This window comes from Amia ocellicauda, chromosome 6, assembly GCF_036373705.1.
Source record: "Amia ocellicauda isolate fAmiCal2 chromosome 6, fAmiCal2.hap1, whole genome shotgun sequence".
In the NCBI taxonomy this organism is placed as follows: domain Eukaryota; kingdom Metazoa; phylum Chordata; class Actinopteri; order Amiiformes; family Amiidae; genus Amia; species Amia ocellicauda.
In genome coordinates this window covers 43,347,168-43,408,256 of record NC_089855.1, presented here as the reverse complement: position 1 = coordinate 43,408,256, position 61,089 = coordinate 43,347,168, and the positions used below count along the sequence as shown (strand labels likewise).

Sequence of the window (61,089 nt, the reverse complement as noted above, 5' to 3'; positions counted from 1 at the left end):
CACAGTGTGACCTAGTCGTGAGTTCACGTCTTTACTGGGTAGTCCATGACAACTTAATTGACTCAATTCTTGGGCTTAATTGGTCAAAATTAAAAAATTTTGAAGTTACTCAGGGACTGATGTGTAGAGAGACTTATTAAACCTGCAGGATTGTGGTTTTCCCAGAACAGAATTTACCAGCTCACCACAAAGGAACATGGTAGGTGCTATTGCAACATGGATTACACAAAAACATTGAAATCCAAGTTTGCAGTGGTCCTTCGGCCATTGCGTGGTAATCCAGATCACTTCAGCACGAATTTTGCAGTGGTCTGGACTACAACTCCAGGGACTACTGTGCAGTGGTCCAGACCTCAGAAACTGTGTGCATATGAACACTGAAGTAGGCATCATAACTGTAGCCAATACTTTTTTCCAAACCAATGTATAGCCCACTTTTCTTTTAAATTATGTTTAAAACAAAATTGAGGAAGCAGTGGTTAGTTCTGAATCAAACATATTGACCCCCTCACTCAATCTGTAAGTCCTGCAGCAAACATTGGAATATGCATAGATATTTGCTCAGACTGGTATAAATGTCCCTAATAAATAACCAAATGCCATTTCTATTGTTTCAAATGTGCCCAACATCTTACCAGTATGTCCTTTTAGTATGTCACAAAGGTTCCCTAAGCATGATACGAATGTTCCCTAGTTTATGTTACAGATGTGCCCTAGTACTCTCTCTCTCTCTCTCTCTCTCTCTCTCTCTCTCTCTCTCTCGCTCTCTCTCTCTCTCTCTGTCTCTCAATTTAGTGCATTTGGATTGTCAAAGCAATTGGACATGCAATCATACATACATACATACATACATACATACATACATATGGAAAATAAACAATAAAATTATAAATCACAATAAGATGTAATAAAGTACAGAAAAACAAAATGTAATAAAAAGTGATCTTTAATACACACAAATATGTATGGCTGGTCAGAAGCGTCTTGGACTCGGGTTCTTCTTCTTTACTTATAACGCTGTTGCCTTTTGCTAAAGCTTTCCATGGAGGGGAGCGTGGATGAGTTTGTACCATTCTTGGGAGGCTCTGCCTTGTTGGGGCGGAGCTGTGATCTAGGTGAACAGCAGATCGGGCATAGGTGGGCATGTGGGCGGAGGAGGAGGAAGGCCGGTCAAGCAAACAAGCTTCCTAAGGTACATAGCAGCAGCAAACAGCCCCCCCATCCAGCCAGCCAGGCAGTCTGGCTGGCAGTGACTGAGTGGTTGATAGATGGCAAGCAACGGAATGCACGTGCTCTGTGATGTCATAGCAGTCAGCTCAGAGAGAGGTTCGTGATGTCATCGCTGAGCTGGCTGGCTCTGTGTGTCTTGCTGGCTTTGTCTATGTGTGTCTGTGTGTGTGAGAGAGAGAGAGAGATTTTTTTATTTTTAACACCTTTATTTTACAAAAGAAAAACTAACAAAACATTAAAAACAAACTAGAAACACATAAAAGACATGAAAAAAACTCCTGACATAAAGACACAGCCTATTCCAAAAACCACTACACACGTGCTACCAATAAAAGATTCAAGTGAATTAAACCAGTTGGTTTAAACGTCCAAAGTGAATGGCACAGATGGCCGCCCCGATCGCCCACATCTGCAGAAAAGCGTCCAGGTCTCCCGTCAGACTGTAGAAATTGTAATCCAGTCGCACTCTGGAGCTTACGAGAGACCTGAAGAGGGAGAGTGCGCACTGTTGCTGCACGCGGTCAGTCTGACTTCTCCTACTGCTCAGGATTAGCCAGTTTAGCCTGCCCCACTAGAAAGTTTGCTAACTGACAAACATGTCTGTGGCGCTGCTTGTACTGGACTCCCAAAATAAACACAGTGCGTGAGAAAAGGAGGCCCAGCTGCTTGAACAGGCTCTCCAGTGCAGTGAACAGCAGCTCTAATCTAGGGCAGTGGCAGAAACAGTGAAAAAGTGTCTCTCTCTCCCCACAGTGGGGACAGGTGTCGCTCACTCTGGGGTCCAGTGTATGTGCAAAAGAGTTTGTTGCGATGACGCCATGCAGAAGCCATGCAGAAGCGGGGGCTTGTTCAGGCTCCTCCAGGCCGGGCAGGCATCTTCCCCCAGAGCCAGGTGCTCCCTCCAGGGGGTGTCAGGGAAGGGCTGCAGCTGCTGATGGTGCAGCTCCCTCACACTGAGTTGATAGAGCTGCTGACGCTGACCTGTGGAGACAGACACACTACAGAGACTGTGATGCGACAGATGCGGCCTGATGAGCTAGGGGGGACTGAGAGACACAGACAAACAAGGGGAAAGACGGTGTCAGGGTCCTAGGGCCAGCAGTGATGCGTGAGAGCCTGGAAAAGCCGCTCCACAGCGCCTATGGGAAGGGCGATCTGTACTGCCCAGAGAAATCTGGTTACGACTCTCAATGACCGCATACCCAGCCTGGCAGCCAGACTGTCGGCACCAACCCACTGTCCCCTTTTAAAATCCAACAAATCCCTCAGCCGGATCACGTCGACCTTAAGCAGGACTGATCTGAGGCTGCTGGAGAGCAGGAGTGGACAGCTAAAACCGGGGTTCCACAGCAGTAGCTCCTCTAACAGCCAATACAGACTGCTGCCCCCCAGTTCCCTACCAAGGGAGAAGCGCTGCCATACCTCGAAAACTGTATGATAAAAAACAGGCAGTGAAGGGAGTATATGGGGAGGTGTCTTAAGTAAAAACATGTGTCTGTCATAACAAGTGAACAGGGCGGGAGACACTGGGGATCTTGAGGGTACAGGAGCCTCTAAGCTGCCTGCAGCCGAAAGGCAGGTACAGCACTGTTTTGCGCACCCAGTGCAGCCTGTCCCAGAAGAAATCCAGGAGCAGGGTCTGTATCTGGGACACCAGGGCCGCTGGGGGGTCCAGACAGGCATAAATGTGACAGAGCATGGGGGCCACCAAGATATTAATAACAATTGCTCTCCCCCTAAAGGAGAGCTGGGGCAGCAGCCAGTGCCATGCCCTCAACCTGCCCTGTACCCTCTCCAGCAGGCCAGCCCAGTTCTCCTGCGTCTCCCCCAAAGTCACACCCAGCACCCGAGGTCCTGAGTGAGACCAATGCAGCCCCGCAGAGAGGGCAGGGTGGGCAGAAACCTCCAACACCCCAACGAGATGAGCGCTGCTCTTGCCCCAGTTGACCCTGGCTGAGGTGGCCCTGCTGAACTAGTCCAGACACTCCCACAATGACCTGGAAGTCTCGCTGGCCAGACTGTGTGTCTCAGCAGCATAGGCCGACACCCTGACCGCCTGCTCTGGGTGACAAGAGATGGACAGGCCACCATTAATCTTCAGCACACTAAACACACGACAGTACAGCAGCTGAATAAATTCTACGAACCGCGGGCCGACACCAACTGCTCTCAGCTCTCGGCATGATGTCTCTGAGCCGCTTAGCCAGAGCCTTAGACAGGATCTTATAGACCTGACACAGCATCCCATCCTGTGGGACCTTAGTCAGACCCTGCTGAAACTGCTGCTGCTGCTCCAGGCAGCCCGGCTCTGCGGAGTACAGCTCCCTATAGAATTGGGCGGCATGAGTACACATCTCCTGCCCATCCTGCAGCACACGGCCCTCAGCCGTCCTCAGGCTGAGCATCACCCTGCTCTGCTGCTGCCTGCATTCCAGCCCAAAAAAGAACTTGATGGGCGCATCCATCTGTGTCAGGCTCTGGAACTGCGAGCGCACCATTGCCCCTCGAGCCCACGTCCCCAGCAGCTCTGTCAATGCCTGCTGCATAGCTTTAAGGTCCTCTAATGCCCCCGAATCTCCAGCGTCCAAGGCTCGGTGGAGCACCTGAATCTCTCCTTCTAACTCCTTCATACATTAATTCAAGCTGTCAGTCCTATGCTCAGTGTACTTCTAGCAGAAGAGCCTGGTCTGAACCTTGCCAATGTCCCACCACTGTCTCAGGGAGGCAAACCTAGGGCGCTCTGATCTCTGCCAAAAGAAAATAAAAGAATTACAAAAAATCCTGTCCTGCAGCAAACTATTGTTGAAAAGCCAGTAGGCACTGCGCAGCCGGACAGGAGGCAGGGTGACACTCACAGTGATGAGACAGTGATCAGTGGTCAGGTGGGGGTGATATGGCAGCCACCGATCAGATTGACATGATGTGTAAAGGTATAAAATCTATCCAGCCTGGCTAGCGACATAATGCTAGAACCCGGCCTCACCCAGGTGTACTGTTTCACCTTTGGGTTGGCATTCCTCCAGACATCGACCAGATTGTGCAACTGTGTAATACCTTCCAGCTGTTTTGTCGACTGTGGACTGGGCTCCAAATGATTCCTATCTAATCTATAGTCCACAGTACAGTTCCAATCACCCCCCCAAAACCAGGATCTCCTCAGCCCCACAGTCTGCCAGCGCTTTGCTGAGCACCGGAAACACTGACAGTCTGTCTCTCACAGCATTGGGGGCATAGATATTAATAAACACTGTAGCATTATGTTGGGTGTATTTTTATAAGAGCATTTTAGCTCTGAGCTGAAGCACTGACCTCTCCCCCCACAGTTATCAGATTTTCTTAACTCATCAACTTGGAACTGGTTTACATCAAAGTGATAGTTTTGGGGAGGATGGCACCACAAATAGGCCAAATAGTTTGGAATCCTGCTGCGGGATGTCTGGAGAAGTGGGCCTGTAGGTAATATAACTCTTTGAACTGGAAATCCAATCTCACAAACTCAAGAACCAATCACCTATTGATCTGACAGGCGTATACAGAACAGCACACGGTCTCTCTCTCTCTCTCTCTCTCTCTGTCTCTCTCTCACCTGAACCAGAAACTCGCTGCCACAGCTCAACCTGAACCTTTGCCGGCAACAGAAGAGTTAAACTGGGAGAAGGAGATTGAGCCGTACGAAGAATTCTATTAAAGGACTTTATCAAATAAAGAATTTTACAGACTGCGCTGCCCGCCTGTGCCCACCTGATCAGTGGAGTTTTTACAGCTGGACAATTGACTAAGTCGACTGTATACGAAAGTGTCAGTCATTTAAATAGCTATTGAGTCTTAAGAAACTCGATCCTTGGAACGAACAGGGCCCTGCTTTCCTCAAAGACTTTGTCTTCAAGTAACTATGATGGAAACCCTGCATACAAAGAAGATTTTGTGCACAACCTTGGAGCCTTCAAACCACTGGAAAATCGGTTTGGAAAAGACTCTACATTCGAGAAACCCCGACTTCCAGGTGCATCGACTGAGTGGAAGTTCTTGGACAAAGCCGAACCGGACTGCCTTTGTTCCAAACCACACGGACCTCGTGCCGTGTGCTGTTATCTGAGCCCGAAGCCAGAGAGGCCTCTCTGCGACGAAGTTCAGATAAGTTTAACAGTTTGGAGTTCATGATTCATGACATTTGAGAAATCAATTAGAAATGTTAATCTGTGATTCATAACTCTAGAATGTGTAATATCATTTAGTTTTCTTCAATATAAATGTGTGTTGCATTAAACTGTTTTGTTGATAATTTTAGAAATAAAATCTGTCAACGCCGAGAAATATCTTCTCATTCCTGTTTAACTGTTTAGTCTGAAATTGACACAAGTTAATAGACACCAGATTATAGGTGGCCCTGCCTATCCTTAATCATTGAATAATAATCAGTTAAGGGAAATTGTGGTAACAAGTAATGATAGGATCTTTCTCGGCACCTACGTAAATGAGACTGATATATACATAACGAGAAGTTACCTGACATAAATACTATCCTGCGTAGTTATTTAATGTCTGACTAACAATACTAATGAGAGACTCACCTTCGTCTTACTAACCGGTATTGTAGTCAATGTGTTTATAACCTTTTTTGTTTAACCATTTGTGTGATATCATATGCGATCACATGGTCTTTGATTTGGTCAAGGAAGTGATTTGTCTTTGAGTTGTTGATCTAGAGATAAATGTTAATTAGTTTTGCCCTTTTGTATAATTGGTGTAGTGCTACATTTAGTCTTTGTTTTTGAATAAATTTGACAATTTATATCTTTGGAATTGGAGTCTGCGTCCAATTATTACAGAAATTGAGTTCTACAAGATTCCAGGATTCGTGATAAGGTGATACTATAAATTCACTTCTTGAATTGAAATTTATAAGTGTACCTTACGCTACAATAAACAAAACTATTATTTTGAAAGTGTGCAATTTGTAGCCGAAACCGAAGCACACCGGAGCCCCGGAGCGCGGACGGAACAGAGTCGGATTAGCTATCAAAGATAATAACTAATAACACAAATAGACACAGACAATAATAACAACGGTGGTGACAGCACAGCCGTGAAGCCAAATAACCGAGCAATTATAATTGTTAATAAACAATAAGCAATGCTCGTTATTTCAGTCAATCTAAATAAATAGTTGAACTGAAAACTCATAGGTCAATTGATTTCTCTTTTAAGATTCTTTTTAGAGGGAAGATGTGGTCAAGTCACAGATGTGCAATAATCATTTATTTTGACAAAAATAGGAAACTAATATCATTCAATTATATTACTGAAAATAAGTAATATTAAGCTTCTGCTGGATTACAGATAATACCCATTTTCTTCTTTTTCCTCAGAGTACAGCTTATAGGCCAGTCTGGTCAGGCAGGAAGCAATGTGTCTCTCTCTGTCTCCCGCCAGCTCTCTCTTGTGTCTCGTTGCAGGATGAAGAAGTTAAGAGAACTCAAATTATCTTTGTTTTCCCTTTTATAAGGTTTCCTTCCAACCAATAGCATTTTGCCACCACCATGACTTGGGTGCTTTATGATAATGTAATTATGAAGTGGGGGTCCCTTCGAATTTGGCTAGGAACCGATAAGAGGACAGGTCCCTTTTGGTCTTCTGGACATACAGACAAGGTTACCAGGGCTACCAGAGGCTACCAGTGGCTACAAAGGAACTGTCCATTGCTTATATTTAAATAAATTCTGTTATCCAATCAAAAAACATAACAGCCATTACTGTTATCCGTCAGTCTGGTGTACTGTAGGCTCCTTTACTGTACTATCAAGAGTATGCACTGCACACATTCATATCGGTTTCCTCTTTTAGTAAAGATGACATTTAAAAACCTTTACATTAAATCTTCTATTTAACATTTACCAAATTTTATAATTGATAATTATATATATATACAGTATGTAATTACATAATTATTAAAAAAGCTATAATTCTTCTAAATAGTTATTTCTGTTCTAATTTTTGTAAATAAGCAATTATTTTTAAAAGAGAAGAGTCTGGAATAAGAAATTATGCAGGTTTTCCATTATGTAGAGAGGGAAAAAAAAACACAGAAACTGCATACAACTTCCATAACGCACCATTTTGGGCAACACAAATGTTCCCATGTAAATTAGACTGAGTTGACTATCTAATTTACATAGAGGACATTTAGCACCCCCTGGATGTGCCCTGGATGTGCATCCCACAAATCTCCATCAACTGCAAGATGCTATCCTATCAATATGGGCCAACATTTCTAAAGAATGCTTTCAGCACCTTGTTGAATCAATGCCATGTAGAATTAAGGCAGTTCTGAAGGCGAAAGGGGGTCAAACACAGTATTAGTATGGTGTTCCTAATAATCCTTTGAGGGTGAGTGTATATTGAAAACTACAGAGAATTGAGACAAATCCAATTTACACTTCATAAATAATCTTAAAACGTTTCCAAACAAGGCAAAACCCACTTGAAATACGTTCATTCACATTATTGGTAAACAAAAAGAGAGATTGTTACATATGTTCCCTATGATGCATCTACAGAGCGAGAGACAGAGACAGAGAGAGAGACAGAGACTAACACAGCCACCCACTCACACACACATACACACACACACACACACACACTCTATCTCTCTCTCTCTGTCTCTCACACACACATACATACACACAGCCAGCAAGACACACAGAGCTAGCCAGCTCAGCGATGTCATCACGAACCTCTCTCTGAGCTGACTGCTATGACATCACAGAGCACGTGCATTCCGTTGCTTGCCGTCTGTCAACCACCCAGTCACTGCCAGCCAGACTGCCTGGCTGGCTGGAAGGGGGGGCTGTTTGCTGCTGCTGCGTACCTTAGCAAGCTTATTTGCTTGACCGGCCTTCCTCCTCCTCTACCCACATGCCCACCTATGCCAGATCTGCTGTTCACCTTAATCACAGCAAAACCCCAACAAGGCAGAGCCTCCCAAGAATGGTACAAACTCATCCACGTTCCCCTCCATGAAGAGGAACCCGATTCCAAGACGCTTCCGACCAACTATACATATTTGTGTGTATTAAAGATCACATTTTATTACATTTTGTTTTCCTGTACTTTATTACATCTTATTGTGATTTATAATTGTATTGTTTCTTTTCCATATATATGTTTCTATGTATGTATGTATAAATGTATGTTTGAATGTCCAATTGCTTTGACAATACAAATGCACTGAATTGAGAGAGAGAGAGACAGAGAGAGAGACAGAGACAGAGACAGACAGACACAGAAGACAGACAAACAGGCACTAACACAGCCACCCACCCACCCACTCTCACACATACACACACACTCTCTCTCTCTCTCTCTCTCTCTGCATGCTGGGAGTTCATAGGGGAAGTCAGTGGTGGTGGGAGGTTTGTTTGGAGAGAGTGTGTGTGTGTGTGTTTTTACTACTCTTTTTCTTTCCTTTTCTTGTTTTTTTATAGATACTTTTAAACGTTTGTTGGTTTTAAACGATTCGGGTTTAGGGGGTTGTTTTTCGATTTAGATCAGCATGGCGTTGCGGGCGGGGAGACGCCCCCCTTCATTTAATTACGAAACGCTGACCCGAAAGCATGGGCTTATACTCGTGTCCCAGGAGTAGGTGTCGGTAGAGGACTGTGCGATGGAGATCGGAAGGAAGGTCGGCTTCCAGAACATCGTCTCTGCGGCTCGAATGAATAAGGGCATCGTGGTTTTCCTGAATTCTGAGGCGCTGGTGAAGGATGTGATGGAGGAGGGGGTCACAGTGAAGGGGACCTTCCTGCCCACGCTCCCTCTGGCCACCCCGGCTGTAAAGGTGGTTACTTCCAATGTGCCCCCCTTCCTGAGCAACGATCTGCTGGCGGGGGATCTGAGTCGCTATGGCCGGCTCACCTGCGCCATTAGGAGGGTGCTGCTGGGCTGCAGCGCCCCGGAGCTGAAACACGTCCTCTCTTACCGCAGACAGGGTTTCATGGTGCTGGCGGACGGCGCCGATGAGTTAAGCCTGTCTCTGAAGTTTAAGATCGAGGGGTTAGTGTACGTGGTGTTCGTGTCAACTGATACCATGAGGTGTTTGAGGTGCGGGGCGCAGGGGCACATCAGTCGCTCTTGCCCTCAGGGAGAGGCTCCGGCGGCCGGGCGAGAGGAAGGTGAGGAGCAGGCAGGGCCGTCTGGTGTCGGCTCGGCCGTCCGGGGGAGCGATGAGGGGGAGGCGGTGGCAAACGCTACTGGCCTCGGTGGGGACAGAGTAGGGGAGCCTAGTGGGGAAGCTGCTAGCAGTGAGAATGCAGAGCAGCCACGGGCTCAGTTAGCTGAGGAGGGAGCTGCTGTTGCTGCTGATGCGGCCGCCACCAAGACTGAACACTTAGCCAGTGATGATGGGTTTAAAGTGCCCAGGAAAAGACAGCAGAAGCAGTCTACCCCGTCTTCTGAGGCCGTTGATACAGTTGTCTATAAAGGCGAATATTGCGAGGACGGCTGGTGAGGAGGATCCCGGAGACGGTGTGGGGGCTGTGGTGCGGCGGGACTCACAGTCAGGGGAGTCTGTCTGGGGGAACCTGCCGTCTCAACCCAAGGTGGCCGACCGGCTGCGGCGCCGGGAGTCTGAGTGCAGTGCTGCGGCTGTGGAGAGCACAGACTCGGACAGCGCTGCTCAGGGGTACATCGCTGACTCCCAGGGCGAGCCCTTCTCCACTGACACTGCGGGATACAGTGCTAAAAGCAATAAGGATTTTTTAAGAGAGACCAAGGGGAAGAGGAACATAGTTTTAGAAAACTTCTTCCCTTATGCAAAGCAGTTCCTGGCATCTGCACAAGTGATCCTGCAGGATGTGGCACTCGCGGAGTTTAGTGAGCCGGAGTGCTACAAGTTAAAGAAGTGGAAAGAGTGTTGTCAGGACTGCTTTGCAATCAAAAGATGATGGTTAATAGTATGTTTTTTTATGTCTCAATTTTTATTTGTACAAGAGACGCACGCAGACAGTGTGAATGAGTGTGAGTGGCAGCGGGAGTGGAAAGGAGAGAGTGTGTTTAGCCAAGGGTCTAGTGTGAGTGGGGGAGTGGGGATTTTATTTTCACACACTTTTAAAATGGATTATTTTAAGAAAACAGAGTTTGTTGGTGGAAGATTGTTGATGGTAAAGGCATCAATGCCCACCTATGCCCGATCTGCTGTTCACCTGGATCACAGCTCCGCCCCAACAAGGCAGAGCCTCCCAAGAATGGTACAAACTCATCCACGTTCCCCTCCATGGAAAGCTTTAACAAAAGGCAAAAGCGTTATAAGTAATGAAGAGGAACCCGAGTCCAAGACGCTTCCGACCAGCCATACATATTTGTGTGTATTAAAGATCACATTTTATTACATTTTGTTTTTCTGTACTATATTACATCTTATTGTGATTTATAATGATATTGTTTATTGCTTTGACAATACAAATGCACTGAATTGAGAGAGAGAGATAGAGAGAGAGAGAGAGAGAGAGAGAGAGAGAGAGAGAGAGAGAAGTGCTAGGGCACATCTGTAACATAAACTAGGGAACATTCGTCACATGCTTAGGGAACATTCATATCATACAGGGAACATTTGTAAAACGAATTAGGGAACCTTTGTGACATACTAAAAGGACATATACTTGTATGATGTTGGGCACATTTGAAACAACAAAAATGGCATTTGGTTATTTATTAGGGACATTAATACCAGTCTGTGCAAATAATTATGCATATTCCAATGTTTGCTGCAGGACTTACAGATTGAGTGAGGGGGTCAATATGTTTGATTCAGAACTAACCACTGCTTCCTCAATTTTGTTTTAAACATAATTTAAAAGAAAAGTGGGCTATACATTGGTCTGTGAAAATGCTGCAATGGTCCCTAAAGCAATTCTTTTAGTTTTTTGACACAATTCCTTAAACCCATTTTCTGTAAAATATGTTATCAACTTGCATTAATATATCATCCAAACTACAATGATACTAATAATGAAAATGTTCATATTATTATATTCTAAGGGTTCTAGTCTATTGTGTATTGTATTTATTATCAGGCCCTTCTCTTATGTTTTACAGTTCTTATTATTATTCCGTACAATACAGGGATTAAATTAAGCATTTTAACCACAAAGTATTGGCTACAGTTATCATGCCTACTTCACTGTCCATATGCATACAGTTTCTGAGGTCTGGACCACTGCACAGTAGTCCCTGGAGTTGTAGTCCAGACCACTGCAAAATTCGTGCTGAAGTGATCTGGATCACCACACAATGGCCCAAGGACCACTGCAAACTTGGATTTCAATGTTTTTGTGTAATCCATGTTGCAACAGCACCTACCATGTTCCTTTGTGGTGAGCTGGTTAATTCTGTTCTTTAACATTAAAGAGAAAAATTAACATGAATAAACTTACTGTTGAAGACTATTATTTAATTATTTTTATTTCTTGGCAGACGCCCTTATCCAGGGCGACTTACAACATAAGTGCAAAAATACAGAGAAGTACAAGGCATCAATCATTACAAATTCAACTTAGTTAAAAAATATCGCAATTCAAAATACATTTTAAAAATTCCAATTACAATTTACACAAGTACAGTAAAAGACTTCCTACATCCTGGACGGTGAAAGCTAAGTGCTCTCAAGATGTAGGGTTACAGACTAGGGCTACAGGAAAGGGAGCAAGGAGGAAAACATTCAAGAACGAGAGGAGCATAATAAGCTGAAGTGAAATCTTGCAGGGATAGAGGACTAATATTACAAGTGCGGTCGGAAGAGATGCGTCTTGAGTAAGCGCCGGAATGAGGTCAAGGACTCTGCTGTTTTGACTTTGGTGGGCAGGTCATTCCACCACCGAAGTCAAAACAGCAGAGTCCTTGACCTCATTCCGGCACTTTTGTAACCCTTGTTTAAGATGTAACCCTTACCCAGTGGCTAACCCTAACTCTATGTTACAAATGTTCCCTAAAAGCTTATTTTGCAAGATCAATAAAGAACCTTTAGGAATTTTAAGCTTTTAAAGATACACATAGGTAATACCAATGTGCTTTCACAATGCCGAAAATAATAATGCGTTTATCTTTAATAGTGAAGATATTGATGAAATATCAATCCATGAAAATGTAATGTAAACATTTACACTTCTTAACAATTCTATATATCAATTATATTCATAACCCTAACCCTAACACTAACCCTAACTTTAAGTTACAAATGTTTCCTAAACACTTATTTTGCAGGATCAATAAAAAAACTGTCAGGGTCCAGGGGATTCTGGGTTTCTTTAAATGCCAATTCCATTCTTTTTAGTTTCACACTGATGTCATGCTGAGCTGATTTCTCAGTGTGGTGAATGTTTTCATAAAGTTTTTCAAAGTGGTTTTTCCAAATATCTCAATTTTGAATGGCTTTAATTTATGACATTTTTTCCAGTTTTCCCAGAATCTATTTGTGTTAATGGACTCTTCGATTATTGTCAGTTGCATTCGGGTGTGTTGTTCTTCTTGATCTAAGTGTTCCTTCATTTCACAGTTCCTTCCTTATTGTATTGCACTCCTTATCAAACCAATTCTCCTATTTGTATTTTGTTGGGATGTTCCTTTTAATATCCAATTTTGACTGTAAAGCTGCTTTTTCAAATATATGATTTAAGTATTTGATAGCCAGATGTATTCCTTCTTTACTATGTTGATTTGGGGTGACCAGAAAGGTGTGTATTAGTGATTGGATGTCTTGATTGCCAATTGCTTTCTGGTACTCTTGTGTGCTGTCTGGAGCCCATCTGTAGGAGTGTCCGAGGCTGTACAGCTTGCTGGGCTGTGTGTGAGCGCTGCTGCTGTGCTCTGTCCTCTTCAGGAACACAGTGATTTGGCTGTGGTCTGATAGAGGTGAATGCACTGAGAGAGAAGGGGTCTAGGTCTGTGATGGCATAGTCTATCGTGCTGCTGCCAAGAGCTGAGCTGTAGGTGTATCTTCCCAGAGAGTCTCCCCGGATCCTGCCATTCACGATATACAGGCCCAGTCCCTGACAGAGCTGCAGTAATTTTTGCCCGTTTTTATTCACTCCCCTGTCGTGGCTGTGTCTGAGGGAGCTGATGGGGGTGTTTAAGGGGGTGTGGCCGAATATGTGGCTGTCTCCCTGTGTGCTGGTGAAGTCAGGCAGGCTGCCTGTCCGGGCGTTCAGGTCCCCACAGATCAGCACACTTCCCTGGACCTGGAAGTGGCAGACCTCAGTCTGGAGGATGGGGAAGATCTCCTTATTGTGATATGGGGATTCTGAGGGGGGAACATACACGGCACACAGGAACACATCGGTTTGTGTAGAAATGATTCTTTGCTTATTTTAAGCCATATGTGTGACTCTGCTGTTTTGATGGACTGTATGGAGTCACTGAGCTCTGCTTTGTACCAGATTATTATGCCCCCGGAGTCCCTGCCATGTCTGACGGAGGGCTTCTTCAGGGAGGGCACTATGACCTCTCTGTAGCCTGAGGGACAGTGACTGGACACGTCTGCCCGACACCATGTCTCTTGCAGGATGATGACATCCTTGTCTCTCACTCTATCTCTGAACTCCGGGTCTGTGCTCTTCAGCCCGAACACTGAGGAGCCCAGGCCCTGGATGTTCCACATGGTGATAGATAGGGATCGCATTTCTTTCTACTCTAATTAAGCAATTTAAATTGGAATGAGATGTATCTGGAAATGTGTGAGGTGGAAAGTAAACAAATAAATAAATATTAATACTGGTGATATGAAAAAATAGGAAACGAATAAATTAGAAAAAAAACAAAAAAAAAAACTCCTGACTTACACTCCTATATACATACGCATACACACATATATCTACATATATACACATATATGTAAGCATCCATATATCTACATAATTTTTAGAAAATATGTCCATATATATCAGTATATAACTACATTTATACAGGGGTGATTTTCGGATGTGGTAATAGCTAGTCACCTCCTGCAGTGGTTTCTTTGTTATGCACAGTTACTAATCTTATCAGTCGGGTGCAGATGAGGTTGAGCAGGTGTCGGATCTCCTGCAGCTCCCCGGTGTCGGTGTCAGCCACTCTGTTGACCTCTGCTGTGTAGTTGCGCTGGCTGTGCTGCTGGGCTGTTCTGTGCATGTTCTGGATGGGCTCCATTCTGGGTCTGCTGTCCTGTGGTCAGGCGTATCCAGGCTGGGGTCTGCGGTGTCCAGGCTGGGGAAGGTGGTGTGCAGGTGGAGGGCGGGGGCTCCCAGGGGCCGCTCTCCTGATTGGCTCGGGGTTGTTCTGGGTGGTGTGGGTGCTGAAGAACCTTCTGTGGCCATGTGGGGGGCTGGCTGGGTTTCGGCCCAGGGCGATGTCTTTGAGTGTCTTTGCGAAGATGCTCACTGCTTGTTAGTGGAGATGGACGTGGTCAAACAAGCTGTGGGCCCCAAGAGTGGGGTGGTGTGCCAGGTGCACATTTGGCATCAGAGCACATCCCCGAGAGATCTCAGCGTTGATCATGTGGATGGTGTTGGGGTGGAAGTCCTTCCTGGGCAGCAGGGTGGAGATGGAGCTGGCCACCTTGTCCTGCTGGGTCCTCAGGTCGTTTGTGCCTGTGTGTATAATAATATGGCTGGGGGAGCCGAGGCTCTCCTCGGACAGCTGCTGAATGGCCCTCTGTGTGGTCGGACACCAGACCTTGGAGATCTTGCCATCAGGGAAGAGCCGCCTCTCATTTATGAGTTTGCCATTTGAGTCTATCAGCAGGGCTACTTCAGTGTTCTTCATCATGGTAGTCTTTCTGCGTGAGTGGGGCTCATCTGAGTTTGGTTCGGCCTGTGTGTGGGGTGCGCAGGTTTTGTGAGTGGTTTCGGGCTCAGGGTGTGTGTGAGTGCTGGGTGCAGTGTGTGTGTCTGAGTCAGGGTGTGTGTGTGTGTTGGGTGCACTGTGTGTGTTGTGCTCAGGGTGTGTGTGTGTGCTGGGTGCATTCTGTGTGTTCGGGTCGGGTTGTGTGTGTGTGTTGGGTGCAGTGTGTGAGTGGTGTGTTGTGTGAGAGTCAGTATGTCTGGATGTCATTGGGGTGGGAGGGCTCTGCACATTGTGCACTGCTGGGTTTCTTGAGGGCTAGTTGTTCTGGGCAGTGAATTTGTATAGCTGCTCCTTCAGGCTCTGCACTGTCTTGTCTCTGCGTTGCAGTTCCTCTCTCAGGGCTGTCAGCTCCCTCCTCATGGCCTCCCTGACCTGCTGCAGCTCCCTCACCTCCTCCCTCAGCTCCCTCACTATGACCTTGTGCTCGTGTTGGACTCTGTTGAGCTGGTCTGTTAGCTGCTCTGTGGTGTTGGAGGTTGTGAGCATGGCCAGCACCAGCTCTTTTAGCTCCATCAGCTCCACCTCCAGCAGGGACATGTTCTCCCTCAGCTGGGACACTGTGTCGGTGTCTGAGGGGTGTCCTGTGCTGGGATGCGTGTGGATTCCTCGCTGTTCTCTGGCGCGGCGCTCTCCCCTCCGTTGGCAGGGCAGTGTGGGGCTGGACTGTCCTCCTGTGTGGCTGCGTCTGTGCTCTTTTGGACATGTCTCTCCTTTTTCTCTCTGTCAGCCAGCGTTTTCAGTGAGTGGAACTGATTTTCAAAGGTGCCCAGGCTGCTCTCGCTGCCCTGTATTAAGACTGTTCCAGTGTGGTACAGATTGATTGTCAGCATGGAGGTGTCTGGGTCGTCCTCCTCACTGATTGACACCTGCCTTCCTTTACTGATGCCTCTATTTTTAATGTGCCTGTACAGTTGACAGATGGCAGCGTGCCAGGCGTCGGTGTGCTCGGTGTAGAAGACCAGGTTGCTGGTGACTTGCTGGTCTCCAGTCTGAGAGAAGTCGGCTCTGAGAGTCTCTGGGTTGTCCTTCAGTATGTGTTGTCTGAGACTCTTCCTGGCCTGAGCGTTCTTCAGGTGCTCTGGGTAATGGATCGCACAGCTCCTGCTCCTGCTCATTGTATCTTTTATGAATTGATACTTTCAAATTCAAACCTCTGTCACTTTTCAAATGTCAACAGCTTTTCAGTATAGACACAGTTCTGTGTTGATTATACTGTATGCTGTAATATTGAATATTTTCAAAGTTACATCATTTGTTTGTTTTTCCTATCATGTTACAAATGTTCCCTATGTGAAAGATGCATTATATCTTAACATTGTCAAATCAATTAAATATATACAGATTATTATTTTCCGTAAAGTTATATCACATTGCTATTAACTATGTGTGTCAGTAAAAGTTTAAAAAATCCTGACAGTTTTTTATTGATCCTGCAAAATAAGTGTTTAGGGAACAATTGTAACTTAAAGTTAGGGTTATTGATAGGGTTAGGGTTATGAATATAATTGATATATAGAATTTATAAGAAGTGTAAATGTTTACATTACATTTTCATGGATTGTCTGAAGGTTGCATTCCTATTTGTGTTTATGAAAGATATACATCTATACAATATCTTCACTATTAAAGATAAACGCATTATTATTTTCGGCATTGTTGAAGCTCATTGGTATTATTGTGACATTAGTTTATTATTGAAAAATATAAATATATATGAAAAGGTATCGTAAAAGAAATTAGAAACACCGTATACATTATTTTACTTTATAGCAGGGAGGAATCGCTGTGTTATGTTGTTCCCCCAAGAACATATTATTTGAGTCGCATGTTGTAAAGCCGGACAGGTTAGAGTGACGCACGTCTTTGTGTTCTGGATAGAGAGGAGTAGTGGCGCTGCACTGCTGTGCTCGGCATTGTATTTGTACCTGCAACTCGGTTCATAAGAGACATAAACAAAAGTGCCAGGAACAATAAATTGTGTCAAGGAGTCCTGATGTAAACTGAACCCCAAACAACATGTCTACCTCCGAAGAGACTCGTTTCACGGTTTACAGACTGGCGGCAGCGAGGGATATTGTTTGCTTTTGTTTTTTCTCTACCGAGGCCGGATGCAGTGAGCTGTGCTTGCGGGTGACTGAGACAAAACCATGTCGGTGGTGAGTGAACTGTACTGTTAAAATCGGAAAATAATAATAAAAAAAAACGTACGAAAGTAATAAACCGCTATGTCAAGTCATTTAACCGCAAATAGCTAAATTACACAAGTATAAAAAAAAATAATCCGATAGACAGATTGATTAATGTTGACGCAGCAAATGAAAATTAAGCGATTAATGCAGAAAGACGCACGAATACGACAGAGTAACACATGATCGTGTTGAGCTGCCTCCTTGCTTTCACGGAGATGGGAAGGATAAAGAAAGTTTCTCTCTGTGGAACACGCGTCTGGAATTGGCTGTAAAAGCTGCACAAACAGCACCAGGATCTTGCAACAATTGTACCAACACGTTTAAGTGCTGATGCACTGTCATACTGGGTTTCTTTACCCTCTGAAATGCAAAAAAGACTATGCTAAAACAGTAGAGACATTAAAATAAGTCTTTGGAAGAAAAGAAAACCTACTGCATTTTCAAACTTTTGTTAATGCAAGACCCCGTCAGCCTAAAGAAGCATTAGAAGTTTATGCAGCCGAAGTAAGCAGACTTGTGCAAGAGGCGATTCCCAATTACGGACAGCCAGCTGTTGAAATGGAGCGTTTTAGACGTTTTGTTGCTGGTTTAGACCCAGTGCTGCAGGCAAAGTGTTATGAGCATGGTGCAAGTAGATTGGAGGAAGCCCTAAAAATGGCTTGCAAGTGGGAGCGGGTCAGGAAGCATTAAGAACTGCCTCTTCACATTTCTAAAGCACAATAAATGAGAAGGTTCTGGAACAACCATCTATATGTAAATCTGGAAATATCCTAACAGCTATGGTGTCAAGCAAGTCTATTTCATCTACGTTGGAGGAATCCCCCAAATTACTACAAGCTATTGCAGATTTAACTGCAGATGTTAAAGCACTCAGAGTAGAGGTGAGCCAGTTGAAGCAACAGCAAGAAAATCTCAAACATGTGCACAGCCAGTACAAAGAGGGGAAAAAGGACCGTCAGCCCTCTCCAGAATGGATGAAACGAGAAATATCGTGCATCAAGAAAAGCATCCCGTGATGGGTATAATTCTTCCTCTAGATCACAAGGAGATGTTTCTTCGCCTTTATAGAAACATGTCTCCTGGACCAAGACCCGGACATCATTCCCTACATAGGCAAAAATATGAAAGGTGGCCTCCATCACCAAGCAACCGTTACTATTCAATAACTAACAGTCCTAGCAATCGCTATCACTCATCTCACCCTGATCAGCACTGCAGTTCAAGATATTCTCGTAGTCCATCTGCATCCTACTCACACTCAAGGGACAGGTACACCAGGAGAACACCCAGTCCACATCACCATGAGAGAAGGCCTGATTGCAGATACAGCAAACGTCATCTTTGCTTTGTTTCTGAGGATCCCACCTATCAGGGAAACGAGTGGTAGCAGGTGCTGCGGGCCAAGTAGCTACTACATTGAATAACAGGGACCCAGAGTCTGAAGCTTCAGCTTTAAAAGACTCTCCAACCTCTCCAATATTGTTTTGCTGTTATTGAAGACACTGCTGTTCAAGCCTTCATTGATACTGGTTCACAAATTTCTTTGATCAGTGAAAATTTAAGAGTGTCAATTCCAGCACTGAAGACAAAGTCCATCAGAAAGTCATACGTGTTGGCAAGGTCAGTGACTGGTGAGTGCCTTGATACTCTTGGAACACTAACCATTAGTACTAGACTTGGAGAGGAGGTTTGTCATCATGATGTTCAAGTGATAAGAAATTCCAATCAAGCTGTCATACTCGGATGGGATTTTCTGCAGAAACACCATGCAGTGATTGATGTACAAGGACAATTACAGTTGTGGAACTGGAAAGTCCCACTGTTGTTTTCTAGGCAAATCACACCTCTTTGTTGCAATGCTGTGACATTTGTGCCAATCTACATTCCTGCAATGACTGAGATAAATATCATGGCAAAGTTGCAGCCATTTACAGAAAATCAAATCTCAACTCCAAATTACTTAGGAATACTGGAACCTGAAGCATGCAACTACCTAGGTCTGTTTGTGGCCAGAACAATGTCTCCAGTGAAGATAGGATTAACAACCATTGGTGTCATGAATCCTACCAATGACGACTGCCATGTGCCAAGTAACACACCACTGGGAAATTTTTACTCTCTGATAAATCAGGGAGGTGAAGAGTTCCAGGTTATTGAGGCTACTGTGCACAATATCAGGCAGACAGAAGGCACAAAGTTACCCACAGTGGACTTCAGTCAGTCTAAATTGAGTGATCCACAAATGGACCAGCTGGAGAACTTACTTTTGAAGTATTGTGAAGCGTTTAGTTCACATGAACATGACTATGGCTGCACAGATGCTGTAAGGCATTACATTCGAACTGGAGATGCCCTACCGATCCGCCAACATGCTTACAGGACTTCTCCAGCTTTGAAGCAGGAAATAGAAAAACAAGTTCAGCAGTTGCTGGCCCATGACCTCATTGAGGAGAGCTGCAGCCCTTGGGCTTCACCTGTTGTTTTAGTCAAGAAAAAGGACGGCAGCTACAGATTTTGCATTGCATCAAGAAATTAATCCCTGTCACCATACGGGACTCACATCCCTTACCACGGATTTCTGAAGCTTTGGACAGCCTGGCAGGGGCATGCTGGTTTAGTACCATGGACCTGCCAAGTGGTTATTGGCAATTTCAGCTGGCATCAGAAGACCGGGAGAAGACCGCATTTACCACCGGCAGCGGCTTATACCATTTTAAGGTCATGCCAATGGGACTGACCAATGCACCACCTACCTTCCAACGTTTAATGGAGCTTGTGCTTCGTGGTCTACACTGGAAGATCTGCCTCATCTGTTTGGATGATGTTTTGGTTTTTAGCAAAACCTTTCCTGAACATCTGCAGAGTTTGGAAGATGTCTTTCTTCGCTTTTGAAAAGCAGGACTAAAGCTGAAGGCCAGTAAATGTCAGCTTGCACGGGATGAAGTCTCTTTCCTGGGACATGTAATCACCAAGGGTGGTCTCAGACCAGATTCCAGGAAGCTTGACAAATTGAAAGATTGGCCAACACCAAGAACACCTACTGAGGTGAGAGCTTTTGTGGGTCTCTGTTCCTATTACAGACGATTCGTTAAAAACTTTGCCCAAAAAGATGCAAAACAGTTTATCTTCTGAACTACAGCCTGAACAAGCTGTTCCTGTAAGACAAACCTGTGAAGATTTAGCAATAGACATTGATGAACTGAAGCAGAAACAACAAGCGGATGTCATTCTGAGAACTGCGATGGAATGGAAAGAAATGGATAACCGAAGACCTACTGCACGACGAATCAAAAACTCCCCGTCAGCTCTGAAAAAGCTCTGGTATGAGTTTCCTCACCTGTCTTTGGAAAATGGGATCCTCTGTCAAAAAATTTAAACCTTTCTGCAGAAAGCCTATACTTACCAATTGGTTCTTCCTGAAACCCTCATTCAGACAGCCCTCACTTACCTGCATGGAAATGTCTTCAGTGGACATTTAGGGACTGAACGAACTCATCCAGAAGCGCCTCCACAGCTGTTTAGAGATCCTGATGATGCACCTGTCAGTCCGCCATCAACACTGACGGCTTTCTCTGGAGACGTCCCTTACCCACTTCCAGTTCCAGCGAGCTCCAGTCATCACTCGATGCCGTCTCTCTCTCTTCTTTATTCCACAGCTCCTGTCCAGAGGGATATGCTACCTGTTCCAGGTGTTGTTCCACAGCCTGCTCTAGCACTTGAGCCATGCCCAGGTGTCACCCATTCTTCCAGCCTTCGGGAATCCCAAGTCACAGTGCACCCAGAGACTGTGTCTTACCTCAGCGACCCCAGACTCCTGTGGCATTACCTGCTGGATGTACCTAGTGGTCGTAAAGTTTTGAAACCTGACAAGTTTAAAGATTTAGTTCTTTCTTGGTTTATACCTGTTTTCATGTTACATTACAGTTCAATACAGTAATGGCTCCTAATTTGTCATTCTTAAAAAAAAAAAAAAGTTCCTATTGTACTGACATACATCTATTGTGATTTAATTACTGCAACATCAGTTTATCATTTGGAAAATCTAAGTATATATATATATATATATATATATATATATATATATATAAATGTAACATTAGAAATACTGTATGATTTATGTAATTAAGAAACGAGGACGTTTCAAATAAAGTGGGGGAAGACTGTGACATTAGTTTATTATTGAAAAATATAAATATCTATGAAAAGGTATCGTAAAAGAAATTAGAAACACTGTATACATTATTTTACTTTATAGCAGGGAGAAATCGCTATGTGTTATGTTGTTCCCCTAAGAACATATTATTTGAGTTGCATGTTGTAAAGCCGGACAGGTTAGAGTGACGCACGTCTTTGTGTGGTGGATAGAGAGGAGTAGTGGCGCTGCACTGCTGTGCTCGGCATTGTATTTGTAACTGCAACTCGGCCTCCAGCACCGGCACCATGTCGGTGGAAAAGCGCTAAGTGAGCTCACACTGAGCTCAGTGTAATGTCTGCTCTGGAGAGCTCACAGTGTGACCTAGTCGTGAGTTCACGTCTTTACTGGGTAGTCCATGACAACTTAATTGACTCAATTCTTGGGCTTAATTGGTCAAAATGACCATTGGTTGAAGGTACTCAGGGACTGATGTGTAGAGAGACTTATTAAACCTGCAGGATTGTGGTTTTCCCAGATCAGAATTAACCAGCTCACCACAAAGGAACATGGTAGTTGCTATTGCAACATGGATTACACAAAAACATTGAAATCCAAGTTTGCAGTGGTCCTTGGGCCATTGCGTGGTGATCCAGATCACTTCAGCACGAATTTTGCAGTGGTCTGGACTACAACTCCAGGGACTACTGTGCAGTGGTCCAGACCTCAGAAACTGTATGCATATGAACATTGAAGTAGGTATCATAACTGTAACCAATACTTAATTTAATCCCCGTATTGTACGGAATAATAATAACAACTGTAAAACATAAGAGAAGGGCCTGAGAATAAATACAATACACAATAGACTAGAACCCTTAGAATGTAATAATATGAACATCTTCATGATTAGTATGATTGTAGTTTGGATGATATATTAATGCAAGTTGATAACATATTTTACAGAAAATGGGTTTTTGGAATTGTGTCAAAAAACTAAAAGAATTGTCTTAGGGACCACTGCTCCCTTTTTCCAGACCAATGTATAGCCCACTTTTTTTTAAAATTATGTTTAAAACAAAATTGAGGAAGCAGTGGTTAGTTCTGAATCAAACATATTGACCCCCTCACTCAATCTGTAAGTCCTGCAACAAACATTGGAATATGCATAGATATTTGCTAAGACTGGTATAAATGTCCCTAATAAATAACCAAATGCCATTTTTGTTGTTTCAAATGTGCCCAACATCTTACCAGTATGTCCTTTTAGTATGTCACAAAGGTTCCCTAATTCGTTTTACAAATGTTCCCTGCATGATATGAATGTTCCCTAAGCATGTGACGAATGTTCCCTAGTTTATGTTACAGATGTGCCCTCTCTCTCTCTCTCTATCTCTCTCTCTCAATTCAGTGCATTTGTATTGTCAAAGCAATAAACAATATCATTATAAATCACAATAAGATGTAATATAGTACAGAAAAACAAAATGTAATAAAATGTGATCTTTAATACACACAAATATGTATGGCTGGTCGGAAGCGTCTTGGACTCGGGTTCCTCTACATTACTTATAACGCTTTTGCCTTTTGTTAAAGCTTTCCATGGAGAGGAATGTGGATGAGTTTGTACCATTCTTGGGAGGCTCTGCCTTGTTGGGGCGGAGCTGTGATCCAGGTGAACAGCAGATCGGGCATAGGTGGGCATTGATGCCTTTACCATCAACAATCTTCCACCAACAAACTCTGTTTTCTTAAAATAATCCATTTTAAAAGTGTGTGAAAATAAAATCCCCACTCCCCCACTCACACTAGACCCTTGGCTAAACACACTCTCTCCTTTCCACTCCTGCTGCCACTCACACTCATTCACACTGTCTGCGTGCGTCTCTTGTACAAATAAAAATTGAGACATAAAAAAACATACTATTAACCATCATCTTTAGATTGCAAAGCAGTCCTGACAACACTCTTTCCACTTCTTTAACCAGTAGCACTCCGGCTCACTAAACTCCGCGAGTGCCACATCCTGCAGGATCACTTGTGCAGATGCCAGGAACTGCTTTGCATAAGGGAAGAAGTTTTCTAAAACTATATTCCTCTTTTCCTTGGTCTCTCTTCAAAAATCCTTAATGCTTTTAGCACTGTATCCCGCAGTGTCAGTGGAGGCGGGCTCGCCCTGGGAGTCAGCGATGTCCCCCTGAGCAGCGCTGTCCGAGTCTGCGCTCTCCACAGCCGCAGCACTGCACTCAGACTTCCGGCGCCGCAGCCGGTCGGCCACCTTGGGTTGAGACGGCAGGTTCCCCCAGACAGACTCCCCTGACTGGGAGTCCCGCCGCACCACAGCCCCCACACCGTCTCCGAGATCCTCCTCACCAGCCGTCCTCGCAATATTCGCCTTTTTAGACAACTGTATCAACGGCCTCAGAAGACGGGGCAGACTGCTTCTGCTGTCTTTTCCTGGGCACTTTAAACCCATCATCACTGGCTAAGTGTTCAGTCTTGGTGGCGGCCGCATCAGCAGCAACAGCAGCTCCCTCCTCGGCTAACTGAGCCCGTGGCTGCTCTGCATTCTCACTGCTAGCAGCTTCCCCACTAGGCTCCCCTACTCTGTCCGCACCGAGGCCAGTAGCGTTTGCCACCGCCTCCCCCTCATTGCTCCCCCGGCCGGCAGAGCCGACACCAGACGGCCCTGCCTGCTCCTCACCTTCCTCTCGCCCGGCCGCCGGAGCCTCTCCCTGAGGGCAAGAGCGACTGATGTGCCCCTGCGCCCCGCACCTCAAACACCTCATGGTATCAGTTGACACGAACACCACGTACACTAACCCCTCGATCTTAAACTTCAGAGACAGGCTTAACTCATCGGCGCCGTCCGCCAGCACCATGAAACCCTGTCTGCGGTAAGAGAGGACGTGTTTCAGCTCCGGGGCGCTGCAGCCCAGCAGCACCCTCCTAATGGCGCAGGTGAGCCGGCCATAGCGACTCAGATCCCCCGCCAGCAGATCGTTGCTCAGGAAGGGGGGCACATTGGAAGTAACCACCTTTACAGCCGGGGTGGCCAGAGGGAGCGTGGGCAGGAAGGTCCCCTTCACTGTGACCCCCTCCTCCATCACATCCTTCACCAGCGCCTCAGAATTCAGGAAAACCACGATGCCCTTATTCATTCGAGCCGCAGAGACGATGTTCTGGAAGCCGACCTTCCTTCCGATCTCCATCGCACAGTCCTCTACCGACACCTACTCCTGGGACACGAGTATAAGCCCATGCTTTCGGGTCAGCGTTTCGTAATTAAATGAAGGGGGGCGTCTCCCCGCCCGCAACGCCATGCTGATCTAAATCGAAAAACAACCCCCTAAACCCGAATCGTTTAAAACCAACAAACGTTTAAAAGTATCTATAAAAAAACAAGAAAAGGAAAGAAAAAGAGTAGTAAAAACACACACACACACACTCTCTCCAAACAAACCTCCCACCACCACTGACTTCCCCTATGAACTCCCAGCATGCAGAGAGAGAGAGAGAGAGAGAGAGTGTGTGTGTGTATGTGTGAGAGTGGGTGGGTGGGTGGCTGTGTTAGTGCCTGTTTGTCTGTCTTCTGTGTCTGTCTGTCTCTGTCTCTGTCTCTCTCTCTGTCTCTCTCTCTCTCAATTCAGTGCATTTGTATTGTCAAAGCAATTGGACATTCAAACATACATTTATACATACATACATACAAACATATATATGGAAAAGAAACAATACAATTATAAATCACAATAAGATGTAATAAAGTACAGGAAAACAAAATGTAATAAAATGTGATCTTTAATACACATAAATATGTATAGTTGGTCGGAAGCGTCTTGAACTCGGGTTCCTCTTCATGGAGGGGAACGTGGATGAGTTTGTACCATTCTTGGAGGCTCTGCCTTGTTGGGGTTTTGCTGTGATCCAGGTGAACAGCAGATCGGGCATAGGTGGGCATGTGGGTAGAGGAGGAGGAAGGCCGGTCAAGCAAATAAGCTTGCTAAGGTACGCAGCAGCAGCAAACAGCCCCCCCTTCCAGCCAGCCAGGCAGTCTGGCTGGCAGTGACTGAGTGGTTGACAGACGGCAAGCAACGGAATGCACGTGCTCTGTGATGTCATAGCAGTCAGCTTAAGAGAGAGGATTGTCATGTGATGTCAACGCTGAGCTGGATGGCTCTGTGTGTCTTGCTGGCTGTGTGTATGTATGTGTGTGTGAGAGACAGAGAGAGAGAGATAGAGTGTGTGTGTGTGTGTGTGTATGTGTGTGTGAGTGGGTGGCTGTGTTAGTCTCTGTCTCTCTCTCTGTCTCTGTCTCTCGCTCTGTAGATGCATCATAGGGAACATATGTAACAATCTCTCTTTTTGTTTACCAAAAATGTGAATGAACGTATTTCAAGTGGGTTTTGCCTTGTTTGGAAACGTTTTAAGATTATTTATGAAGTGTAAATTGGATTTGTCTCAATTCTCTGTAGTTTTCAATGTATGTGCCATTCAGTAGCGTTCATGTTACAGATGTGTCATATGCAGTGGTAGGGTCAATTAAATGTCAGTAAAACTTTATTTTAGCATTTATGGAGGAAGAAATGCAAATAGAGGGTCCTCACTAATTATCTAATTTATCAACAACGTTTAAAATTAGGTCTTGCGACGCTGCAGAAAATGCTGTATACTCGTATGTGTGTTTATACACCAGCTGCTAAAGTCTGATAGCTTTTGAAGACTCTGTATAGGACATTGAAGAAAGTGTTTTGTGATAATTATATAATGTTTTATATTAATACTAGCATTAAAAGTAGTTTTGTTTACAGACTGAGCAGATTAGATTCAGCAGGACAAGTAAAGGGAGAAGAAGGTTGGTTCGTTAGAAACTCCTGTCAGTAATGAAAGATTACACAGTGCCGAAATAGCCTACAGATGTCTGCTGTGAATTTGTTTATGACTTAATCATTTCTCCAGATAGGGAGGAATTGTTTTTGTTATAGAGCGATTGACAATAGGTAAATGATGACCGTGGGATCGCATCTTCCTAGTGCACATCAAAGACGGACATCTGCTTTTGATCCATAACCTCTTCACGGGAGGACAGATCGTAAACGGAGCCAGACCTGTATCTTCTGATTGGATTAACGGCCATAAGATGTTACGTCATTTTTCCTATAAAGTTGTACTCATGTCTGTAAACATTAAGCCTCACTGAAGGAATTATTTCTGACAGTGGAGCTTCCGAGCGGCTCGATTAAAGTACTGTTTGCTTTGTCTCCACGACTCTCCACTTATTTCTAAGACGGTTCAACACACACAGCCAGCAAGACACACAGAGCCAGCCATCTCAGCGATGACATCACGAACCTCTCTCTGAGCTGACTGCTATGACATCACAGAGCACGTGCATTCCATTGCTTGCCGTCTGTCAACCTCTCAGTCACTGCCAGCCAGACTGCCTGGCTGGCTGGATGGGGGGGCTGTTTGCTGCTGCTGCGTACCTTAGCAAGCTTATTTGCTTGACCGGCCATCCTCCTCCTCTGCCCACATGCCCACCTATGCCCGATATGCTGTTCACCTGGATCACAGCTCCACCCCAACAAGGCAGAGCCTCCCAAGAATGGTACAAACTCATCCACGTTCCCCTCCATGGAAAGCTTTAACAAAAGGCAAAAGCGTTATAAGAGGAACCCGAGTCCAAGACGCTTCCGACCAGCCATACATATTTGTGTGTATTAAAGATCACATTTTATTACATTTTGTTTTTCTGTACTTTATTACATCTTATTGTGATTTATAATTGTATTGTTTATTTTCCATATGTATGTATGTATGTATGTATGTTTGCATGTCCAATTGCTTTCACAATACAAATGCACTGAAATTGAGAGAGATAGAGAGAATTGTGTGCAAATATCTATGCATATTCCAATGTTTGCTGCAGGACTTACAGATTGAGTGAGGGGGTCAATATGTTTGATTCAGAACTAACCACTGCTTCCTCAATTTTGTATTTGAGTAGAAGTGAAGAAACACAGCAATAATAATCAGCCCCGAGGCGACTACGTTTCTAAACCCTATTTAACATCATAATCAAACTCATTCTGCGTCTACACACAGCACAGATACATTGTAAAAACCAAACAAAAAACACGAAATCACATGTAGAAAACCAGAAACGAACATACAAGTATACGAATATGCTAAGATCAGCCTTTTATTTGTATTTATTTGTATTGATGCATTAAGGGATTTACACCGATTTGCTATTTCAGACACTTTCACTGTATTGACTAAAATACAGGATTAGTTCACATGCATTCGTCACCATGCACACAGTTCACATTTTCACTCATTTTGTGGCGTATCTTTACTTTTATTCTTATTTAAAAAACAATTGGCTAGCCTATTGATTATGGATGCGACTGTTTTGTTGGTTTTTGCGGCACAATTGTGGGCAGATCAATAAACTGTTGGACCATCTCAGGTGATGTTAATGCTTTGATGGGATATTGTGCTTATTGATGAAGTCTGTGATGAAGGTCTAAAATCACTGTTGCATTGTCCCTGTTGCCAGACACACAGCAATGCTCCTATGTTTTGAAAGTCACCCTGGATAAGAGCGTCTGCTAACAAATACATAATAATAATAATAATAATAATAATAATAATAATAATAATAATAATAATAATAATAATAATAATAATACATTGTCGGAACTGCTGGCGTGTGATCGCTCGCAAAGCACATCAGTGTAACAGATCTTACTTTGTATTTGATCTTCTCTTACTGTAGAATATGTATGTTTTGTGTAACTCGCCCTGTGCTAAGAAAATGAATTTATTCATGCACAAACCAACCCGGGACACATGACTCGTAGGGGCACTGGATTCAGCGTGACACCGGACCAGATAATGAGCATTTCATTAACAAACAACATATCTGTCCAATCTACACTCACCTAAAGGATTATTAGGAACACCATACTAATACTGTGTTTGACCCCCTTTCGCCTTCAGAACTGCCTTAATTCTACGTGGCATTGATTCAACAAGGTGCTGAAAGCATTCTTTAGAAATGTTGGCCCATATTGATAGGATAGCATCTTGCAGTTGATGGAGATTTGTGGGATGCACATCCAGGGCACATCCAGGGGGTGCTAAATGTCCTCTATGTAAATTAGATAGTCAACTCAGTCTAATTTACATGGGAACATTTGTGTTGCCCAAAATGGTGCATTATGGAAGTTGAATGCAGTTTCTGTGTTTTTTTTTCCCTCTCTACATAATGGAAAACCTGCATAATTTCTTATTCCAGACTCTTCTCTTTTAAAAATAATTGCTTATTTACAATAATTAGAACAGAAATAACTATTTAGAAGAATTATAGCTTTTTAAATAATTATGTAATAACATACTGTATATATATAATTATCAATTATAAAATTTGGTAAATGTTAAATAGAAGATTTAAAGTAAAGGTTTTTAAATGTCCTCTTTACTTAAAGAGGAAACCGATATGAATGTGTGCAGCGCATACTCTTGATAGTACAGTATAGGAGCGTACAGTACACCAGACTGACGGATAACAGTAATGGCTGTTATGTTTTTTGATTGGATAACATAATTTATTTAAATATAAGCAATGGACAGTTCCTTTGTAGCCACTGCTAGCCTCTGGTAGCCCCTGGTAACCTTGTCTTTATGTCCAGAAGACCAAAAGGGACCTGTCCTCTTATCGGTTCCTAGCCAAATTCGAAGGGACCCCCACTTCATAATTACATTATCATAAAGCACCCAAGTCATGGTGGTGGCAAAATGCTATTGGTTGGAAGGAATCCTTATATAAGGGAAAACAAAGAGAATTTGAGTTCTCTTAACTTCTTCATCCTGCAACGAGACACAAGACAGAGCTGGAGAGGAGAGACAGAGAGAGAGACACACTGCTTCCTGCCTGACCAGACTGACCAGATAAGCTGTACTGTGAGGAGAAAGAAGAAAATGGGTATTATCTGTTTCTTACTGTAATCCAGCAGAAGCTTAATATTACTTATTTTCAGTAATATAATTGAATGATATTAGTTTCCTATTTTTGTCAAAATAAATGATTATTGCACATCTGTGACTTGACCACATCTTCCCTTTAAAAAGAATCTTAAAAGAGAAACCAATTGACCTATGAGTTTTCAGTTCAACTATTTATTTAGATTGACTGAAAAAAATGAGCATTGCTTATTGTTTATTAAAAATTATAATTGCTCGGTTATTTGGCTTCACGGCTGTGCTGTCACCACTGTTGTTATTATTGTCTGTGTCTATTTGTGTTATTAGTTATTATCTTTGATAGCTAATCCGACTCTGTTCCGTCCGCGCTCCGGGGCTCCGGTGTGCTTCAGTTTCGGCTACAAATTGCACACTTTCAAAATAATAGTTCTGTTTATTGTAGCGTAAGGTACACTTATAAATTTCAATTCAAGAAGTGAATTTATAGTATCACCTTATCACGAGTCCTGTAATCTTGTAGAACTCAATTTCCGTAGTAATTGGACGCAGACTCCAATTCCAAAGATATAAATTGTCAAATTTATTCAAAAACAAAGACTAAATGTAGCACTACACCAATTATACAAAAGGGCAAAACTAATTAACATTCATCTCTAGATCAACAACTCAAAGACAAATCACTTCCGTAACCAAATCAAAGACCATGTGATCGCATATGATATCACACAAATGGTTAAACAAAAAAGGTTATAAACACATTGACTACAATACCGGTTAGTAAGACGAAGGTGAGTCTCTCATTAGTATTGTTAGTCAGACATTAAATATCTACGCAGGATAGTATTTATGTCAGGTAACTCCTCGTTATATATATATCAGTCTCATTTACGTAGGTGCCGAGAAAGATCCTATCATTACTTGTTACCACAATTTCCCTTAACTGATTATTATTCAATGATTAAAGATAGGCAGGGCCACCTATAATCTGGTGTCTATTAACTTTTGTCAATTTCAGACTAAAAAGTTAAACAGGAATGAGAAGATATTTCTCGGTGTTGACAGATTTTATTTCTAAAATTATCAACAAAACAGTTTAATGCAACACAGATTTATATTGAAGAAAACTAAATGATATTACACATTCTAGAGTTATGACTCACAGATTAACATTTCTAATTGATTTCTCAAATGTCATGAATCACAAACTGTTAAACTTATCTGAACTTCGTCGCAGAGAGGCCTCTCTGGCTTCGGGCTCAGATAACAGCACACGGCACGAGGTCCGTGTGGTTTGGAACAAAGGCAGTCCAGTTCGGCTTTGTCCAAGAACTTGCACTCAATCGATGCACCTGGAAGTTGGGGTTTCTCGAATGTAGAGTCTTTTCCAAACAGATTTTCCACTGGTTTGAAGGCTCCAAGGTTGTGCACAAAATCTTCTTTGTAAGCAGGGTTTCCACCATAGTTTCTTGAAGACAAAGTCTTTGAGGAAAGCAGGGCCCTGTTCGTTCCAAGGGTCGAGTTTCTTAAGACTCAGTAGCTATTTAAATGACTGACACTTTCGTATACAGTCGACTTAGTCAATTGTCCAGCTGTAAAACTCCACTGATCAGGTGGGCACAGGCGGGCATGCACAGTCTGTAAAGTACTTTATTTAATAAAGTCCTTTAAAATAATTCTTAGTACAGCTCAATCTCCTTCACCCAGTTTAACTCTTCTGTTGCCGGCAAAGACTTGGTTGGTTTCTGGTTCTGGTTCTGGCAACAGAGCTACAGGTTGAGCTGTGGCAGCGAGTTTCTGGTTCAGGTGAGAGAGAGAGAGAGAGAGAGAGAGAGAGAGAGACCGTGTGCAGTTCTGTATACGCCTGTCAGATCAATAGGTGATTGGTTCCTGAGTTCTTGAGATTGGATTTCGGTTTCAGCCCCCAGTGTTCTATTGGAGGGGGGCTTGATTTATGAATGATGTCAATCCTTGCCATCTTTTGGAAATGCCGGTTGGCCCGGGTTCGTAGCTCTATGTCAGGATTTCGGCTCTCGTCCAGTTCAAAGAGTTTTTATTACCTACAGGCCCCTTTCTCCAGACATCTCATAGCAGGATTCCAAACTATTTGGCCTATTTGTGGTGCCATCCTCCCCAAAATTGTCACTTTGATGTAAACCAGTTCCAAGCTGATGAGTTAAGAAAATCTGATAACTTTGGGGGGAGAGGTCTTCTTTAGATCAGTGCATCAGCTCAGAGCTAAAATGCTCTAATCAAAATACACCCAACATAATGCTACAGTGTTTATTAAATTCTATGCCCCCAATGCTGTGAGAGACAGACTGTCAGTATTTTCGGTGCTCAGTAAAGCGCTAGCAGACTGTGGGGCTAAGGAGATCCTGGTTTTGGGGGGGTGATTGGAACTGTACTGTGGGCTATAGATTAGATAGGAATCATTTGGAGCCCAGTCCACAGTCGGCAAAACAGCTGGAAGGTAATACACAGTTGCACAATCTGGTCGATGTCTGGAAGAATGCCAACCCAAAGGTGAAACAGTACACCTGGGTGAGGCCGGGTTCTAGCATTATGTCGCTAGCGAGGCTGGATAGATTTTATACCTTTAGACATCATGTCAATCTGATCGGTGGCTTCCATATCACCCCCACCTGACCACTGACCACTGTCTCATCACTGTGAGTGCCACCCTGCCTCCTGTCTGGCTGCGCAGTGCCTACTGGCTTTTCAATAATAGCTTGCTGCAGGACTGGATTTTTTGTAATTCTTTTATTTTCTTTTGGCAGAGATCAGAGCGCCCTAGGTTTGCCTCCCTGAGACAGTGGTGGGACATTGGCAAGGTTCAGACCAGGCTCTACTGCCAGAAGTAAACTGAGCATAGGACTGACAGCTTGAATGAATCTATGAAGGAGTTTGAAGGAGAGATTCAGGTGCTCCACCGAGCCTTGGACTCTGGAGATTCAGGGGCATTAGAGGACCTCAAAGCTATGCAGCAGGCATTGTCAGAGCTGCTAAGGACGCGGGCTCGAGGAGCAATGGTGCGCTCGCAGTTCCAGAGCCTGACACAGATGGATGCGCCCATCAAGTTCTTCTTTGTGTTGGAATGCAGGCGGCAGCAGAGCAGGGTGATGCTCTGCCAGAGGACGGCTGAGGGCCGTGTGCTGCAGGATGGGCAAGAGATGTGTAGTCATGCCGCCCAGTTCTATAGGGAGCTGTACTCCGCAGAGCCGGGCAGCCTGGAGCAGCAGCAGCAGTTTCTGCAGGGTCTGCCTAAGTTCCCACAGGATGGGGTCAAGGGGCTGGAGGCCCTACTAACTCTGGCAGAGCTGACCTGCGCAATGCAAGAGCTCAATAAGGGCTGGGCACCGGGGCTGGATGGGCTCACTGTGGAGTTTTTCTCAGAGTTTTGGACTGAGCTGGGCCCGGACCTGCTCTCAGTGCTGCAGGAGGGCCTGTGAGCTGGGCTGCTGCCCATTAGCTGTCGTAGAGCTATTCTGACCCTGCTGCCCAAGAAGGGGAATCTGTCCTCCATTGTGAACATGAGGCCAGTGGCGCTGCTGTGTCAGGACTATAAGATCCTGTCTAAGGCTCTGGCTAAGCGGCTCAGAGACATCATGCCGGCCGCAGTGCCTGTTTCAGGTGCTGAGAGCAGTTGGTGTCGGCCCGCGGTTCGTAGAATTTATTCAGCTGCTGTACTGTCGTGTGTTTAGTGTGCTGAAGATCAATGGTGGCCTGAGTGAGACTATCCCCATCCATTGAGACATCAGACAGGGCTGCAGTCTGTCAGGGATGCTATACTCCCTATCTATCGAGCCCCTGCTGCACAGGCTGAGGCAGTTGCTAGCCGGGCTGTCCATCCCTTGTCACCCAGAGCAGGCGGTCAGGGTGTCGGCCTATGCTGCTGAGACACACAGTCTGGCCAGCGAGACGTCCAGGTCATTGTGGGAGTGTCTGGAGGAGTTCAGCAGGGCCTCCTCAGCCAGGGTCAACTGGGGCAAGAGCAGCGCTCATCTGGTTGGGGTGTGGGAGGTTTCTGTCCCCCCTGCCCTCCCTGCGGGGCTGCAGTGGTCTCGCTCAGGCCCTCGGGTGCTGGGTGTGACTTTGGGGGAGACGCAGGAGAACTGGGCTGGCCTGCTGGAGAGGGTACAGAGCCGGTTGAGAGCATGGCGCTGGCTGCTGCCCCAGCTCTCCTTTAGGGGGAGAGCAATTGTTATTAATATCTTGGTGGCCTCCATGCTCTGGCACACTTATGCATGTCTGGACCCCCCACCGGCCCTGGTGTCCCAGATACAGAACCTGCTCCTGAAATTCTTCTGGGATGGGCTGCACTGGGTGCGCAAAGCAGTGCTGTACCTGCCGCTCCAGGAGGGGGGACAGGGGCTGCCCTCTGTGCCATTGACTTTGGACATTTAAACCAACTGGTTTAATTCACTTGAATATTTTATAGGTAGCACGTGTGTAGTGGTTTTTATTGAGCGTTTTTTGAATAGGCTGTGTTTTTTTCATGTTTTTTAGGTTTTTCTAGTTTGTTTTAAATGTTTTGTTAGTATTTGTTTAGTAAAATAAAGGTGTTAATATTCAAAAAATATCTCTCTCTCTCTCTCTGTCTCTCTCTCTCACACACACACACAAACACACACACACACACACACTCTCTATCTCTCTCTCTCTCACACACACACACACACACACATACACAGCCAGCAAGACTCACCAAGCCAGCCAGCTCTGCCATGACATCACGAACCTCACTCTGAGCTGACTGTTATGACATCACAGAGCACGTGCATTCCGTTGCTTGCCATCTGTCAACCACTCAGTCACTGCCAGCCAGACTGCCTGGCTGGCTGGATGGGGGGGCTGTTTGCTGCTGCTGCGTACCTTAGCAAGCTTATTTGCTTGACCGGTCTTCCTCCTCCTCTACCCACATGCCCACCTATGCCAGATCTGCTGTTCACCTGGATCACAGCTCCGCCCCAACAAGGCAGAGCCTCCCAAGAATGGTACAAACTCATCCACGTTCTCCTCCATGGAAAGCTTTAGCAAGAGGCAAAAGAGTTATAAGTAATGAAGAGGAACCCGAGTCCAAGACGCTTCCGACCAGCCATACATATTTGTGTGTATTAAAGATCACATTTTATTACATTTTGTTTTTCTGTACTTTATTACATCTTATTGTGATTTATAATAAAATTGTGTATTTTCCATATGTATGTATGTATGTTTGTATGTATGCATGTATGTATGTATGTATGTTTGCATGTCCAATTGCTTTGACAATACAAATGCACTGAATTGAGAGAGAGAGAGAGACAGAGAGAGAGAGAGAGAGAGAGAGAGAGAGAGAGAGAGAGAGAGAGAATGATAGAGAGGGAGAGAGAGAGAGAGAGAGAGAGAGAGAGAGAGAATGATAGAGAGGGAGAGAGAGAGAGAGAGAGAGAGAGAGAGAGAGAGAGAGAGAAGTGCTAGGGCACATCTGTAATATAAACTAGGGAACATTCGTCACATGCTTAGGGAACATTCATAACATACAAGGAACATTTGTAAAACGAATTAAGGAGCGTTGGTGACATACTAAAAGGACATATACTGGTAAGATGTTGGGCACATTTGAAACAACAAAAATGGCATTTGGTTATTTATTAGGGACATTTATGCTAGTCTGAGCAAATATCTATGCATATTCCAATGTTTGCTACAGGACTTACAGATTGAGTGAAGGGGTCAATATGTTCAGAACTAACCACTGCTTCCTCAATTTTGTATTAAACATAATTAATAAGAAATGTGGGCTCTACATTGGTCTGGAAAAATGGAGCAGTGGTCCCTAAGACAATTCTTTCAGTTCTTTGACACAATTCCTTAAACCCATTTTCTGTAAAATATGTTATCAACTTGCATTAATATATCATCCAAACTACAATCATACTAATAATGAAAATGTTCATATTATTATATTCTAAGGGTTCTAGTCTATTGTGTATTGTATTTATTATCAGGCCCTTCTCTTATGTTTTAGAGTTATTATTATTATTCCGTACAGTACAGGGATTAAATTAAGTATTTTAACCACAAAGTATTGGCTACAGTTATGATGCCTACTTCAGTGTTCATATGCATACAGTTTCTGAGGTCTGGACCACTGCACAGTAGTCCCTGGAGTTGTAGTCCAGAGCACTGCAAAATTCGTGCTGAAGTGATCTGGATCACCACGCAATGGCCCAAGGACCACTGCAAACTTGGATTTCAATGTTTTTGTGTAATCCATGTTGCAATAGCACCTACCATGTTCCTTTGTGGTGAGCTGGTTAATTCTGTTCTTTAACATTAAAGAGAAAAATTAACATGAATAAACTTACTGTTGAAGATTATTATTTTATTATTTTTATTTCTTGGCAGACGCCCTTATCCAGGGCGACTTACAACATAAGTGCAAAAATACAGAGAAGTACAAGGCATCAATCATTACAAATTCAACTTAGTTAAAAAATATCGCAATTCAAAATACATTTTAAAAATTCCAATTACAATTTACACAAGTACAGTAAAAGACTTCCTACATCCTGGACGGTGAAAGCTAAGTGCTGTCAAGATGTAGGGTTACAGACTAGGGCTACAGGAAAGGGAGCAAGGAGGAAAACATTCAAGAACGAGAGGAGCATAATAAGCTGAAGTGCTATCTAGCAGAGATAGAGGACTAATATTACAAGTGCGGTCGGAAGAGATGCGTCTTGAGTAAGCGCCGGAATGAGGTCAAGGACTCTGCTGTTTTGACTTTGGTGGGCAGGTCATTCCACCACCGAAGTCAAAACAGCAGAGTCCTTGACCTCATTCCGGCACTTGTGTAACCCTTGTGTCAGATGTAACCCTTACCCAGTGGTTAACCCTAACTCTATGTTACAAATGTTCCCTAAAAGCTTGTTTTGCAAGATCAATAAAGAACCCTTAAGGAATTTTAAACTTTTAAAGATACACATAGGTAATACCAATGTGCTTTAACAATGGCGAAAATAATAATGCGTTTATTTTTAATAGTGAAGATATTGTATAGATGTATATCTTTCATATACACAAATAGAAAAAAAACGGTTTCCAAACCGAATATAGAACTGAAACTTTCAGACAGTCCATGAAAAATGGAATGTAAACATTTACACTTCTTAACAATTCTATATATCAATTATATTCATAACCCTAACCCTATCACTAACCCTAACTTTAAGTTACAAATGTTCCCTAAACACTTATTTTGCAGGATCAATAAAAAACTGTCAGGATTTTTTAAACTTTTACTGACACACATAGTTAATAGCAATGTGTTATAACTTTTCCAAAAATAATAATCCGTATATCTTTAATTGTTTTGACATTATTAAGATATAATGCATCTATCACATAGGGAACATTTGTTACATGATAGGAAAAACATTCAAATTATGTAATTTTGAATATATTTAATATTACAGCATACAATTTGTCAGGCTTCATAATAATGGAATTTATGACATACTCTGTAAAAATCAAGCAAATATCATTTGTTGTTCATGAGAAAAAATATATATAATCAAAGCTATCAGACTTTAGCACGTGGTGAATTAACACACATACGATTATACAGCATTTGTTGCAGCTTCGCAACACCTAATTTTAAATGTTGTTGGTGAATTAGATAATTAGTGACTACCCTCTATTTGCATTTGATCCCCTGTATTATTGCTAAAATAAAGTTTTACTGACATTTTATTGACCCTACCACTGCATAGGACACATCTGTAACATGAACGCTACTGAATGGCACATACATTGAAAACTACGGAGAATTGAGACTTATCCATTTAACACTTCATAAATCATCTTAAAACGTTTCCAACCAAGGCAAAACCCACTTGAAATACGTTCATTCACATTTTTGGTAAACAAAAAGAGAGATTGTTACATATGTTCCCTATGATGCATCTACAGAGCGAGAGACAGAGACAGAGACAGAGAGAGAGAGAGATACTTTTTTTAACTTTAAAATGTACTTTATTACAAAAGTGCATCATTCAACACACAAAATCTACAAAAAGCATTAAATAATAAAAACAATGCAGCCTCGAAAAAATGCAGTTGTTAAACAACTATCCAATTACCATAAAAACAGAACAGACATCACTCTTTATATATTTAAAAACAAACCCTCATTCCCAACCAGGCAGAGAACCCTATCAAGGCACCATACCTTCTCAAACTGATCCACACTACACATTGTTTTGTGGTATTCATAATCGACAGTGATTTGTACAGCTACACTAATTTTAAAAACAGTCAAAACCTCACAAAAGACATGGCCACTCAATTTCCGTTTCCTACTCTTTTTGCCCTATCAAAAAATTGGTTAACTTGACCTTGACTTTCAGTTGAACAATAGCACTTATACCGAACACAAACACCCTTGGAGAGAAACACAATGAGAGTTGAAAAAATAACTTTCAACCATAGAAATTAAGGTTGTAATCTATTACAGTCTAAATAACGGTGAGCAACAGTTTTCGTTTGACCACAAAACACACAGGCATCAGTCACATCATGATCAATAATGGACAGAAAGGAATTCACTGCTAAGTGCCAGTGTAAATCCCCAGCTCTCTTATTCAGGGGGGCTGTATACAGGGTTCCCCAAGCTGGGCAAACTGCACTCTCAAATAGCAGCTTCCCTCTCCAGGGTGAATCAGGGACATCTTTTAACTGTGCAAAATGAGTCGTTTTCAATACAAATTGATACAGCGTCTTATTATTGGCACTAGAGAAAACAACATCGGAGACTTCCTTCATCTGTAAAATCAGATCTGGCCTATCCTGCCTGAGCCACATGGAAGGGGAAAGCTTCAGCTCAATGAAAAGCCTCTGTCTATCGGATTCATTGCTGCCCATCCAAACCTCCCCCTGTACATCCAGCCCCTACTCCTGCAGGGCCACACTCTACTGAGACAGCAACACCCCTACCACTCGCACTGAGTGCACCTGCAGCCTTCCTGCCAAGGCCTCCACACTCATCCAGCCACCCCCCCTCCCCATCACAACCTGCCCCAGCCTGGTCACACCTGCCTTAACCAGCCTGCTGTGCAAGCCCTGAGACTCCAACACAGGGAGCCGCAGTGCAGGGTTACACAGCAACGGCTCTCTCAAAAGCCAATAAGCCCCCAACCTCTCCATGTCTCTTCGCACCCGCACTAGCCACCACGCTTTCAAAACACTACGGTAAAAAAGTGGAACCCCTCTGAGATCCAACTGAGACATGTCTGTCACAAACAACTGCCTGTCCAGCTACAGCCTCTGAGAACAGCAGCTTTCGAACTGTCTGTAACCTGAACACTGCCACCCTGCTGGTCAGGTCTAAAAGTCCCTGCCCACCTTCTGCTACTGACAGAAAAACCACACTCTGCCTGATCCAGTGCAGCCCGTCCCAAAAGAAATGGAGCAGGATCCTCTGGAGTCTGGTGAGCACACCTGCTGGCGGCTCCACACACTAGCCTGTGCCACAGCATTGAAGCCACCAGATTATTAATGACCAGCACCCTCCCTCTGTATGAGAGCTGGGGGAGCAGCCATCGCCAGCGCCCCAACCTCTCCTGTACCTGCTCCTCTATCCTCTCCCAGTTCCTCTGCTTTGCTTTCTCTCCCCCCAGGAACACCCCCAGACACTTTAACTCCCCACAACTCCACTGCAGCCCAGCTTGCAAACCCAGGGGCTTCCGCCCCCCAACTCCCAGAGCAGCACCGCACTGCTCTTCATCCAATTAACTCTTGCTGATGACACCTGCCCATATCTCTCTAGGCTCTCTTCCAATAGCACAACGTCCAAGTCCCCCACTACACACACACACATCGTCTGCATATGCACACAACCGAACACACACCACACTGCAGGACGGGATGCTCAGACCAGTCAACACAGTCCTCAGCGTGTGCAAGAGAGGCTCTATGGACACGGAATACAGCATTCCCGATAGCAAGCAGCCTTGTCTAATCCCTCTCTGCACTGGAAATGGGGTACTCAACCCGCCATTGATTTTTAACACACTAAAAACATTATTATACAAACATTTAATAAGTGCCAAGAAATTAGGGCCCAAACCAAAAGCTTCCAAGTTATGGAAAAAATACTTATGATCCACACGATCAAATGCTTTTTCTTGATCCAAGGAGATCAAACCTGCTTGAAAGCCAAACAACCTGGATGCCGACATCAGGTACCTCGCCAAAAAAAAAAGATCAAATATAGAGCGCTGTGGGACACAATAAGTCTGATCTGGGTGCACTAGGGATCCCATAACTGGATTGAGACGGTTGGCAAGGGCCTTTGACAAGATCTTAAAGTCACAGCACAACAATGACACAGGTCTCCAGTTGGAGATTTAACATAAATCACCCTTTTTAGGGAGCAGTGTAAGTACTGCCCTCCTGCAGCTCAATGGCAGCTCACCGTCCAGCACACCCTCTTCACACACACTGAGTAAGTCCATCCCCAGTACTGGCCACAGAGTCTTATAAGAACTGCACCAGCAGCCCGTCCAGTCCTGGAGCCTTTCCGTTGTTCAGGCCCTGCAGGGCAACACTGTTTTCTAGTTTTTTTTCTAGTTTTCTCAATCTAAACCTTTCCGGATTCTCAAGCTCCGCAGAGCCCCGCAACAGAGCTTGTGCCGAGTTAACAAACTGTTTTAAATCCGAAACAATGGACTGCACATTCACCCTGTAGAACCGTGTCTGAAATAAGTGGAGAGTCATGGAGACAAAGCAAACAGAACTTTAATCGAGCCGCTCGGAAGCTCCACTGTCAGAAATAATTCCTTCAGTGAGGCTTAATGTTTACAGACATGAGTACAACTTTATAGGAAAAATGACGTAACATCTTATGGCCGTTCATCCAATCAGAAGATACAGGTCCGGGTCCGTTTTACGATCTGTCCTCCCGTGAAGAGGTGATGGATCCAAAGCAGATGTCCGTCTTTGATGTGCACTAGGAAGATGCGATCCCACGGTTGTCATTTACCTAGTGTCAATCGCTCTTTAACAAAAACAATTCCTCCCTATCTGGAGAAATGATTAAGTCATAAACAAATTCTCAGCAGACAGCTGTAGGCTATTTCGGCACTGTGTAATCTTTCATTACTGACAGGAGTTTCTAACAAATCGACCTTGTTGACCCTTTACTTGTCCTGCTAAATCTAATCTGCTCAGTCTATATACAAAACTATTTCTAATGCTAGTATTAATATAAAACATTATATAATTATCACAAAACACTTTCTTCAACTTCCTTTACAGAGTCTTCATTCCCTCCTTTTTGGCAATAGAAATGAAGCGAAATGAAGCCAAAATAATCGTGTTTGTCAGTTACAATAATTTCTTCCTCCGGAGGGGCAGGTGGTATAGTGCTGCGTGTTCAGCTCCCATTTATCCCAACCTGCCACCTACGAGGTGTGTATGTATGTACAGCGAGGTATTCAAATAATCAGGGGATAGGAATGTATTTTTATTTGCATGGTCGGGCAAACAATTATGTCATAACTACACCTTATTGAATATTGAGCTCTTTTATGGAAATTGCAGTGGCCACCTACAATTTCCTGGAGCTTTACTGTGTATCTCAAATTATATTTCATCCTGCCCCAGGTCATAAAGGTCAATCCCCAGTTACATAATACATACATTGTTTTGCTTCTAAAGGAATACAAAAGTCAGCAAACATGTTATTTTTACAAATTCAGTTATTCACATATATTTCTGATGCATTTTAATTGATAAACATTGTACATTCCATACCTCTCAAGAGAAGGGCAATGGACTTATTCTTACTTCATGACTCTTATTCTATTCATTTGAGTAATTTGACATCTCCACCAAAAGTACATTATAAACTACCAATACAAGAATATATGCTACTGCAGATGTCATCTGTGCTGTTTTCACAATGTATTGCAGATTCCTATAATCTGGACAACCTTTAATTTCAGTATTTTAACTTATTTCTCCATTAAGTCAAGCATCACTTCAGTGTTGTGGACCTCAACATTGGTCTGTTCAAGATGCCGTGAGGCTGTCTTTAAAGCCGCGCCCTCGGCCTACTGTGTCTCAATGAGAACACCAGCGTCTTCTCCATATGCACCTCTGCCACCACGGGTCAGACATCGATTCCTTCAGGACATGATTCATAATGTGCATATCTGCCATGTGGAATAGATCGGTCATCTGAAGACACAATGTGTGGTTCGCACAACATCAGAGATCCTCCTTATAAAAGGCATCTCTATCACATGGACAGTAGTTGACATTCACACAATCTATAAGGTTTCCAGTAAAGGGACAATTCATAATAATAATCTTGATCCCAAATTTTCACAGATTATTTCAGTACAGCACTCAGGTGTCGTCAGCAGCATCATATCTCCTGTGTTACTGAATCAACTTTACTACCTAGTGTAAATACTCTTTCTTGTGTGGAGCTGTCAAACTTTCAAAACAATGCGCTTATCTCTTTGCTTTTATCTGACTTATATATCTAAGACTATTTTAATAATTATTACAGCAGCTCTTTCAACAACAAAGTTAATAGTTGTTAGGTAAATGATCATAGTTGACCTCACAGACACTTTCACTGCCCCAACCCTACCGCCCTTTTTTTTGTTTTTTTTGTTTTGTTTGGGGGGTGAATCCCTTCCTGATTAATAGGGTATTTCTGTTTGGGAAAGCACTATTTCCATACACTTTCATGACTTTAGATTTTAAACTATATCTCATTCAATTATTTATTTATTTAAAATTAAGTTATACCTTAAGTAACTTCCTTATTTTCCCTCATATTCCATTCAATCGCCATCAAAACTCTTGTGCTGAAAGTGGCAGCACATTTCTTTCACACATACCAAACTCCCTTTTTACAGCTTCCCAAGCCTCATCGACTCTTAAACCCCTTGTCAACATCCTCAAACCTTCATCAACATCGCTCAGACCCTCTGAAAACATCACTCTGTATCCTAACAGCTGTTCTTTCTCCTTTCCTAATTTTTTACTACACATTTCAAGTTATATTTATTGACATGTATTATTACTATTTATACACATATTTCGCTCTATTGTTTGAGTTAATAAGTTAAGATATTTTCCTAATAAAATATATTTTTAGAAAATAAGCATTTTAATTGATTTCAATAATGATTCCCAGATACCTCAGGAAAACAAATTTAAAAAAAAAATGTGATCAGTCAATGATTTCCCCAATGAAGAGCCTGCGTGGGCACTAAGACTGTCCGCCTGCACGGCTCATATATGTCTTTATTGTGTCACTTCCTCCTATTGAAGTCCAATCTACACCGGTACATGTTCAGAAGAACTGTTCCCAAAGCCTATACAGAGTCTTCAAAAGCTATCAGACTTTAGCAGCTGGTGTATGAACACACATACAATTATACAGCATTTTCTGAAGCTTCGCAAGACCTAATTTTAAACATTGTTGGTCAATTAGATATTTAGTGAGGACCCTCTATTTCCATTTCAATTGCTAAAATAAAGTTTTACTGACATTTTATTGACCCTACCACTGCATAGGACACATCTGTTACATGAACGCTACTGAATGGCACATACATTGAAAACTACAGAGAGAGACAGAAAGACAGACAGACAGACAGACACTAACACAGCCACCCACCCACCCACTCACACACACACACACACTCTATCTCTCTCTCTCTCACACACACACAGCCAGCAAGACACAGAGCCAGCCAGCTCAGCGATGACATCACAAACCTCTCTCTGAGCTGACTGCTATGACATCACAGAGCACGTGCATTCCGTTGCTTACCGTCTGTCAACCACTCAGTCACTGCCAGCCAGACTGCCTGGCTGGCTGGATGGGGGGGCTGTTTGCTGCTGCTGCGTACCTTAGCAAGCTTATTTGCTTGACCGGCCTTCCTCCTCCTCCGCCCACATGCCCAGCTCTGCCCGATCTGCTGTTCACCTGGATCACAGCTCTGCCCCAACAAGGCAGAGCCTCCCAAGAATGGTACAAACTCATCCACGTTCCCCTCCATGGAAAGCTTTAGCAACAGGCAAATACATACATATTTGTATGTACTAAAGATCACATTTTATTACATTTTGTTTTTCTGTACTTTATAACATCTTACTGTGATTTATGATTATATTGTTTATTTTCCATACATATGTATGTATGCATGTATGTATGCATGTATGTATGTTTGCATGTCCAATTTCTTTGTAAATACAAATGCACTGAATTGAGAGAGAGAGAGAGAGAGAGAGAGAGAGAGAGAGAGAGTGCTAGGGCACATCTGTAACATAAACTAGGGAACATTCGTCACATGCTTAGGGAACATTCATAACATACAGGGAACATTTGTAAAACGAATTAGGGAACCTTTGTGACATACTAAAAGGACATATACTGGTAAGATGTTGGGCACATTTGAAACAACAAAAATAGCATTTGGTTATTTATTAGGGACATTAATACCAGTCTGTGCAAATATCTATGCATATTCCAATGTTTGCTGCAGGACTTACAGATTGAGTGAGGGGGTCAATATGTTTGATTCAGAACTAACCACTGCTTCCTCAATTTTGTTTTAAACATAATTTAAAAGAAAAGTGGGCTATACACTGGTCTGGAAAAATGCAGCAATGGTCCCTAAAGCAATTCTTTTAGTTTTTGGACACAATTCCTTAAACCCATTTTCTGTAAAATATGTTATCAACTTGCATTAATATATCATCCAAACTACAATCATACTAATAATGAAAATGCTCATATTATTACATTCTAAGGGTTCTAGTCTATTGTGTATTGTATTTATTATCAGGCCCTTCTCTTATGTTTTAAAGTTGTTATTATTATTCCGTACAATACAGGGATTAAATTAAGCATTTTAACCACAAAGTATTGGCTACAGTTATGATGCCTACTTCAGTGTTCATATGCATACAGTTTCTGAGGTCTGGACCACTGCACAGTAGTCCCTGGAGTTGTAGTCCAGACCACTGCAAAATTCGTGCTGAAGTGATCTGGATCACCACGCAATGGCCCAAGGACCACTGCAAACTTGGATTTCAATGTTTTTGTGTAATCCATGTTGCAATAGCACCTACCATGTTCCTTTGTGGTGAGCTGGTTAATTCTGTTCTTTAACATTGAAGAGAAAAATTAACATGAATAAACTTACTGTTGAAGATTATTATTTTATTATTTTTATTTCTTGGCAGATGCCCTTATCCAGGGCGACTTACAACATAAGTGCAAAAATACAGAGAAGTACAAGGCATCAATCATTACAAATTCAACTTAGTTAAAAAATATCGCAATTCAAAATACATTTTAAAAATTCCAATTACAATTTACACAAGTACAGTAAAAGACTTCCTACATCCTGGACGGTGAAAGCTAAGTGCTGTCAAGATGTAGGGTTACAGACTAGGGCTACAGGAAAGGGAGCAAGGAGGAAAACATTCAAGAACGAGAGGAGCATAATAAGCTGAAGTGCTATCTAGCAGGGATAGAGGACTAATATTACAAGTGCGGTCGGAAGAGATGCGTCTTGAGTAAGCGCCGGAATGAGGTCAAGGACTCTGCTGTTTTGACTTTGGTGGGCAGGTCATTCCACCACCGAAGTCAAAACAGCAGAGTCCTTGACCTCATTCCGGCACTTGTGTAACCCTTGTGTAAGATGTAACCCTTACCCAGTGGCTAACCCTAACTCTATGTTACAAATGTTCCCTAAAAGCTTATTTTGCAAGATCAATAAAGAACCTTTAGGAATTTTAAACTTTTAAAGATACACATAGGTAATACCAATGTGCTTTCACAATGCCGAAAATAATAATTTGTTTATCTATAATAGTGAAGATATTGTATAGATGTATATCTATCATATACACAAATAGAAAAAAACGGTTTCCAAACCGAATATAGAACTGAAACTTTCAGACAGTCCATGAAAAATGGAATGTAAACATTTACACTTGTTAACAATTCTATATATCAATTATATTCATAACCCTAACCCTATCACTAACCCTAACTTTAAGTTACAAATGATCCCTAAACACGTATTTTGCATGATCAATAAAAAACTGTCAGGATTTTTTAAACTTTTACTGACACACATAGTTAATAGCAATGTGTTATAACTTTTCCAAAAATAATAATCCGTATATCTTTAATTGTTTTGACATTATTAAGATATAATGCATCTTTCACATAGGGAACATTTGTTACATGATAGGAAAAACATACAAATGATGTAATTTTGAATATATTTAATGTTACAGCATACAATTTGTCAGGCTTCATAATAATGGAATTTATGACATACTCTGTAAAAATCAAGCAAATAGCATTTGTTGTTCATGAGAAAAAATATATATAATCAAAGCTATCAGACTTTAGCACGTGGTGAATGAACACACATACGATTATACAGCATTTGTTGCAGCTTCGCAATACCTAATTTTAAACGTTGTTGGAAAATTAGATACAAAGTGAGGACCCTCTATTTGCATTCGTTCCCCTGTATTATTGCTAAAATAAAGTTTTACTGACATTTTACTGACACTACCACTGCATAGGACACATCTGTAACATGAACGCTACTGAATGGCACATACATTGAAAACTATGGAGAATTGAGACTTATCCAATTTACACTTCATAAATCATCTTAAAATGTCTCCAACCAAGGCAAAACCCACTTGAAATACGTTCATTCACATTTTTGGTAAACAAAAAGAGAGATTGTTACATATGTTCCCTATGATGCATCTACAGAGACAGAGAGAGAGAGAGAGAGAGACAGACAGACAGGCAGACAGACACTAACACAGCCACTCACTCTCCCACACACACACACACACACACACACACAGTATCTCTCTCTCTCTCTCTCTCTCTCAAAATTCAAATTCAAATTCAACGTGCTTTAGTGGCATGACCAAAAAGAAGTATTGCCAAAGCAATGGTGACAAACAACAGTTTTTAACATATATATGTACATTTGCATACATAAATACACAATATGTATGTTAAAAACAGGTAACTGATTAATTTCAATTAATAAAATTCAATCATAGTTCAGAGAGACATAAAACTGATATTGATAGTAATAACTGGGTGTAGCATAGGTGTCATTGCCTGTGTCCAGGGGTGTCCCCTGTGTGAGTGGACTGAGTGTCCACTGTGTCCCTCAGGCTGTGGCAGGCAGCTGTATACTGGGCTGCCAGTAATATGCAGCTGGTCTCCTTTCCCAGAAGGACTGGCACTTTCTCCGAGTCTGGCAGGTCTTGAAATCTCTTATAGAGATCTGCTATTTTGGGGAAAAAATTTTCTCATAAATGTTTATATTTTTCACATTTTAGAATAAAGTGCAGCTCTGTCTCGACCTCTCAGCATTGGCAGTGGGGACACAGCCTGTCCTCTCTGGGCAGCCAGGTCTGCCTGTGTCGGCCCGTCTCGATGGCCAGGCTGTGCTCACTGAGCCTGTATTTGGTCAGGATCCTTTTGTGTTTTTCGTTCGTTATTAATTTAAGGTTTTCTGACAATGTGTAGTGTCTTTTTAGGGCCCGATAGCACTGCAGTTTACTTTGTGCTTGTGTGTGTGTTTCCCAATGGGTGATGTAGTTTTCTTTGTGCTGTGTGATAATTTGGTTGACTCTGATTGTGTGCATGTGTGTGTTGCTGTCCTGAGGCTGGCCGGTGTCGGTGTGTGTCTGCGCAGTGAGCCTGCGGACCAGCTGGCTGAGGGGGCTCCTCTCTGGGTTCAGCTCTTGGCATTGCAGGGCCTTGTGGTGGTAGGAGTGTGTGTCGCTGTTTATTAGATGGAGCCAGAATTTAATTGCCCTTTTGTGTATGTTGATTAATAATGGGTATTGGCCTAATTCTGCCCTGCATGCGTTGTTCGGTGTTTTCCTTTGCACCTGTAGGATATTTTTAGGCAAGGTTTCTATTGGGTGTGTGTCCCATTGAGCAAACTCCTGCCCTGTGAGGGGACCCCACACCTCACTGCCATAGAGAGCAATGGGCTGGATTATGGATTCAAATATTTTTAGCCAGATTTGTACAGGTATTTTTATGCAAATGTGTCTCTTTATGGCATAGAAGGCCCTGCGCGCTTTCTCTCTCAGTGTCTTCACCGCCGTGTTGAAGCTTCCTGTTGAGCTGAGTGTGAGGCCTAGGTTTGTGTAGTGGGTGCAGTGTTCGATGGTGCTGTTTGCTAAAGTGACGTGGTACCTAGTTCCCTGAGGCCTGGCCTTTTTCTGGAATATCATGGTATTTGTCTTTTTCATGTTTACTGCCAGGGCCCAGGTCTGACAGTACTGCTCCAGCAGTGCCAGGTTCTGCTGCAGCCCCTGCTCTGTGGGCCACAGCAGCATCAGGTCATCTGCGTTGAGCAGGAACGTGACTTCTGTGTCATGTATGGTGAGGCCGGGGGCTGCAGATTGCTCCAGCATTGTGGCCAATTCATTGATGTAAATATAGAATAGCGTTGGGCACAGACTGCAGCCCTGCCTCACCCCACGCCTCTGAGTGAAGAACTCTGTTCTTTTATTGCCAATTTTAACTCCGCACTCGTTTCCTGTATACATTGATTTGATGATGTCATATGTTTCACCCCCTACACCACTTTGGAGAAGTTTGTAAAATAAACCTTCATGCCAGAATGAATCAAATGTTTTTTTTAAATCTATGAAACAAGCAAATATTTTATTTTTATTTTGGTTGACGTGTTTGTCAATGAGGGTGTGTAGGGTGTAAATATAATCGGTTGTGCGGTGTTTTGGGAGGAAGCCAATCTGACTCTTACTCAGGACACTGTACTCGGTAAGGAAGGCCAGTATCCGGGCGTTAATGATACTGCAGAACACCTTCCCCAGGTTGCTGCTCACACAGATGCCCCGGTAGTTATTAGGGTCCAATTTGTCTCCACTCTAATGAATCGCGGTGATCAGTCCTTTATGCCAGCTGTCAGGGAAGTGGCCCACACTGAGCACCAGGTTGAACAGCCGTAGCAGGGCCTGCTGTAGCTCAGGGCTGCTGTGTTTCAGCATCTCGTTGGAGATGCCATCAGGCCCGCATGCTTTCCTGGGCAGCAGGGCGCGCAGCTTCTCCTGCAACTCCTACTCAGTAATAGTTGAGTCCAGGGGATTCTGGGTGTCTTTAAATGCCAATTCCATTCTTTTTAGTTTCACACTGATGTCATGCTGAGCTGATTTCTCAGTGTGGTGAATGTTTTCATAAAGTTTTTCAAAGTGTTTTTTCCAAAAATCTCAATTTTGAATGGCCAATTCTTCAGGTTTTAATTTATTACATTTTTTCCAGTTTTCCCAGAATCTATTTGTGTTAATGGACTCTTCGATTATTGTCAGTTGCTTTCGGGTGTGTTGTTCTTTTTGATCTAAGTGTTCCTTCGTTCCTCAGTTCCTTCCTTATTCTATTGCACTCCTTATCAAACCAATTCTCCTCTTTGTATTTTGTTGGGGTGTTCTTTTTAATTTTCAATTTTGACTGTAAAGCTGCTTTTTCAAATATATGATTTAAGTATTTTATAGCCAGATGTATTCCTTCTTTACTATGTTGATTTGGGGTGATCAGAAAGGTGTGTATTAGTGATTGGATGTCTTGATTTACAATTGCTTTCTGGTTCTCTTGTGTGCTGTCTGGAGCCCATCTGTAGGAGTGTCTGAGGCTGTACAGCTTGCTGGGCTGTGTGTGAGCGCTGCTGCTGTGCTCTGTCCTCTTCAGGAACACAGTGATTTGGCTGTGGTCTGATAGAGGTGAATGCACTGAGAGAGAAGGGGTCTAGGTCTGTGATGGCATATTCTACCGTGCTGCTGCCAAGAGCTGAGCTGTAGGTGTATCTTCCCAGAGAATCTCCCCGGATCCCGCCATTCACGATATACAGGCCCAGTCCCTGACAGAGCTGCAGTAATTTTTGCCCGTTTTTATTCACTCCCCTGTCGTGGCTGTGTCTGAGGGAGCTGATGGGGGTGTTTAAGGGGGTGTGGCCGAATATGTGGCTGTCTCCCTGTGTGCTGGTGAAGTCAGGCAGGCTGCCTGTCCGGGCGTTCAGGTCCCCACAGATCAGCACACTTCTCTGGACCTGGAAGTGGCAGACCTCAGTCTGGAGGTTGGGGAAGATCTCCTCATTGTGATATGGGGATTCTGAGGGGGGAACATACACGGCACACAGGAACACATCGGTTTGTGTAGAAATTATTTCTTTGCTTATTTTAAGCCATATGTGTGACTCTGCTGTTTTGATGGGCTGTATGGAGTCACTGAGCTCTGCTTTGTACCAGATTATTATGCCCCTGGAGTCCCTGCCGTGTCTGACGGAGGGCTTCTTCAGGGAGGGCACTATGACCTCTCTGTAGCCTGAGGGACAGTGACTGGACACGTCTGCCCGACACCATGTCTCTTGCAGGATGATGACATCCTTGTCTCTCACTCTATCTCTGAACTCCAGGTCTGTGTTCTTCAGCCCGAACACTGAGGAGCCCAGGCCCTGGATGTTCCACATGGTGATAGATAGGGATCGCATTTCTTTCTACTCTAATTAAGCAATTTATATACTCCTTTGGAATGAGATATATCTGGAAATGTGTGAGGTGGAAAGTAAACATATAAATAAATAGTAATACTGGTGATATGTAAAAATAGGAAACGAATAAATTAAAAAAAAAAAAAAAAACTCCTGACTTACACTCCTATATACATACGCATAAACACATATATCTACATATATGTAAGCATCCATATACACTCACCTAAAGGATTATTAGGAACACCTGTTCAATTTCTCATTAATGCAATTATCTAACCAACCAATCACATGGCAGTTGCTTCAATGCATTTAGGGGTGTGGTCCTGGTCAAGACAATCTCCTGAACTCCAAACTGAATGTCTGAATGGGAAAGAAAGGTGATTTAAGCAATTTTGAGCATGGCATGGTTGTTGGTGCCAGACGGGCCGGTCTGAGTATTTCACAATCTGCTCAGTTACTGGGATTTTCACGCACAACCATTTCTAGGGTTTACAAAGAATGGTGTGAAAAGGGAAAAACATCCAGTATGCGGCAGTCCTGTGGGCGAAAATGCCTTGTTGATGCTAGAGGTCAGAGGAGAATGGGCCGACTGATTCAAGCTGATAGAAGAGCAACTTTGACTGAAATAACCACTCGTTACAACCGAGGTATGCAGCAAAGCATTTGTGAAGCCACAACACGTACAACCTTGAGGCGGATGGGCTACAACAGCAGAAGACCCCACCGGGTACCACTCATCTCCACTACAAATAGGAAAAAGAGGCTACAATTTGCACAAGCTCACCAAAATCGGACAGTTGAAGACTGGAAAAATGTTGCCTGGTCTGATGAGTCTCGATTTCTGTTGAGACATTCAGATGGTGGAGTCAGAATTTGGCGTAAACAGAATGAGAACATGGATCCATCATGCCTTGTTACCACTGTGCAGGCTGGTGGTGGTGGTGTAATGGTGTGGGGGATGTTTTCTTGGCACACTTTAGGCCCCTTAGTGCCAATTGGGCATCGTTTAAATGCCACGGCCTAGCTGAGCATGGTTTCTGACCATGTCCATCCCTTAATGACCACCATGTACCCATCCTCTGATGGCTACTTCCAGCAGGATAATGCACCATGTCACAAAGGTCGAATCATTTCAAATTGGTTTCTTGAACATGACAATGAGTTCACTGTACTAAACTGGCCCCCACAGTCACCAGATCTCAACCCAATAGAGCATCTTTGGGATGTGGTGGAACGGGAGCTTCGTGCCCTGGATGTGCATCCCACAAATCTCCATCAACTGCAAGATGCTATCCTATCAATATGGGCCAACATTTCTAAAGAATGCTTTCAGCACCTTGTTGAATCAATGCCACGTAGAATTAAGGCAGTTCTGAAGGCGAAAGGGGGTCAAACACAGTATTAGTATGGTGTTCCTAATAATCCTTTAGGTGAGTGTATCTACATCATTTTTTGAAAATATGTCCATATATATCAATATATAACTACATTTATACAGCGGTGATTTTCGGATGTGGTAATAGCTAGTCACCTCCTGCAGTGGTTTCTTTGTTATGCACAGTTACTTATCTTATCAGTCGGGTGCAGATGAGGTTGAGCAGGTGTCGGATCTCCTGCAGCTCCCCGGTGTCGGTGTCGGCCACTCTGCTGACCGCTGCTGCGTAGTTGCGCTGGCTGTGCTGCTGGGCTGCCCTGTGCATGTTCTGGATGGGCTCCACTCTGGGTCTGCTGTTCTGTGGTCGGGCGTATCCAGGCTGGGGTCTGCGGTGTCCGGGCTGGGGAAGGTGGTGTGCAGGTGGAGGGCGGGGGCTCCCAGGGGCCGCTCTACTGATTGGCTCGGGGTTGTTCTGGGTGGTGTGGGTGCTGGAGAACCTTCTGTGGCCATGTGGGGGGCTGGCTGGGTTTCGGCCCAGGGCAATGTCTTTGAGTGTCTTTGCGAAGACGCTCACTGCTTGTTTGTGGAGATTGACGTTGTCAAACAAGCTGTGGGCCCCAAGAGTGGGGTGGTGTGCCAGGTGCACATTTGGCATCAGAGCACATCCCCGAGAGATCTCAGTGTTGATCATGTGGATGGTGTTGGGTGGAAGGCCTTCCTGTGCAGCAGGGTGGAGATGATGATTTTGGCGTGGGTGAAGGTCTGGGTGGCCCTCTCCGCCACTCTTCTGATGGAGCTGGCCACCTTGTCCTCCTGGGTCCTCAGGTCGTTTGTGCCTGTGTGTATAATAATATGGCTGGGGGAGCCGAGGCTTTTCTCAGACAGCTGCTGAATGGCCCTCTCTGTGGTCGGACACCAGACCTTGGAGATCTTGCCATCAGGGAAGAGCCGCCTCTCATTTATGAGTTTGCCATTTGAGTCTATCAGCAGGGCTACTTCAGTGTTCTTCTTCATGGTAGTCTTTCTGCGTGAGGGGGTCTCATCTGTGTCTGGTTCAGCCTGTGTGTGTGGTGCGCAGGTTTTGTGAGTGGTTTCGGGCTCAGGGTGTGTGTGAGTGCTGGGTGCAGTGTGTGTGTCTGAGTCAGGGTGTGTGTGTGTGTTGGGTGCACTGTGTGTGTCGTGCTCAGGGTGTGTGTGTGTGCTGGGTGCACTCTGTGTGTTCGGGTCGGGTTGTGTGTGTGTGTTGGGTGCAGTGTGTGTGTCAGGCTCAGGGTGTGTGTTGGATGCAGTGTGTGAGTGGTGTGTTGTGTGAGAGTCAGTATGTCTGGATGTCATTGGGGTGGGAGGGCTCTGCACATTGTGCACTGCTGGGTTTCTTGAGGGCTAGTTGTTGTGGGCAGTGAATTTGTATAGCTTCTCCTTCAGGCTCTGCACTGTCTTGTCTTTGCGTTGCATTTCCTCTCTCAGGGCCGTCAGCTCCCTCCTCATGGCCTCCCTGTCCTGCTGCAGCTCCCTCACCTCTTCCCTCAGCTCCCTCACTGTGACCTTGTGCTCGTGTTGGACTCTGTTGAGCTGGTCTGTTAGCTGCTCTGTGGTGTTGGAGGTTGTGAGCATGGCCAGCACCAGCTCTTTTAGCTCCATCAGCTCCACCTCCAGCAGGGACATGTTCTCCGTCAGCTGGGACACTGTGTCGGTGTCTGAGGGGTGTCCTGCGCTGGGATGCGTGTGGATTCCTCGCTGTTCTCTGGCGCGGCGCTCTCCCCTCCGTTCTCTGGGCAGTGTGGGGCTGGACTCTCCTCCTGTGTGGCTGCGTCTGTGCTCTTTTGGACACGTCTCTCCTTTTTCTCTCTGTCAGCCAGCGTTTTCAGTGAGTGGAACTGATTTTCAAAGGTGCCCAGGTTGCCCTCGCTGCCCTGTATTAAGACTGTTCCAGTGTGGTACAGATTGATTGTCAGCATGGAGGTGTCTGGGTCGTCCTCCTCACTGATTGACACCTGCCTTCCTTTACTGATGCCTCTCTTTTTAATGTGCCTGTACAGTTGACAGATGGCAGCGTGCCAGGCGTCGGTGTGCTCGGTGTAGAAGACCAGGTTGCTGGTGACTTGCTGGTCTCCAGTCTGAGAGAAGTCGGCTCTGAGAGTCTCTGGGTTGTCCTTCAGTATGTGTTGTCTGAGACTCTTCCTGGCCTGAGCGTTCTTCAGGTGCTCTGGGTAATGGATCGCACAGCTCCTGCTCCTGCTCATTGTATCTTTTATGAATTGATACTTTCAAATTCAAACCTCTGTCACTTTTCAAATGTCAACAGCTTTTCAGTATAGACACAGTTCTGTGTTGATTATACTGTATGCTGTAATATTGAATATTTTCAAAGTTACATCATTTGTTTGTTTTTCCTAGGGTTAGTGATAGGGTTAGGGTTATGAATATAATTGATATATAGAATTTTTAAGAAGTGTAAATGTTTACATTACATTTTCATGGATTGTCTGAAAGTTTCAGTTCTATTTGTGTATATGAAAGATATACATCTATACAATATCTGCACTATTAAAGATAAACGCATTATTATTTTCGGCATTGTTAAAGCTCATTGGTATGACTGTGACATTGGTTTATTATCGAAAAATATAAATATATATGAAAAGGTATCGTAAAAGAAATTAGAAACACCGTATACATTATTTTACTTTATAGCAGGGAGGAATCGCTATGTGTTATGTTGTTCCCCCAAGAACATATTATTTGAGTTGCATGTTGTAAAGCCGGACAGGTTAGAGTGACGCACGTCTTTGTGTTCTGGATAGAGAGGAGTAGTGGCGCTGCACTGCTGTGCTCGGCATTGTATTTGTAACTGCAACTCGGTTCATAAGAGACATAAACAAAAGTGCCAGGAACAATAAATTGTGTCAAGGAGTCCTGATGTAAACTGAACCCCAAACAACATGTCTACCTCCGAAGAGACTCGTTTCACGGTTTACAGACTGGCGGCAGCGAGGGATATTGTTTGCTTTTGTTTTTTCTCTACCGAGGCCGGATGCAGTGAGCTGTGCTTGCGGGTGACTGAGACAAAACCATGTCGGTGGTGAGTGAACTGTACTGTTAAAATCGGAAAATAATAATAAAAAAAAACTTACGGATGAAATAAACAGCTAAGTTAAACAAGTATAAAAAAAACAAAAAAAACATGGAAAATCCGATGGACCCAGAGAGTAATGTCGAAGCAGCAAATGAAAATGAAGCCGAAAATGAAGCGATTAATGCAGAAAGACGCACGAATACGACAGAGTAACACATGATCGTGTTGAGCTGCCTCCTTGCTTTCACGGAGATGGGAAGGATAAAGAAAGTTTCTCTCTGTGGAACACGCGTCTGGAATTGGCTGTAAAAGCTGCACAAACAGCACCAGGATCTTGCAACAATTGTACCAACACGTTTAAGTGCTGATGCACTGTCATACTGGGTTTCTTTACCCTCTGAAATGCAAAAAGACTATGCTAAAACAGTAGAGACATTAAAATAAGTCTTTGGAAGAAAAGAATACCTACTGCATTTTCAAACTTTTGTTAATGCAAGACCCCGTCAGCCTAAAGAAGCATTAGAAGTTTATGCAGCCGAAGTAAGCAGACTTGTGCAAGAGGCGTTTCCCAATTACGGACAGCCAGCTATTGAAATGGAGCGTTTTAGACGTTTTGTTGCTGGTTTAGACCCAGTGCTGCAGGCAAAGTGTTATGAGCATGGTGCAAGTAGATTGGAGGAAGCCCTAAAAATGGCTTGCAAGTGGGAGCGGGTCAGGAAGCATTAAGAACTGCCTCTTCACATTTCTAAAGCACAATAAATGAGAAGGTTCTGGAACAACCATCTATATGTAAATCTGGAAATATCCTAACAGCTATGGTGTCAAGCAAGTCCATTTCATCTACGTCAGAGGAATCCCCCAAATTACTACAAGCTATTGCAGATTTAACTGCAGATGTTAAAGCATTCAGAGTAGAGGCGAGCCAGTTGAAGCAACAGCAAGAAAATCTCAAACATGTGCACAGCCAGTACAAAGAGGGGAAAAAGGACCGTCATCCCTCTCCAGAATGGATGAAACAAGAGAAATATCGTGCATCACCTGATGGGTATAATTCTTCCTCTAGATCACAAAGAGATGTTTCTTCACCTTTATAGAAACATGTCTCCTGGACCATGACTTGGACATCATTCCCTACATAGGCAAAAATATGAAAGGTGGTCTTCATCACCAAGCAACCATTACTATTCAAGAACTAACAGTCCTAGCAATCGCTATCACTCATCTCACCCTGATCAGCACTGCAGTTCAAGATATTCTCGTAGTCCATCTGCATCCTACTCACACTCAAGGGACAGGTACACCAGGAGAACACCCAGTCCACATCACCATGAGAGAAGGCCTGATTGCAGATACAGCAAACGTCATCTTTGCTTTGATTCTGAGGATCCCACCTATCAGGGAAACGAGTGGTAGCAGGTGCTACGGGCCAAGTAGCTGCTACATTGAATTACAGGGGCCCAGAGTCTGAAGCTTCAGCGTTAAAAGACTCTCCAACCTCTTATTGTTTTGCTGTTATTGAAGACACTGCTGTTCAAGCCTTCATTGATACTGGTTCACAAATTTCTTTGATCAGTGAAAATTTAAGAATGTCAATTCCAGCACTGAAGACAAAGTCCATCAGAAAGACATACGTGTTGGCAAGGTCAGTGACTGGTGAGTGCCTTGATACTCTTGGAACACTAACCATTAGTATTAGACTTGGAGAGGAGGTTTTCCTTCACGATGTTCAAGTGATAAGAAATTCCAATCAAGCTGTCATACTCGGATGGGATTTTCTGCAGTGGGGGAAGACTGAGACATTAGTCTATTTTTGAAAAATATCAATATCTATGAAAAGGTATCGTAAAAGAAATTAGAAACACTTTATGCATTATTTTACTTTATAACCGGGAGAAATCGCTATGTGTTATGTTGTTCCCCTAAGAACATATTTCAGTTGCATGTTGTAAAGCCGGACAGGTTAGAGTCACGCACGTCTTTGTGTTCTGGATAGAGAGGAGTAGTGGCGCTGCACTGCTGTGCTCGGCATTGTATTTGTAACTGCAACTCGGGCTCCAGCACCGGCACCATGTCGGTGGAAAAGCACTACGTGAGCTCACACTGAGCTCAGTGTAATGTCTGCTCTGGAGAGCTCACAGTGTGACCTAGTCGTGAGTTCACGTCTTTACTGGGTAGTCCTTGACAACTTAATTGACTCAATTCTTGGGCTTAATTGGTCAAAATGACCATTGGTTGAAGGTACTCAGGGACTGATGTGTATAGAGACTTATTAAACCTGCAGGATTGTGGTTTTCCCAGATCAGAATTAACCAGCTCACCACAAAGGAATTTAGGATTTACACTTCTTAACAATTCTATATATCAATTATATTCATACCCCTAACCCTAACACTAAGCCTAACTTTAAGTTAAAAATGTTCCCTAAACACTTATTTTGCAGGATCAATAAAAAACTTTCAGGATTTTTTAAACTTTTACTGACACACATAGTGAAAAGCGATGTGTTATAACTTTACCGTAAATCTGAATATCTTTAGTTGTTTTGACATTATTAAGATATAATGCATCTTACACATAGGGAATATTTGTAACATGTTAGGAAAAACAAACAAATGATGTACAAGTATACAAATTGTCAGGCTTCATTAAAATTTAATTTATGACATACTCTGTAAAAATCAAGCCAACAGCATTTGTTGTTCACAAGAGAAAAAATATGAGCTGGTGTATAAACACACATACGATTATACAGCATTTTTTGCAGCTTCGCCAGACCTAATTTCAAATGTTGTTGGTAAATTATATAATTAGTGCGGACCCTCTATTTGCATTTGATCCCCTCTATAATTGCTAAAATAAAGTTTTACTGACATTTTATTGACCCTACCACTGCATAGGACACATCTGTAACATGAACGCTACTGAATGGCACATATATTGAAAACTACAGAGAATTGAGACAAATCCAATTTACATTTCATAAATAATCTTAAAACATTTCCAACCAAGGCAAAACCCACTTGAAATACGTTCATTCACATTTTTGGTAAACAAAAAGAGAGATTGTTACATATGTTCCCTATGATGCATCTAAAGAGCGAGAGACAGAGAGAGAGAGAGAGAGAGAGAGAGACAGGGAGAGACAGACAGACAGACAGACACTTACACAGCCACCCACCCACCCACTCACACACACTCTATCGCTCTCTATCTCTCTCTCTCTCTCTCTCTCTCTGTCTCTCACACACACACACACACACACACACACAGCCAGCAAGACACACAGAGCCAGCCAGCTCAGCGATGACATCACGAACCTCTCTCTGAGCTGACTGCTATGACATCACAGAGCACGTGCATTCCGTTGCTTGCCGTCTGTCAACCTCTCAGTCACTGCCAGCCAGACTGCCTGGCTGGCTGGATGGTGGGGCTGTTTGCTGCTGCTGCGTACCTTAGCAAGCTTATTTGCTTGACCGGTGCTAGGGCACATCTGTAACATAAACTAGGGAACATTCGTCACATGCTTAAGGAACATTCATAACATACAGGGAACATTTGTGACATACTAAAAGGACATACTGGTAAGATGTTGCGTTCATTTGAATCAACAAAAATGGCATTTGGTTATTTATTAGGGACATTTATACCAGTCTGTGCAAATATCTATGCATATTCCAATGATTGCTGCAGGACTTACAGATTGAGTGAGGGGGACAATATGTTTGATTCAGAACTAACCACTGCTTCCTCAATTTTGTTTTAAACTTAATTTAAAAGAAAAGTGGGCTATACATTGGTCTGGAAAAAGGAGCAGTGGTCCCTAAGACAATTCTTTTAGATTTTTGACTCAATTCCTAAAACCCATTTTCTGTAAAATATGTTATCAACTTGCACTAATATATCATCCAAACTACAATCATACTAATCATGAAAATGTTCATATTATTATATTCTAAGGGTTCTAGTCTATTGTGTATTGTATTTATTATCAGGCCCTTCTCTTATGTTTTCCAGTTGTTATTATTATTCCGTACAATACAGGGATTAAATTTAGTAATTAAACCACAAAGTATTGGCTACAGTTATGATGCCTACTTCAGTGTTCATATGCATACAGTTTCTGAGGTCTGGACCACTGCACAGTAGTCCCTGGAGTTGTAGTCCAGACCACTGCAAAATTCATGCTGAAGTGATCTGGATCACCACGCAATGGCCCAAGGACCATTACATACTTGGATTTCAATGTTTTTGTGCAATCCATGTTGCAATAGCAACTACCATGTTCCTTTGTGGTGAGCTGGTTAATTCTGTTCTGGGACAACCACAATCCTGCAGGTTTAATTAGTCTCTCTACACATCAGTCCCTGAGTACCTTCAACCAATGGTAATTCTGACCAATTAACCCCAAGAATTGAGTCAATTAAATTGTCAAGGACTACCCAGTAAAGACGTGAACTCACGACTAGGTCACACTGTGAGCTCTCCAGAGCAGACATTACACTGAGCTCAGTGTGAGCTCACTTAGCGCTTTTCCACCGACATGGTGCCGGTACTGGAGCCAGAGCCGCTGCTCGGCCTGGGATCCAGCTGATCTTCTTGTAAACCGGCCCGCTTTTCCACCGGTCTTGGAATCGAACGCTGACGTCACTGGATGTGGGCGTTCCCAAGCGTGGAGTAGAAGTGGAGAAACACAGCAATAATAATCAGCCCCGAGACGACTGCGTCTTTAACATCACAATCAAACTCATTCCGCGTCTATGGCAAATCGTAACCCATATGTTACAAATGTTCCCTAAATATGTGTTTTGCAGAATCCCCCAGCAAACGTTATGGATTATCAGCATTTTATCGACTCACATAATAGACCTTATTGTTCTTTAACATTGATGAGAATAATTCACATGAATTAATTTACTGTTGAAGATGTAACCCTTACCCAGTGGCTAACCCTAACTCTATGTTACAATTTCTCCCTAAACACTTATTTTGCAAGATCAATAAAAAACCTTTAGGAATTTTAAACTTTTAAAGATACACATAGGTAATACCAATGTGCTTTAACAATGCCAAAAATAAAAATGTGTTTATCTTAAATAGTGAAGATATAGTATAGATGTATATCTTTCATATACACAATTAGAAAAAAAACAGTTTCAAAACCGAATATAGAACTGAAACTTTCAGACAAACCATGAAAAATGGAATGTAAACATTTACACTTTTTAACAATTCTATATATCAATTATATTAATTACCCTAACCCTAACACTAACCCTAACTTTAAGTTACAAATGTTCCCTAAACACTTATTTTGCAGGATCAATAAAAAACTGTCAGGATTTTTTAAACTTTTACTGACACACATAGTTAAAAGCAATGTGTTATAACTTTACCACAAATCATAATCCGTATATCTGTAATTGTTTTGACATTATTAAGATATAATGCATCTTTCACATAGGGAACATTTGTAACATGATAGGAAAAACAAACAAATGATGTAACTTTGAAAATATTCAATATTACAGCATACAATTTGTCAGGCATTATGACAGAATTTATGACATAATCTGTAAATATCAAACAAACAGCATTTGGTGTTCACGAGAAAAAAAATATGAGATCAAAGCTATCAGACTTTAGCAGCTGGTGTATAAACACACATACGATTATACAGCATTTTTTGCAGCTTCGCAAGACCAAATTTTAAATGTTGTTGGTAAATTAGATAATTAGTGCGGACCCTCTATTTGCATTTGATCCCCTCTATAATTGCTAAAATAAAGTTTTACTGACATTTTATTGACCTTACCACTGCATAGGACACATCTGTAACATGAACGCTACTGAATGGCACATATATTGAAAACTACAGAAAATTGAGACAAATCCAATTTACACTTCATAAATAATCTTAAAACGTTTCCAAACAAGGCAAAACCCACTTGAAATACGTTCATTCACATTTTTGGTAAACAAAAAGAGAGATTGTTACATATGTTCCCTATGATGCATCTACAGAGCGAGAGACAGAGAGAGAGACAGAGACTAACACAGCCACCCACTCACACACACATACACACACACAAACACACTCTATCTCTCTCTCTCTCTCACACACACACACATACACACAGCCAGCAAGACACACAGAGCCATCCAGCTCAGCGTTGACATCACATGACAAACCTCTCTCTTAAGCTGACTGCTATGACATCACAGAGCACGTGCATTCCGTTGCTTGCCATCTGTCAACCTCTCAGTCACTGCCAGCCAGACTGCCTGGCTGGCTGGATGGGGGGGCTGTTTGCTGCTGCTGCGTACCTTAGCAAGCTTATTTGCTTGACCGGCCTTCCTCCTCCTCTACCCACATGCCCACCTATGCCCGATCTGCTGTTCACCTGGATCACAGCAAAACCCCAACAAGGCAGAGCCTCCCAAGAATGGTACAAACTCATCCACTTTCCCCTCCATGAAGAGGAACCTGAGTCCAAGACGCTACCGACCAGCTATACATATTTGTGTGTATTAAAGATCACATTTCATTACATTTTGTTTTCCTGTACTTTATTACATCTTATTGTGATTTATAATTGTATTGTATCTGCCGGCCGGGGCAGCAGTGAGGGGGAGGCGGT

General features: G+C 43.2%; 4 non-coding genes across 4 annotated transcripts; 2 read left to right on the top strand and 2 right to left on the bottom strand.

The window, feature by feature from the left end:
* The first annotated feature begins 986 nt into the window (after positions 1-986).
* On the top strand, positions 987-1,101 carry LOC136752065 (U5 spliceosomal RNA). Its single transcript, XR_010817236.1, has one exon. It is a non-coding gene; the product is annotated as a U5 spliceosomal RNA (small nuclear RNA).
* Positions 1,102-10,444: 9,343 nt separating this feature from the next.
* LOC136751944 (U5 spliceosomal RNA) lies at positions 10,445-10,559 on the bottom strand. The gene has a single exon (XR_010817129.1). It is a non-coding gene; the product is annotated as a U5 spliceosomal RNA (small nuclear RNA).
* A 12,410-nt stretch (positions 10,560-22,969) lies between these two features.
* On the top strand, positions 22,970-23,084 carry LOC136751996 (U5 spliceosomal RNA). The gene has a single exon (XR_010817179.1). It is a non-coding gene; the product is annotated as a U5 spliceosomal RNA (small nuclear RNA).
* Positions 23,085-34,375: 11,291 nt separating this feature from the next.
* Positions 34,376-34,490, bottom strand: LOC136752062 (U5 spliceosomal RNA). The gene has a single exon (XR_010817233.1). It is a non-coding gene; the product is annotated as a U5 spliceosomal RNA (small nuclear RNA).
* Positions 34,491-61,089: the final 26,599 nt, after the last annotated feature.